Raw genomic sequence first — 72,089 nt, forward strand, 5'->3', positions numbered from 1 at the left:
GCAGATACTGAGGAACGTGTGCACGAAGTATTCGCTAGAAGCCCACCTAAACCCATTGGACAAGTTAGTGGGGATCTAGCCGTTCCCGGTTCGACGGAGCACGACATCGTGCACAAATGTTTTCGGTTGCATGCTAACACAAACTCCAACCTTTGCGTCACATTAAGTCTGAGGATCATTTGGACGATGTGATTTTGTTGTTGAAATGTTACATTGTAAATATGAAAATAACGACTATCTCAATGCAGTGCTATTTAGTGACGAATCTACCTTCCACGTCTATGGCAAAATTAAACGATTAACTGTCGAATATGGGGATTTGAGATTCTAGGAGAGGTGACTGAGTACCAGAAGTTAATATGCAGTTGGTATTACATATATATGGTGATTAGTCCACTTTTTTATGGAGTCCTCAGAGATAGGGCACACTTATCTCGACATGCTGGCGAACTATGCGTTTCCACATATGTATCCTGACGTCATTTCCAGCGGGATTGTGCCCCCACGACTATCATGGGGATGTTACCCATTTCTCTATAAGATGTTTCCTGAGCGTTGGATTGGAAGAAGCGGCCCCATTGCCTGGCAGCCTTGGTCTCTCGATTTCACTCCTGTGAATTATAGTGCGGGGGGTTTATCAAGGACATTACTAACAAAACCAAGGTTCGAGAACAACGCCGCAGTAGAAGCTATAATACCTGGCATGTTTATAAACATGTGGTGAGAAGTGGAATACCGTTTCGCTATCCGTAGAGCTACAAACGATGTCCGCATTGAACTGTACTAACACGAATAAAACCGTTTGAGTTCCTGTGTACAGTGTTGGACAAATTAAGTGGTAAACCTTAATAGCTACTGAAATATGAACAAATGTTTCTGTGTATCTCTAGCCCGGGCATCCTATACAAAAATGACACATTCCTTTATAACAGCTGACACGTGCGAAGACTCCTATCTTTTTGACGAAGGATGACATCAGGCAATTTGCGGAAACAGGTTTGAGCGGAAAAGTTGCTTGTGGAGAATTACCTCTTTATCTACAATCTGTAAGCCTTGTTGAAGGTCGGATCCTGCAGAAAAGCAGCTGAGAATTCCTCTATCCCTTCTAATTACTTGGCGTTTCCTTGTGCTAGCGCACACGCCGAAAGACAAAAGTAGCTTAAGGCACGCTATTCTCACAACTCTTGGAAGGCATAAGAGCAGCTCTTTCTTCCGCCAGACACTAACGTTTTCCCGTCTCTCTCGAAACATGAAAATTAATGTGTCGTACACAAGAACTGGTGGCCTTCTCATGCAAATATCACTTGTACTGTCCCGGTATGCACTCATCGCTCATCTGCTTCGGTTTCCGCAATAAATTCGTGCAACGCGAGCAGATGTGTCGTCTTAGACGGTGCCTAAACCAATTCTGCGTTCCGCCTTTGTGGGATCATTCACTCCTATCTGTAATTATGAAACTGATATTTTCAATGTATGCAGTGATTATTCTTTTCCAGTCCCTGTAGATATATAGCGTCCTACGGACGCTACGTTGCACATTGCACGATATTAACTTCTTATTTAATATTTGCATGAATACTCACTTACCTCATATTTCAGTTGAAGTAAGGAAGGCAGATCGGCGAGACCACTATCATTCCGCGAAATGTACTGAGTGCTTCATATCTCCTGTACACATATCCGCTATTGTACTCCCCATAAACAGGAATCGTCACCAACTATTTACAGTATATGATCAAGTTCGCTACTCTCCTGAAGGATGTACTCCCTTTCGTGATTCGTTATCACACTGCATTTTTCAAAGAGCTTGCTCAGTGACGCACAAGTGCGTAAATATGAAATTTATACATATGTAATGGACAATATTCTTAAAAGTAGCGTCTTTCTCGAAGATAGGAAGCATTCTAATAATTTACAAAAAAATATTTTGGAATTCAAACGAACAAATGTAAAATATGCCGGAATATATTTCACAAATGAATTCCATTAGTACAAATCGTTCAAATCGCGTGTAATCCGTGGTGTAATATTTGCTAGAATCGCAGAGATGGGTTAGTGCACATCTTTGGTTCACTCTTTCAACTTGCCTGTGCGAAACGAAACAATGTTAGAACACCAAGTGCGAATCAAACAATAAAAACATAAATCTTAATTGTATCAAATTTTATACGGATGAGGAAATTACTGAAATGTAAGTTATGCGAGGAAACGATAATATAACCTTCTAATTCAATAGAAGCTTCATCGTTTAGGTTCTGGCCTACGTGAATTTCAAAACGGTCCCGTCAGTTAACAAACGTCTCACAGAAGGAATGTACACGGTTTTGTCTGTTATTTATTCGTGTGTCCGAGGGCGTTCTGTAGAAGTTTTTTTCTGACTACAATTGACTAAACGTGCTAACAACGCTCTCCCGGTTGGATCATTCAATTTACGAGGTGTTGGACGTGTTTTAGGTAGCGCATGAAAAATAAGTAAAAGATAGATTGCTACTCACTGTAAAGATGTCACCTCGAGTTGCAGACAGGCACAAAGCAAAGACACTTACACATAGCTTTCAGCAAGAGCCTTCTTCAGTGAAGGACACACATAAACATTCATTCACACAAGAGGAACGGCTTTGACGCCTACAGATAGAGACAGTGAATGATTACAATTCGAAATCAAGCTGAACATAAACAATCAGGCGTGACGAGGTGTATGGTGTTCTGGTAGGTACCTGAAACTGATACCAGTACTCATAACGTTCATTAAAAATCTGTACGTTTCGATTTAACGGGCAAGGTGCAGCACATAAATCGAGAACCACACAATTAAATGGAAAGTGCCGATTGTAGACAAAAGTGCCCATGCTTCCTACAACACTGAAGAAATTTACTAGTAGCTGATCATTACTAATCTTGCCAATGTGGCACCATAAAATGTTCTGGGAACGTAGTCCCTTTGACAGCTTCTGTACACATCGCCAAGTAAAGAAGACTCCAATCATAACACCAGTGGCAAAATTTTTAAGTTTTTGAATTAACTTGTTTTAAAAAACGAATAATTTTTATTCGTAAAATTTATGTTGCTTTGAAATATTGCGTTATAATGTAAAATGGGAAAAGCGATAAGTGCTATTTTAAGAACAGTGCCGAGAACCGAGCAATAAACATATGGCGTATGAACTGGTTACAGCGCTGCCCAGACAATAATGTATCCCTTCACTATGGCTGGCTCTGAGCACTATGGGACTCAACTGCTGAGGTCATTAGTCCCCTAGAACTTAGAACTAGTTAAACCTAACTAACCTAAGGACATCACAAACATCCATGCCCGAGGCAGGATTCGAACCTGCGACCGTAGCAGTCCCGCGGTTCCGGACTGCAGCGCCAGAACCGCTAGACCACCGCGGCCGGCCCCTTCACTATAAGATGATACGCGTGTACATGCGGTGTCAAGACTTGACTCGTATGGTCTATATGATAGTTTTTAACTGCCGTCATCGAAGTCGTATTACAGTATGGCACCTTCCCCTAGTCTAGAAGTATTTTACGAAGTGCAGTATCAATGAAGTACAATGCACCATCTGCTTTAAAAGACTAAAAATGGGAGGACCCACAACAAAAATGAGACATAATATGAGGAGAAGGCTTAGCAATTCATTCACAGTTAACGATAAAAATGGAAAGCAGCTGATCTGCTTGCTGTGCCTATATTATATGCCTTTATCTGTTTGTAGAACTTGAAAACGGAAAAAGTAACACGAAAAATAGAGTTATTCAACCTCAGTTTTCACCATTTAGCACTGATTGTTCATAAGGCCCAGATAGTTGTATGATCCTCTGTTACCAAATAATTCTTGAGCAGAGTTTCAAAAAATTAGAATCAATAGGAGAATACTGCAGTTTTTTGTAGTGTTCAAACAATTTTTCGAGAAAAGCAAACTGGAATTTTTTCGACCGGAAATGTCGAAGAGCAAAGGCGGAAGTGCCGTCGGAACGAAACAAAATTTCGATGTAGGCCTCCACGCGCGGTATGTCACAGGTCAGCCGGCTCTTCTGAAATCAAAATTGAGTTGACGTTAGCGAAGTATATAAGATTCTTTTGGAGTTGTACCTCGCTTAAGTTATTTGGACCATAGGAAACAAAATGGCGGCCATTTGAAAAAATAGGGTTTTTTTTTCATCGATTTTTCGACTTCGTCGGCCAAGTAAAAATATTTGTAGTTGGTGGATCGGAATAAAAGTGGTACAACTCCTAGACAATTTAGTTAGCTTCGTCAGAAACAAAGAATCATGCCAATCGGTTCAGTAGATTTGAATTTACCATACCACGCAATAAGAAAATGCCATTCCGAGAAAAACGCGTTTGAAGTTTTGACTACATATAAATGCAATATTATGAAACTTACTTTCAATCTGCTATTCCGGGTCCATAAACTAGTCCTTTCTCTTCCTCACAGAGGGCGTTCTGCTCGATCTGGGCCATCCTGCGCTGCTCCAGAGCCGCTCGTACGGCCGGTGACAAGCGGTTTTCGGCCGCTTGGATCCGGTGGTCGTCCGAATGCTTGGCGAACTGCGTCGAATAGAGTCCCAGGATGACGTCCATCTTTGTCATGGTCTTCAGAATTTCTGTATACCCTTCGCTAAAGCTGCTCACTGCCAGGAAAGTCGCAATATACACAGTCTTCGCACCAGAATGCAAATGCTTGGGGGCTAACTTCCAAACACAGGCGTTCAAACTTTCATTTGAATTTTGCGTGTTTCCTCCCAAGCACCGGTACAATAACTCGTCCTCCGAAAGAAAAAAACTGGTGTATGACAATGGCAGATTTTAGGCAGGTGCATTTTTTGTTCAACCGCGAATAACAAACATTTCCGTTCCATATTCGGAAAAACTGTTTCAGGGGTGCATTCTAAACACTTTTATGTATCGAAAAACGCAATTTAAAAAAAAAATATCGATTTTCGTAACCAAAAGATAGAAACCTCACCTTAAACTGACGTTGTAAAAAAAAAAAAGATATAACCAAAAATCAGTTGTTTCAGCGATAACCGCCATCCCTAGATCACATCCCCGCAATTTAATAGCTCTAGAAAATCTGATCGTCAACGAGCGGCTACAACTGTGTGTGGCAAACCCGAAGAAACTTGTAGACTCTCTTTCGCTGCATTACAAACGCTAGAAATGGTATTACACAACATTAAAGTGATTTCTTCTGGGTTGTGAGTAATTTTTTGATCGGTGTCCTCATCAGCCACATTTTCTCTTACGTATCACAGGACCGCCGCGGTCGACCTGCCTTCCGCCATCCGCAAATGGGACGGAACCGAGTCTGTGCGCAAGAGGGCGTGCGCGCGGCCGCCTCCCGTCAACTGTGTCGCGCTTTCAATGCTACCATTGTGTTGCATGATTATTGTATGCAAATAGGCGTGACAGACGCTCCGGCCGATCTGATACAGGCGCACACACGTGCCCCCGGCGGGCCGCCGCTGATTCCTGCCGGCGTCCTTAACCAGATAATTATCAGCACCGCCTGTTGACAGGTACATGCGCTGCCGGTGTCATACTACTGCTCCCTCCTTTACAGCTGTAACGCGTGTACCGAATACAGCTCATTGTAGTATCACTGCGGCAAAGCGTCTGCGGATTTGCAGTCGGTGACTTACTTCCGGAAGAAAAGGTTCTGCTCTTCGATATAAGAAACATAATACGCAGTTTTAATTACGAAGGAAATTGTGAGACAGCGCTAAGGGAGGTAATAAGTGCAAAATACTATCAGAAATCCACAACAAATTCTAAATTTTCTCAAGAAACGATCACGAAACTTAGTAACGTTTTTAAACCTCAAAAAACCAAATTTTGAACTATCACAGTACATAATGTTTGCGTGCTGAAGCTCATTGGACAGCCTTGTTGACTGTGTTGTCAAGTTCCATAAAGATGCTAGCAAGAAATGAACTGTTAGATTTGAAGCCACTAGAATACCATTTGCCATATACCAGCAATAAAAAATAGGATAGTACTTTAGTTTTCTAACAATCATATACGAGGTGTCTCCCTTGAGACGCGTTTTCTCTTGCGTTTCCCCAGATATCTGCCATTTCGCTTTTGTAGGGTATAGCTGGAGGCAGCCCAAACGAATACTGCTTATCACTTCTTTCATACGACGCCGAGTGTCGACGGAAATCGTCGGGTTGTTTCCCATTACAGCCGGCCGCTGTGGCCGAACGTTCTAGGCGCTTCAGTCCGAAACCGCGCTGCTGCTACGGTCGCAGCTTCGAATCCTGCCTCGGGCATGGATGTGTATGATGTCCTTAGGTTTAACTAGTTCTAAATCTAGGGGATTGATCACCTCAGATGTTAAGTCCCATAATGCTCAGAGCCATTAGAACCACTTTTTTCCCATTACAAACAAAACTATGTTTAAAGCGGAATTTTACGTGCCCATTCGACAGAGCGGCTCCAAACAGGTCTAATGTGATGTTTGTTTTATCGATGTGTATTAACAGAGACGGTAAAACACGAAGAATAACCAATACTCATAACAGCGACTAAGCAGCAGTCCTGCATGTTGGTAATAGCGCGGGCTATGACGCACCAGTATGGGTATCTTAGCGACAGGTCACGGTCATTCAGGTGGATTCTTGCAGTCCCCGCTTGCGCGTTAGTGGAGGCATAATCAAAAAAATGGTTCAAATGGCTCCAAGCACTATGGGACTTAACATCTTTAGGTAATCAATCCCCTAGACTTAGAGCTACGTAACCCTAACTAACCTAAGGACATAGCACACATCCATGCCCGAGGCAGGATTCGAACCTGCGACCGTAGCACACGCGTGGTTCCGGACTGAAGCGCCCAGAACCGCTCGACCACAGTGGCCGACTGTGTAACGTTCATGTGTAAATTTTCTCTAACCTACGGTATTGCATAAGCTTTCGATGTGGTCATTGGTCCACCTCTTTTACTATGCTTGTAGCAATTAAAACTTAATGTCACCTCAAAACCACTCAGTCATCAGAGGCGAATTTCCAATATCTGGTTGCCAGGCTCAAATTCGCTTCTTTTGGCAAAACAAAGCAGAGTTTACACAATTTTACCTAGATAACATGTTAATGCAGTTGCAATCGCGATAGAATACTGAAACAGTGGTTTATTAAATGATTTCCGTCGACACTCGGCGTAAATAAATAGAGCGTACAGATAGGTAGTTGCAACATTCCTAGACAGTACTGCAACTATGGACGAAAGTGTTATAAAAACTAACAATGGTGCCAAACCAGGAACTTCCTCAAAAACAACCAAGCAAACTGTTCCTGATGTGAGTGAAAGTCGGACATAATATATCGCAATTAACTTCAACAACTTTTGTAACGAACTGTTTTTAGACGTAGAAAGCGGGCCAGATTTTAAATATGTTTCGTTTCAGATCATTGACGATAATTTACTTTGATAAAACGAAACTCGTTTGGTGAGAAAAATACATATTCTGTTGTAGTTTCAAAGACGGATTTAAACCATCTTCAATAACTTGTGAAATAATCTCAGAAAAGTGACACTATGGTGAGCGCAACAAAATATTTTTTGTACTATATTTATTATTGTAGGCTATTTCCTATTGCTGTGTTACGTCCATTATTTTACAGGTATTACGAACTTATACACTTTACAAAGGCCCAAAGAGCGATAGTTTAATGTGTACGTTACATGAATTACGTAAACATCTGATTACGAAAGTGTAAAGTTGTAATGTGTTTTCTAATGTGTTCTGTGAGCCAGACAACCAAATTTCCAGCGAAAATGTAAGTAATTGCACCAATGAAATGATCTAAACAAGCAAATCACTTAATGTACATACTAAAATAAATGTATATTTCTGTACAGTATTGTATTTTCATACATAAACTCACAGACACACCCGACAAATGAACCTAATCACTCTTCAGATTAATACAATGTCCATGTAACTGTAATACACCTGAAGATGGCAGGATGCTGCCGAAACGCGTCGTGCTAATCGAATATTAGTAAAAGGTGACTGAAGCAATCGAAATTATTTCACAGATTTACAATACAGTAGCAGTCCTCAGTGCATTCCTTACGAGTATTGTATTTGTTGCTAATGTACACAATGGAAGAAATTTTAGGCCAATCAGATCGGCTGGTTAACATTTCAAATACGTTAGTACTAACTAGAGCACTATTTGAAATTGTAGTCTGTGACACCTCGCAGTCACACACACGGGTCGCTTGTGCACTCATGTTTACTGACAAGTTTTTGCTTCTGTTGTATATTTTCGTCCGTGCCAGTTCAAAAATGGTTCAAATGGCTCTGAGCACTATGGGACTTAACATCTATGGTCATCAGTCCCCTAGAACTTAGAACTACTTAAACCTAACTAACCTAAGGACAGCACACAACACCCAGCCATCACGAGGCAGAGAAAATCCCTGACCCCGCCGGGAATCGAACCCGGGAACCCGGGCGTGGGAAGCGAGAACGCTACCGCACGACCACGAGATGCGGACGTCGTCTGTGCCAGTCTTCGCTATTAATTTTCATACACCCCTTGCTTACATGGTATCCAGTGTTACGTGTATACTCTTAATATTTCAAAAGCGTTCGCGTTATCGAAAAAAACTATATTTGACAGATGCAAAGGAGCGAATATTTTTTGTGATTATTTCTTATAAATGGTTTATCTATCGAGATATCGAAGCAACTATGTTTATGTAACACTTTGTACCTGTTCCATCATGTCTCCATAGAAGGAGATAATAGTACACTGATTATTGATAGAACATAGTCAGTATACATAGAGGCATAAATTTACCTCGGTAAAATCCTGCCTTGGCATAAGCGCCACAAAAAGTTTCCTAACATAGACATAACCTGAAAATTTGATTATGAGACAGGGTGTAATAAATTATTACGTCTTATTACTGTGTACTTTCAGCCAAGTGATAATAGAGGCGACATAAACCTCTGATTCACTGGCGTGAAAGCTTGACCAAACAAATTGATCGTTGCCGCTTTTACGGAGAATTGCGATGATAGACGCAAACGCGAGGAGAAACACGCTTTTCGGTTCTGTGGCTCTCCGGTCCGTGATTTCTGCGAGGCCGCCCACGGTCCAACGCTTGTACGCCGTTGCAAAAACCGGGAAAATGGCAGCGGTAGCGAAAACCGCGGAAAGCTTCGGTTGCTAAAACGTGCCTGAAAAATCTCTCTTAGTGTAAGGTACATGGCGTCATCTACACTGTCTAACTTCTTGCCGACTCTGGTTATTGGTGCTGACTACTGATGCGATAATCAGAGGTTCAATTCTTGATTACCAGCTTAAATTTTGTTGTTTTGGACGGGCCCCATATAGGACCACGTAAGCATGATGAGAATCTGCCCATTTTAAATAGGCATCGAAATCAGCGTGCAGTCCATCAGATTGAAGCGCTTACATCTAACCGACATTGATTCATTTCTTGTATAAACTAGGTACCATTATACGATGGTCGATGTCAACAAAAGATCAGAGAGAAAACAAGCAGCAGCAGGGAGACTACTGTGTTAAAGAAACAGAAAGACTACTAGCTAGAGGGAAGAAAAACAACTAATATTACACAGTGTGATCAAAAGTATTCGGACACCTGGCTGAAAATGGCTTACAAGTTCGTGGCGCCCTCCATCGGTAATGCTGGAGTAAAGTATGGTGTTGGCCCATACTTAGCTTTGATGGCAGCTTCCACTCTCGCAGGTGTACATTCCATCAGGTGCTTCAAGGTTTCTTATGGAATGGCAGCCCATTCTTCACGGAGTGCTGCACTGAGGAGAGGTATCGATGTTGATCGATGAGGCCGGGAACGAAGTCGGCGTTCCAAAACATCCCAAAGGTGTTCTATAGGATTCAGGTCAGGGCTGTGTGCAGGCCATCCATTACAGGGATGTTATTGTTGTGTAACCACTCCGCCACAGGTCGTGCATTATCAACAGGTGCTCGATCGTGTTGAAACATGTAGTCGCCATCCCCTAACTGCTCTTCAACAGTGGGAAGCAAAAAGATGCTTAAAACATCAATGTAGGCCTGTGCTGTGATAGTGCCATGCAAAACAACGAGGGGTGCAAGCCCACTCCTTGAAAATCCCGACCACACTATAACAACACCGCCTCTGAATTTTACTGTCTTCACTACACACGCTGTCTTTACGTTCACTGGACATTCGTCATACCCGCACGCTGCCATCGGATCGCCATATGGTGTACTGTGTTTCGTCACTCCATACAACGTTCTTCCACTGTTCATTCGTCCAATGTTTACGCTTCTTACACCAAGCGAGGCGTCGTTTGGCATTTCCCTATGTGGTGTGTGGCTTATGAGCAGCCGCTCGACCATGAAATCCAAGTTTTCTCATCTCCCGCCTAACTGTCATAGTACTTGCAGTGGAACCTAATGCAGTTTGGATTTCCTGTGTGATGGTCTGGATACATGCCTACCTATTACACATTACGACCCTCTTCAACTGTCGGCGGTCTCTGTCAGTCAACAGATGAGGTCGGCATGTACGATTTTGTGCTGCAAGTGTCCCTTCAAGTTTCCACTTCACTATCACATCAGAAACAGTGGACCTAGGGATGTTTAGGAGTGTGGAAATCTCGCGTAGAGACGTATGACACAAGTGACACCCAATCACCCGACCACGTTCGAAGCCAGTGTGTTCCGCGGAGCGTCCCATTCCGCTCTCTCACGATGTCTAATGACTACTGAGGTCGCTGATATGGAGTACATGTTAGATGGCAGCAAAATGCATCTAATATGAAAAACGTTTGTTTTGGGGGTGTCCAGATGCTTTTGATCACGTGGTGGATGTATAAATGAAGAAAGGGATGGTCAAATGATGGAGTATAAAGAAATTCTAACCGGGGAGAGTGAACGGTGACTTTTTCCCCATTAAGGAGACTAAACGTTCAGTGACAGTACCAAAGAAGTGCTTCTCCAGTGCCTAGTGATATCATTTATGCAAATTGCCTGGTAATTCCTTACGGACTGAGACAGTAATATACCAGTTTTCATATAGATGTTTTATGTGCGAGTTTAACACATATAATCTTCAGTTAATCGTGACGAAATCATATGGTAATGACGTCTGAAATAAGGGCCTCCGAGGCATTGTAGATGAGAAACTGCTAAAGGTACAGCGTGTTGCACATCCACCACACACACTGCTTGATCAGAAGTATCCGCAAACATATTAGCGGACAGCAAAATGCGATCTGTCCGCTCTTCCCCTTTATGACTGCTCCACGTCTGCTGACACTGTCAGTGAGGTGTCTGAATGTCTGTGAAGGAATGACAGCCCATTCGTCCGCAAGAGAGTGGGTAGTGTGATGCTGGACTCTGGAGTCTGGTGCAAAATCCACATTCTAACTCATCCCAAGCGTGTTCGATTACGTACAGATTGGACTCTGGATAGGGCAGTCCATTTAAAGAATTTTATGGTAGAAACCATAGCCTCGCGCTGCTTTATGGTACGTTTCGTTATTATGCCAATAAAAACAGTTATCCCGTCAGAACTGATCTCCCACTGTACACAGTACACAACGGTGTAAAATGTGTTCATATGCTTACGCATTTAGCATTTTCTTAAGCGCAATAACGAGACCACACCCCAAACCACGAGAAACACCTCTACGCCCTACCAACACCACCTCTCCATACTTCACTGATGGCAAGTAACGCTCTTCAGCAGTTCGCCACATCCAAACCCTTCCATCGGACTTCCATAGGGTGTATCATGAATCATCACACCAAATCACTTGTTTCCAGTCATCCACTATCAAATGACGTCGCTCATCACACCTTCTCAAGCATCGCGATGGACTGACTATAGAAATGTGTGGCTTATTTAGGAGCTGCTCAACCAATGTATTCCATTATTTTTAGCTCCATACCCACAGTCATTTTGCTAGCTGGACTGCTAGTAGGACTTTGGAACTCACCAGTGATTCCACGGGCAGGTTCCATGGGATTTGTAACAACCACACTCTCTACATGAAGTTTGGTGTTCAACGCAGAATTGCATATGGGTGTCCTGATACTTTTGATCAGATAGTGCTAGTGAGTGCTTCTAAACATAATTAGTCTAAAGGAAATGAGAGATATAATATTTAAAACGGTCCATATTCTCCAGGATAACTATTCTCCTATAAAGCGCAAGATTAGGTTTTAACATCCCAGCGACGGCGACGTCGTTTCTACGGAAACGTGCTCCTGATTATATAGTAAATGGCCCGTGTACTTTTCAAGGGAACCATCCCTGTTTGCTTTAACAGATTTAGGGAAGCTACGGAAAACATAAGTCTGAGATTCGAACCGCCTTACTCCTAGATTTGGGTCCAGTGTCTAATCACTGAGAGTTCACACTGCGCCTTCATTCGGAGCCAGGACTATTCTCACAAACATATGGTTTAATAATTGATGGCTTGTTCCAGGAAACAGTGATCTCAGTTGGTATAATAAATGAAAAAAACACTGTATCGACTATAATTTTTTTAAAATTAATGATGATCGGCTTCTGACTAGATCACTTTCAGATCCAGTGCTGCAATGTGCAGTTTGTTACCAGTGGGAAGAATGTAACACTCTTCATGTTACATTCTTACCAGTGCTGCCAAACTGCATGTTGCAGCACTAGAACTCAAGATGGGCTGCAAGTCAGCGTGAAGCCGGTACAATTAATTTTTAAAAAGTTGTTCGTACGGTGTTTTTTTCATTCTGTACGGTTTAAACAGCTTGACGAACTGGAAGGACATTTGCACAAGTTAGGCACCAACAGAATCGACGCTAGGTTTTATCGACTAATGCATTTGTGGTAAGTTTCTCGCTTTCTAGTGTCATACTTGACCACTAACTGATGACAGCAGGAGGACGTTGTCTGACGAAGTATCTTCTGCAGAGGAGGGAGGGAATGCCTTTAATATTCGTAAATTCAAAAGTTCTCTTTTTGTTCTGTGAATGTTATTTTACATGCTGGAAATCTCTTGTTTGTATGACTGTTTTAGTAGACGCTAATTTTTGTGTTATTGTTGCGTAGCAGTCTTGTAAAACGTCGTTCAGTATAAGGGCAGTGAAATGAAAACGAAGCAGATGGGAAAAAGTAAGTAAATTGTTTATTATTTAAGAACTAATCATTGTAACTGTTAATACATTTATGCCGCCGTGAGACAAGGTGGTCAGTACCTTCATGGAAAAATGTTTGCGATTGCCTGCGAAACCATGATAACACCCAGGCGTGCGCCTCCTCTTCTGAAGAAAATCGACAGTCACGAATGTCTTTCTTCGGGGTTCCAAAAATATGAAAATCGCTTGGGGAGAGATCCGGACAGCGTGGATGATTTTCAAGGACTTCCCAGGAAACTTGTGTGACGTAGTTGAAGCAAGTACATAAGCAATACGTAAGCGAGCATATGTGTTGAAGACACATTATCTTACAAATTTTTGGTGCCCCGAAAAGACATTCCTAGCCGTCGATTTGCTTTGGACGAAGAGGTGTACGCCAGGATACAATCATGGTTTTGTAGACAACCGCAAACATTTTTCCATGAAGACATTCACTGTCTTATATTACAGTGGGATAAATGCATTAACATTTATGGCGATTACTTTTGTAATAACAAACAGTTTACTTACTTTTTTTCATGTGTCTAGTTTTCGTTTGACGATCCTTGTATATTTTGCCGCATAGTGATATCATCTCATCCAACGTAACTTCTAAGAGCCTGAGACAGTCCGCTAGCTTGTAAAAATGACGATTAATATCATGATCGAGAAATATATAAAGACAATCCAAGTATAACGTTGCTGAATACGTGTTTAAAAATTGTAGGTTTTTTAAAATTTATTAATGACTTTGGGACATCACCCACACAGCTAGCCTCAGAACGATTTTTAGAATTTAAATGTATAATAGCTAGAACAGTTAAAAATAATAATCATCCGTTACATTAATTTACCCTGAAATCAAGTCATTGATCTTAGAAAATTAAAATACTTTCATTAATATGAAAGGAGGGTTGATAGCATAAATGATGCCTATTCATGTGCTATATTGTAATGTAAGAAAGTGGTACGTGCAAACTGTAGAAAATAAATGTTGTCAGCATTTTTTATTGTTACGAGATAAATGACTAGATGAAAAAGTTGTCACAGTCAACAGTCAAGTACACCGACAACGTGCATAGACCATTAACGATTAAAGGAACTCACAAGAGGGTCAACTGTGGTAGTATCTCGTCCATCAACTCAAAACTGTATGTTTCTCACCGTGCTTTTTCTGACCTATCAGACGCGCGCCACCGCTTGACGTTAGATTTGTTGAAGATGAGTAGCTTGGCGGACGCGCAGCGAAATCTGTCAGTTAATTTATCCTTACGAGTGTGGTCTTATGCAAGCCTTATTAAAGCTACTGACGATATCTGCTGTAATTGTACGACTGCTGCCGGCGTAGTTGCGAAATGGCGCCTGTGGAAGAAAGGCCACATTCCAAACGGGCTGACGATTCAGCCACAGGTATTGTGTAGAAACCTGTCTTCACCACGGCAATGTCATCTGTCGACCGTAGTGTTACAAAAGCAATGGACGCTTGTCTCTGGCATTCTCTAGTGAGCAAATTTTATAGGCACAAGTGCCGCACAGCATTTCCATGAAAAAGACTTCGAGTTCCAGACACTGGGCTCATGACTGAGAAGTGTGGGGTCGAATATCTGTCCGAACACTCCTATTTAAGTTTTCTGTGGTTTCTCTTAATCCCTTAGGGTGAGTGCCAAAAAGAGTGGGGACTGTGGATGATTTCATTTCCCTTTCCTGTCCGACGCCAGCTTGTATTCTCTATTTAATAGCCTCGATGTTAACGGAACGTTAAACTCTAAGGTTACCTCCTCTCTTTCAATAGCTAAACGCATAGTGATGACATTATCAAAAGTTATGATGTCGTAATGAGACGCATAATGCAATCTAGGAAATGCGAATGCGAGACTTCGATGTACAGTAGTGAGTAAAAGTGCCACAGTTCGCCACAATTCCGTCATATTATCTGTTCATTTTCCCGTTCGTAGTTCTGGGAGTAATTGTATTTCTTACGTAGTTTTTCATATTTGTCATGAAACAGGAAACGCAGACAGAAATTTGTGTTCTGTCCTGTTTGAGATAAAAAACTATTACTCTTTATCAGAAAAACGTTAAAGTGCATAACCAAACCTTTCATTTGAAGGAAGGATGATTTAAACAACATCCCGTCGATGACGTGGTCTTTAGAGAAGGAGAACAACCCTGGACTGGTGAAGGATGGTGGAAGAATTCGGTGATGACCTTTCAAAGGGAGTTGAACCGCTATCGTCCTAAATACGAGTTTTCGTTCGAAGAAACCGTGACAGCCTGCAATGTATTTGCTCATTATTATACGGTTAAACGGGCACTGCGGTCTCACACTATCACAGATAAAATGAATGTATTTGTGTCCTCGGAATCTTTCGCGACAGCATGCCTGATCTGGATTTCAAAGAATATTTTTATAATACTTTTCGATACTCTTTAGCGGAGCATATAGAGACGCTATTTTCGAACATAGATTTATTCAGAGAAGAATAAAGGAACATGGATTAGGGTTTAACGTCCGTTTAGCTACATGGCCCGACAGGCCAACGATAGGGAAAGCAGTTATCCTGACATTTGGCTCAATACGGACAGGGAAACAACGAATAACATAAATCCGTGTGACATGATAGTGTATACGGAGAAATGTGGGTACTTAGCCTACCTCAACAAGACTTTTCACCAATTTATTCGTGTGTTCTGTTCTTAGACATCACTTCATTGTCCTGGAGAAAACAAGCCATGTAATTAAAGGTGTCTTGCTATAATTCTGACTGAGAGGCATAGACAGAAAGACACCGTGTTTCCGCAGGCATGAATTTCTTACACTGGCATCCCCTCCCCCTCCTCCAATACAATAATCTTACATACAATTTAGCGTTTCCAGACGCCAAAGTTAGAAATGCCACTTACGTGCCTTTCAAAATGGTGACAAATGAAATTATTCGCACGGGACTTGCGCAGCTTTCAACCGGAGACCTTATAGTCACGCTGGCGAACAAAAAGCGAGCCCAAAAATGTGGGATATGAAAATGGGCATCTCGTAGGAATCATTTGGGAACATACAGTACACTAATAAGGGCCGGCCATGGCGGCCGAGCGGCTATAGGCGCTACAGTCTGGAAGTGCGCGACCGCTACGGTCGCAGGTTCGAATCCTGCCTCGGGCACGGATGTGTGTGATGTCCTTAGGTTAGTTACGTTTAAGTAGTTGTAAGTTCTAGGGGACTGATGACCTCAGAAGTTAAGTCCCATAGTGCTCAGAGCCATTTGAACCATCCCATAGTGCTCAGAGCCATTTTTTTAACTAATAAGAGAGATATCTGCCGAGAACAATGTTTCGTTCGAAAATCAATTCCGAATGAGTTAAATCAGTTGTGAAATCTTTTTGGGACGTATTTCTGGCTCTGTACAAAAGTGTAATACACGTATGCGACTCGCTTTAAATTACGACTAACGCTGAAATTTCTGACAACGGGAGTCACTACAGTATGCGTATTGCAGTCCAAAAAGCCCTGTATCTAATTTTTTATATTATCTACAGTACGCTGTAGGTATACCGGGCGACAACCCGTCTCGTTTTAGTTATTCACAACGATACCAGCGCCCCAAACGGCCAGCAAACGACACTTCTGAAAAAAAGTGTGTGAATTCCTAAGGGACCAAACTGCTGAGGTCATAGATCCCTAGACTTACACACTACTTAAACTAACTTAGGCTAATATCAACATTCACACACACACACACATTCCCGAGGGAGGACTCGAACCTCCGGCGGAAGGGGCAGCGCAATCCGTGACATGGCGCCTTAAACGCGCGGCCACTCCGCGCGGCGTCGCTTCTGAATTCGATTCGACTGGGAATACTACGGGTTACATTGATTTATGACTTAGTTTTAACAATATGGAGTGTATGTAGGGACATAAAAATCGGCAATAACTAAAAACTGACTCATTATTTGTCGTAAGTTAGTTTTCTTCTAAGGATCCTGGGAGGTCCGAAACGCGGTATATCACAGGACTTTTATATACGACTTTCTTGTAACGTGCACATAATTACTGAATAACGTCGTTTTCTAACAACAAAAATTGCTATTAAACACCAGAAGACCTGACCTTTTGCGGAAAGACGTTCGTATACTACCCAACAACGAGGAATTATGTTCGCTACACTTCCTGCCAAATCAGTGAATGTGGAACCTGTGTGGAATATAATACCACATTATTTTACGTACCACTTAAGCCATCACACCTGTAGCTTAATTGACGACCACACAGACGTGATAGAAAATAGTCAAAAGCAACAAAATTGTTTTCCAACACAGCAGAACCTAATCCCACAATTGTTAATAAATCTGAGCCATAAACGACAAGGATTCTCAACACATTCACTTTTGAAACAAAGGTAATTACATTTACAGAAATATTCGTGTCTTAGAAAGACAAGTGAAGTGAAAAAAGGTTTGAAACATTAGACCCCGCCGGCCCCTGTGGCCGAGCGGTTCTAGGCGCTTCAGTCCTGAACCGCGCTGCCGCTGAGGTCGCAGGTTCGAATCCTGCCTCGGGCATGGATGTGTGTGATGGCCTTAGGTTAGTTTAAGTTTAAGTAGTTCTAAGTCTTGGGGACTGATGACCTCAGATGTTAAATCCTATAGTGCTTGGAGCCATTTCTACCGTTAGACACCATGAAACTTTTTTTTAAGTGCCAGGGAAAGTGCCTATGATAATACTCGTAACAACAGAAATATATGTTTCTCAGCCATGAAACAAGTGTTTACATTCTCTTGCTTTCAACGAAGAAAGCAGCAAATATAAACACATTCGAAAGCATTTCTGCTTTTGTCATTGACTCGGTGTGATTCACCTGTTTTTACATGTATTTCACGATAATTCATCATTGAATCGGTGTGAATCACCTGTCTTTACATGTGTGTCACGATAATTCATGTTCCTCGGTAATTTACTAACACATGGAACGCAAAAATATAACAACTATTTCGTTAATTCAGTAGAAAATAACTAACAACGAACATTATCCTTACGACGCGTGTGATATCTGCTTTCTCACCGCTTGGAATGGTTCAAATGGCTCTGAGCACTATGGGACTTAACATCTATGGTCATCAGTTACCTAGAACTTAGAACTACTTAAACCTAACTAACCTAAGGACAGCACACAACACCCAGTCATCACGAGGCAGAGAAAATCCCTAATCCCGCCGGGAATCGAACCCGGGAACCCGGGCGTGGGAAGCGAGACTCACTGCTTGGAGCGCTAGAGTCGCACTAGCTGTCAAATGGTAACAACTTTCCCACGGTAGAGCGTCGTGACTATGTGTTAGAGCGTGGGATGACAGTGTTTTCAGTATTCGATGTAAACCTCAAAATGAGTTTATTGCTTGCTTCGGGAGTTTAGTAAAAAAAGAGCGAGTCAACAGTCCATATTCTGTTTCGTCCTTTAGTTGGCTGTCCTTTTGTAATCACCGAGTCCACTCTCTGAGGCACAGAACCTTCCATATGTTTTGGGGTGGCCCTCGACGGGCACCAGTAAAAAGACGACGGCGTCCGTAAAGCTGACTGGCTGAACCCGAACCAATGAATTAACCTGAGCGCAGCCTCCGGCTACGGCGCCCACTTAGCAGGCAGCTTATCGCCGACGGATCACGGCCGAAATGAATCGGCCGCGCTTTTAATAAAGCGGCCGGCTAAACCGATAAACTCGGAATAGAAAAAACTGGTTTGGGCCTCGGTGGCGGCGGCGACCTCGGGCGGCGCTCAGTGCTGCCAAGACAGAAAGTCCGTTTGCGTGGCCACCGGCGGGGGCAACGCGCCCGTTTCCCCACACAGTTACCCAACTAACTCAGCCCGCCACGTCGCTAGGGGACCCGCCAGCTGTTCGTTACACACCGCGACGCCCCGCTCCTCTCACCGCTGGCTGCTGTTTATCTCGCTTTACGAACGGATCTGTGAATCAGGTCATTAGCTGACAACTGACCTTAAGTGGCCCATGAAAATTTGGAAGTGGGGGTATTCTTTCCTATCATTAGCGTAGTGTTACTCCTTTTTCTTCAAGTAACCGAGTGTAATGACTGTTTCAGCAATACGCTGTTATGTCTGCGTTCTTATTTGTTCTTAATGTTGTAGTTGGGTTGGGTTGTTTTGGGGGAAGAGACCAAACAGCAAGGTCATCGGTGTCATCGGATTAGGAAGGGACGAGGAAGGAAGTCGGCCGTGCCCTTTCAAAGGAACCATCCCGGCATATGCCTAGAGTGATTTAGGGAAATCACGGAAAACCTAAATCAGGATGGCCGGACGCGGGATTGAACAGTCGTCTTCCCGAATGCGAGTCCAGTGTGCTAACCACTGCGCCACCTCGCTCGGTTTGATGTAGTCTTCAGTCCGAAGACTAGTTGGACACAGTTCTCCATGACAATTTATCCTGGGCAAGCCTTTTCATTGCTACACAGTAGTTTACACCCAGGTGACCAGAACTCATGGGATAGCGATGTGCACATCTACAGTTAGCAGTAGTATCACGTACAGAATATATAAAAGGGCAACCCGTGGACGGAGCTGTTATTTGTACTCAGGTGGAATTGTTTCAAATGGCTCTGAGCTCTATGGGACTTAACATCTGTGGTCATCAGTCCCCTAGAACTCAGAACTACTTAAACCTAACTAACCTAAGGACATCACACACATCCATGCTCGAGGCAGGCTTCGAACCTGCGACCGTAGCAGTACTCAGGTGATTCATGTGAAAACGTTTCCGACCTGATTGTGCCGCACGACGGGAATTAGCAAAGTTTGAACGCGGGATGGTTAGTTGGAGCTAGACGCTTGGGACATACCATTTCGGAAATCGTTAGGGAATTCAATATTCCGAGATCCACAATGTCAAGAGTTTACCGAGAATACCAGATTTCAGGCATTACCTCTCATCACGAAGAACGCACTCGCCAAAGGCCTTCATTTAACGACTGATAGCAGCGGCGTTTGAGTGGAGTTGTCAGTGCTAACAGACAAGCAAAACTGCGTGAAATAACCGCAGAAATCAATGTGGAACGTACAACGAACGTATCCGTTGGAACAGTGCGACGAAATTCGGCGATAATGGGCTACGGCAGCAGACGACCGACGCGAGTGCCTTTGCTAACAGCACGACATAGCCTGCACCGCGACTCCTGCACTCGTGACCAATAGGTTGGACCCTAGACGACTCGACGATCGTGGCCTGATCACACGAGTCCCGATTTCAGTTGGTGAGAGCTGATGGTAGGATTCAAGTGTGGCGCAGACCCCACAAAGCTGTGGACCGAAGTTGTCAACAAGGCAATCTGTAAGCTGGTGATGGTCCGATAATGGTGTGAGCTGTGCTAACATGGAATGGACTGCTACTTGTAGATCGTTTGCAGCCATTCTTGGACTTCACGTCCCCAAAGAAGGATGGAATTTTTATGGATGACAATGCGCCAGATCACCGAGTCACAGTCGTTACCGATTGATGTGAAAAACATTTAGGACAGTTCGGGCGAATGATTTGGCCACCCAGATCAACCGACATGAATCCCATCGAACATGTAAGGGACATAAAGCAGAGGTCAGTTCATGCACTAAATCCTGCACTTTTACCGTTATGAGGGATTTTCTCTGCCTCGTGATGACTGGGTGTTGTGTGATGTCCTTAGGTTAGTTAGGTTTAAGTAGTTCTAAGTTCTAGGGGACTCATGACCATAGATGTTAAGTCTCATAGTGCTCAGAGCCATTTGAACCATTTTTTGCCATTATGGACGGCTATAGAGGCAGCATGGCTCAATATTTCTGCAGTGTACTTCCAACGACTTGTTAAGTCCACGCCACGTTGAGTTGATGCATTACATCTACATGGTTACTCTGCAATTTACACTTAAGTGCCTGGCAGAGGGTTCATCGAACCATTTTCATACGCCGGGCAAAAAGAGGTCCGACACAATATTAGGAGGTATCCCAAGACTGTTTTCGCCTCAGTTTATTTGAACCTGCTTGCAGTCGTAAAGTCTTTGCTCTGCCGATACCTTTTTTGCTCTCCTCACCGCCCCCTACCCACACACACACACACACACACACACACACACACACACACACACACATCCGCATTCCTCCATTGCGACGTTCGTAATTCCTTGATGCCTCAGGATGTGCCTGTCCTTTTAGTCAACTCGCGCCATAATTTTTTTTCCCCTCCATCGAAATCACTATTCCTACATTACAAAACTGTTGACGCTTTCTGGACACTTGTTCAGGTCCCGAGTTCGAATCTCTGCCCGGCACACAGTTTTAATCTGCCAGGAAGTTTCACTTGTTGAGGTGTTTAAAGTCCAAGTAGTCGCCAGCCGCGGTGGCCGAGCTGTTCTAGGCGCTTCAGTCCGGGACCGCGCGACTGCTACGGTCGCAGGTTTGAATCCTGCCTCGGGAATGGATGTGTGTGATGTCCTTAGGTTGGACAGGTTTAAGTAGTTCTAAGTTCTAGGGGACTAACGGCCTCCGATGTTAAGTCCCACAGTGCTCAGAGCCATTTCAACCAGTTTTTTCGAAGTAGTCCCATACTCAGGAAATTAGCGAAGGGAAACAGATGCATAAATGGATGGACGAATTTAAAATAGTAGATCGCTAAACAGCTTTGTCATCAGCGCACTTCTGCTAGATCGCGGTGCTGGTGAATGAGAGGTACTCTTGTGTAAACGGAAAGCAAACGACCATATAAAGATAAATGCTGTATCGCCGCTCTAGGGGAGGTCCTAGTGTCCTGCAACTCGTTATGAAGTCTCAGCTGTGTTTCTGTGATGATTGCTGTAACTGTAGTGTCCGGTTTGTGTTGTTACGGATAGACACACGTTTATAAAGTTCATTTGTGGAAGTGGAAATACACTTTTAATAAAAAGTGCCCGTAATTATTTAGCAGGACTGCATGAAAATGACTTTTTTTATTTCCACGTGGGTAGGGACTACAGCTTACAGTTACTTTGGAAATACTTTGCAAAAACAGTGGCGCTAAATGGAGAGTATCAAGACAAAACCCGTAATCAGCAGAAGCGAGCTCTGAGGTTGGTACTGAATTAGTGTTCTGTGTTTCGTCTAAACCTCATCGAGCTGTTTCCCGTCCTCCAAAGTATTGCCCTTTACTAATTCTCCTCACAGAAGTTTTCAGTCAGTTTTCGCATGCACTCCATTAATGTTTTCATTGACACATACAGTGTCCGTGTGTTTCACTACAGGCGAAATGCCAAGTAGTCGCGTAACCATTTGCCAGATTGCCACTGTTCTCATAGGTAAGAGTCTTCCAAGAACGAAAGCCACTTTATGGATAAATAAAGTTCAAATACCAGTCGGGGAACGAAAGTAGATACCAGTTTTAGAGATAGCACTGTTCAGTTACCGTTAGGTGGAGGAGGGACATAGTTGTGACATTGTTAAAGGGATCATTCCACCGTTTCTTTTTTAACCATGCTAAGCTTTGATCGAAGTGGTTCTACAATTACTTGAATTCCGTTTCTTCTGCAAACTTATCCATTATCTTTGGCAGTACGACATTTCACTCGATTAGGATTTGCTACCTCGAGATGACTGGGTGTTTGCGTTGTCCTCATAATTTTATCATCATTAATGAAATTGGCAGACTGGACTGAGCAGAGGTTGGGAATTTGTACGGGCGCTGATAACCGCGCAATTGAACGCCCCACAACCAAAACGTCATCATCATCTATTAGGATTTGTGATCTGACGCATGTCCAGCGAGTTACCAAGCGACACTATAAGGTAAACGTGTGATGTATAAAATATAGCCATTCAGGCATCAGGATTGTTTGTGGCCTACAGTCTAGATTTTTCAAACGGACTAATCTATAGGGCGCATCTCTGCTAAAGAATTAGCACTTCAGATTCGCTAGTGGCTACAGTGATGTTAGTGGCTACACTAATGTTATTGGCTTTATTCTTAACAGAAAACTCAGTGGTGTACCGCCTTACATCATAATCGTTGCTTTGTGATAACCAAGTACATACGAGATACCAGATTTCTAGGGGACTTCACTGCCGCATGACATCGATTGGAAAAGCTGAATGTAGGTTCTATCCCATGAATTTGTCAAATAGTTTCAGCTTTGGAGACGTAACCAAGGAACAAATATTACGTGCAATTGCGATTGTCATGATCCAGAAGCAGCGTCGTCTTGTACTCAGATGTCACTTCAGCAGTTTACCTATTCTTGTCCGAGCTCGACAGCAGGTTTTAACTCTAACAAGTTATCAACTGCACGGTCCCACTATTAGTATCACTCCCAGTACGAGGAAAACCAGTTTTCAGGGACCTCTGTTACCACAACTTACTTTTGCGTGTCGCAAACCCTAACGAGCGAGTCCACCAAGATATGGTTACTAAAGATGATACTTAAATGGAGAGACCTCCGTGGTTATCGGGTGTGCGATTGCAAGAGAGTGCCCGTACGTGAAAGCCCCCTCTTCAGCTCGAAGGGAAAGTGACTGTACGTGCGGCAATAGCCTGAATATCGCTACGGGGCGTTGTGTAACATGATACTCCTCGCAGCCAAAGCTAAGGAAAACGAATAACCTTGAGGTGGATATAGCTTAATGTTTCCACATAGGTGACCGGCCTCTCAAAATAACGTATTTTCAGCATAATTACTGAACTGTGCACACCAGATCTTCTGGAACTACTCTGATGAACCACAACATTATTCCCACCACCCGCTGTGACACTAAGTGCCATCTGGTGACGTTGCAGGCGTTTGATGCGGTAAGGGAAGTTTATAGGTGGAGCAGAGAAGAAATGGGAATCATTTTAGTTGCGATACGAGCCAAAAATGGAGAAATGTACTGAGATAACCAACTCTGAAAACGGCAGATTATTATGTATATGGCCCGGCGACTGGGACGAGAATCTCGGAAGCAGCCACACTTGTGGACTGGCAGATGTTATGACAGAGTACAGTGCTGGTACAGGCACGAGTGTTTCGGAGAAAAACATACAGCGCATAATGTTGAATATGGGGCACCACAGTAGACGACTTGTATGTGCTCCCACGTTGAGCCAACGACTTCGTCAGTTACGATTGCAGTGGGCGCGGGATCACCAACATTAGACCATGGTTCAGAGGAAAAGTGTGTTGTCGGATGGATCACGTTTTCTTGTTCTAATCATGCATCACGCCACAACACAAAGCGGATGGGAACAATATTCTGGTTTGGAGGACATTCATCTGGACTTCCATGTGACATGTAGTAGTAATCGAAAGAACCATGACGCCTGTGGACTACTTGAATAATATCACATGAACCCCTTGGTGTTTGAGGTCTTCCACAAAGGTGACGTCATCTTCGATCAGTATAACTGTTCGTGTCATAATGCCAGAATCGCCCTACAGTGTTTTAAGGAAGACGATAGTGAAACGTTGATGTCTTGCCCACCAAATTCCTCTGATGTGAACCCGAAGAAACACACCTGAGACGTATCGGGCGCCAGCTCCGAGCCTACAAGCCACCAGTTGGTAATTTACGGAAATTGCGTGACCTGTGCCTAGACACCTGGTGCCATATGCGTTAGAAAACCTACCGAGGACTGTCGAATACATGCCATGCAGAATAGCTGTTCTAGTGCGTTGCACAGGCGGACCAACGCTTTGCTTCGTCAGTGTATGTGAGCTCTGAAAGGATAACACAAACAGTCCAGAGAATGTGCCAAACTATCTGTGAACTGTTTGTGTTGTTTCCAGAATGAGGTTTTCACTCTGCAGCGGAGTGTGCGCTGATATGAAACTTCCTGGCAGATTAAAACTGTGTGCCCGACCGAGACTCGAACTCGGGACCTTTGCCTTTCGCGGGCAAGTGCTCTACCACCTGAGCTACCGAAGCACGACTCACGCCCGGTCCTCATAGCTTTACTTCTGCTAGTATCTCGTCTCCTACCTTCCAAACTTTACAGAAGCTCTCCTGTTCACCTTGCAGAACTAGCACTCCTGAAAGAAAGGATATTGCGGGGACATGGCTTAGCCACAGCCTGTTTTTGTTTGTGTTGTTGTTATTTGTATCAAATCCTCTGGGATCGTTTGATTGTTGTTTCGTGTTTGTGCGCAAATTATAAGGAAAACCTGTATCTGTTACGACACTCAGGATTCTTAACGCTGGAAAATGTTCGAAATGAACATCGTCAGAACAAACAAGAGCATCGACCCAGAAAACAAAAATGTAATTTACTCTACTGGTCTAAATGAAGGTAGGGTGCAAGCGCCCGAAACGGCTCATGGGAGAAAATAAAAATGGCTGACGGAGATAATTGTTTTACGAACAGACTCAGGTTCTGATCTATAGTCCGACATGGACTAATGGACTGGTGGAAGTGACGTCATGACGTTGTTGTGGTCTTCAGTTCGAAGACTGGTTTGATTCAGATCCCTTCGCTATTCTGTCCCGTGCAAGCCTCTTCATCTTCGAATAACTACACAGCCTTCATGCTTCTGAACCCACTTGCTGTATTCATCTCTTCGTCTCAATTTTTACTTCCCATATTTTCCTTCAGTACTAAATTGGTGATCACTGGATGTTTCAGAACGTGTCCGATCAACCGATCGCTTCCTTCAGTTCAGTTGTACCACAAATTTCCTTGCTGCCCAATAGTGTTCAGTACCACATCAAAGTTAACATGATCTACCCATCTAATCTTCACAATTATTCTGTAGCAACACATTTCAAAACTTTTTGCAGCCTCCGGTAAGGGTCGCGAAATTGAAATCACAGTGAAAACGAAAAATGTGTCCAGCTACTTCTGTAATTGTCGCTCCGCCTCTGACGTTTCACGCAGCGCTGTAGCAACTTTCCAATACCATATTCACGGAAGGCAATCGCCTATGCTTTCCACCAATTCCCTTACCTGGTCTGCTGCTTTGTGTTTGTGCCAAAATCAGTCATAGCCAGTGTTTCTGTTAGCAAACAGATGAAAATCGGATAGAATCAAGTCGGGCTGTATGGTTGGTGGTCAGACACCTGCCGTCTAAAACGCTTTAGGAGTGTCTTTGTTGCACATACAGTTCGTGGCTGAGGATTGTCATGACGACGGACAGGTTATGTGGGCTGCGTGAAATCAGACTGAACCCTACAGGATGTATTTCACACTTGGCGTTAGACACTTTGATCTAGGCTTCTTTTTGTGCTCACAGGGTACTGATAACTGACAAGTGCGAAGTGACGCGTTTGACGGACATACTACACTGCGGAATAGAATTAAGGGATAACTTTTTCGACACCGCATAACTGCCTCCCTTTGAGAGGAATAAGTTTTAAACTTCGCTGAAAGAAGTAATAGTGCAAAAGCGTGACGCCGTGCGACGTCACCCTCGGGTTGGCGACGCTTCAAACAAAAAGGTGTCGTCACACGCGAAAAAAAGTTCACACCTCAGAGGTTGACGTGAGCTGTAAGGTGATTAATGACGTCATATTGGCAGTAAATTTCACCACAGTTCTGCCAACGCCACCGTGAACGTGTCACATGATGGGAATGTCGTCACAGGCCCTCTTACCCACATCTCACTCCTTCTTTTGGCGTCTCTGTGGTGGAGGTCAGAATCGCGACACTCAGTGTTGAAATCACGCGGTTTTCTGATGGATGGCCGAGGAAAACGTTTCAGATTCACCGCCGTTCAGAACCGACACGAAAAGGCTTCAGGGGGTGACATAAAGAGCGTCAGTGATCGATGAAACCACGCCTTTCCCACACATTTCGCGGCCGAAACGTTAGTTCGGAGCACGATGACCAACAGGACACCTTTTGCCACTGGTTACGTGTCAGCCCTTCTCTAACGAGATTGTGGGGCTGCATCCCCATTGAACATGATCGCATCTCTGTGGAGTGCAGCTTGACCGCAAGTTTTGCTGTCGTGACAGGATGAAATCACTAGGGGCCTTTCAAAACTATTCGACGAAATTTGAAGGTGATCAGAAGAAGAAAAGGGTACTTACCCGCTTTTTCAACCCTCTTGTTTTCCGCCTTCTGTGCCGTTATGAGGCGGAAATGGAACACTAACATGTGCGTAAATAAAATGGCAAAGAGTCCTTTCGTTGGTCACGTTAGAAATGTACATGTCCGAACTTTCGTCACGGAACCAGCTTGGCGTCTGCTCTAGTGCCTTACGATTAGGCAACCCATTCGACACCGTTGGGTGCGGTTTGACTACTACGAGGGTTACTCCAAAAGAAATGCACACTATTTTTTTTTTTAAATCCATCTTTTATTCTACATGTTTGAAAGTTTTACAGTGTGTAGATACATCCTTTAGGAACAATATTTTCATTTCTCCACATAATTTCCATCCCTCTCAACTGCCCTACGCCATCTTGGAACCAGCGCCTGTGTACCCGCACGGTAAAATTCTGGACCAACCTGTTGGAGCCACTGTTTGGCAGCGTGCACAAGGGAGTCATCATCTTCAAACCTTGTTCCACGAAGAGAGTCTTTCCGTTTCCCAGAGAGATGATAGTCACATGGAGCCAGGTCAGGACTGTAAGGTGGGTGTTTCAGTGTTGTCCATCGGAGTTTTGTGATCGCTTCCATGGTGTTTTGGCTGACATGTGGCCGAGCATTGTCGTGCAACAGCAAAACATCCTGCTTTTGCCGATGTAATCGAACACGACTCAGTCGACCTTGTGATTTTTTCAGTGTCGTCACATATGCATAAGAATTTATGGTGGTTCCACTTGGCATGATGTCCACAAGCAAGAGTCCTTCGGAATCGAAAAACATCGTAGCCATAACTTTTCCAGCAGAAGGTGTGATTTTGAATTTTTTTTTCTAGGGCGAATTTGCATGATGCCTTTCCATTGATTGCCTCTTCGTCTCTGGTGAGAAATGATGGAGCCATGTTTCATTACCTATCACAATTCTTCCAATAAATACATCTCCAACATTCTCGTAGTGTTCCAAAAGTTCGCTGCTTACCGTTTTTCTTGTTTCTTTGTGAGCAACTGTCAACGTGCTGGGAATCCACCTGGCACAAACCTTTTTTAACGCCAACACTTTCAGTATTCTGCAAACACTTCCGTCCCCTGAATTCTGGAAGCATCCCCCAGGCTGTGGCTAAGCCATGTCTCCGCAATATCCTTTCTTTCAGGAGTGCTAGTTCTGCAGGGTTCGCAGGAGAGCTTCTGTAAAGTTTGGATGGTAGGAGACGAGATACTGGCAGAAGTAAAGCTGTGAGGACGGGGCGTGAGTCGTGCTTGGGTAGCTCAGTTGGTAGAGCACCTGCCCGCGAAAGGCAAAGGTCCCGAGTTCGAGTCTCGGTCCGGCACACAGTTTTAATCTGCCAGGAAGTTTCACTTCCGTCCCCTGTCCCAACGTAGCGTGACAATTCGTTCACTGTGATGCTTCTGTCAGCAGTCACCAACTCGTTAACTCTCTGCACATTGTCTGAAGCGTGTGCAGTACGAGGCCTGCCACTGCGAGGACAATCCTCAATGTTGCCGTGCCCGCTTTCATCACGTAACCTGCTTGCCCACCGACTAACTGTACTGCGATCGACAGCAGCATCTCCATATACCTTTTTCAACCTCTTGTGGATGTTTCCCACTGTCTCGTTTTCACAGCACAGGAATTCTATGACAGCACGTTGCTTCTGACGAACGTCAAGTGTAGCAGCCATCTCGAAGACATGCTGTGACGACGCCACTCACGGGAACAGGTTGAACTAAGTTTGAAAAGAAGCGGGAAGGATGCATCTACTCACTGTAAAACTTTCGCACATGCAGAATGGTTCAAATGGCTTTGAGCACTATGGGACTCAACTGCTGAGGTCATTAGTCCCCTAGAACTTAGAACTAGTTAAACCTAACTAACCTAAGGACATCACACACATCCATGCCCGAGGCAGGATTCGAACCTGCGACCGTAGCGGTCTCGCGGTTCCAGACTGCAGCGCCAGAACCGCGCGGCCACTTCGGCCGGCCATGCAGAATGAAAACTGTATTTTTACAAAAATAGTGTACATTTCTTTTGGAGTGGCCCTCGCATATCTGCGTAAAGTTTCTTCGATTTTCACTGTAGTTTTAATTTAGTGACCGATTGGCGGTTGGAACAATGTAGCCCCTGTATATTAGCTTTTGGCTTCGGTTAACGTAGTGACGTGACGTGGCGTGTGGTGTTGCAGGCGAGAGGAGGAGTCGCGCGCCGGCGGCGATGCTGGACAGCAGCGGCCTGCTGACGCTGCACTACGGGCGGCACGGCGCGGGCGTGCTGGACGAGGTGCGCTCGTGGTGGGACGCGGGCCACGGCGCCGACCTGTCGCTGGTGTGCGACGGCGGGCACGCGCTGCCCGCGCACCGCCTCGTGCTGGCCGCCGCCTCGCCGCTGCTGCGCCGCGCGCTGCGAGACGCGCCGGCGCACTGCCCGGCCGCCGTCTCGCTGCCCGGCGTGCACGCGCGCACCGCCGCCCACCTGCTCACCTTCCTCTACACCGGGGAGGCCTGCGTGCAGGTCCGTACCAGCCTCACCGCTGCCACGCTGTCTGGCCTGTGGGAGAGCAAGGCACAGTTGCGGGAGTTCAATGCGTTTCCGTCCTAGGCCCAACAATTTGCTCCATATATCAGTGACCTTCCGATTTGCAAGTGACAAAGCCGTTAATTAGTTACTTATTAGCATATCCCGTGACTCATAGTAGCTCTCTCTCGCAATGATGCAGAACTATTCGGTTCACAATTCTAATACATTTTCTCTGTGAAAATGATAGCAACACACTACAGACTAACTTGCAAACTAATTGACGGAGTTGTCTCATTTTTGGTGAAAGCATAGCTTAAAGTCCAACTTAAAAATATCACTGTAGGTGTTCGAAATGGTCACCATTAACATCCACACACAAACGAAGCCGCCGAGCTGCAGCACGAACTACTGACTGCAACGTGTTCAGTTGGATATATGCACATGTTCATCCAATGTGCGTCGCTTTTGTCGATAAACGACGTCCTTTAGTGTTCCCCACAGGTAAAAGTCCACAGGAGTTCTGGGGAACGTGGTGGATACTCCACAGCACCTCTACGGCCTATCCATCTTCCTGCTAGATTTCCGTCGAGATACGCCCTAACACGATTTTTGTAGTGGTCTGGGGCACCATCTTGTTGAAAGTAAACTCTTCCGTCTCCATACAAGTCTCGGATGGTAGGTAAAATGGATGTCTGAAGCTTCTGAAGGTACACCTCACCAGTAACTGTGCTGTCAAAAAAGAATGGCCCAATCAAGACCCGGTAAGACAACCCACACCACACAGTTACTCCTGGCAAATTCACGGCTTTGCCTACATGGACGTTCGGATTTTCGGCGGCCCAGTAAATGCAGTTGTGGCGATTTACTGTACCACTGAGTTTGAACTGTGCCTTATCAGACGACACAATCATCTCTGCAAACTCTTCATCGTTGCGCACCATGTTAGTAAACCACCCGCAGTACTCCACTCTACGATCTGGGTCGTCCTCGTTCATTGCTTGTAGCAATCGTGGGATGTATCACTTCCACTTTGCTGTCTTCAAAATTCGCCGAACACGTGAGCGACTCACTCCAGTTTCACGGGCACACTGCCTCACAGACTTCTGTGGTGAGCGAGTGAATTGTTGTAACACACGACGGGAGTTAGCTGGACTTGTTACTGTTACAGGTCGTCCAGATCGTTGTTTGTGTACATCTTTAACACAGCCTTCGGCTTCAAATTTGTCTCGAATGCGACGAATCGTTAAACGTGTCGGTGGCTCTGTTTGATACTCATTTCGCCATAGCCGTTGAACGTCATTAATGTTGTCGTACTTAAAATACCATTTCAGAACTGACTTCCTTTCATAGAATGTAAGCCTTGCGCCAGCCATGTTTACTCGAGTAACTAGGTGCAACTAAGAACAAACCACTGAGTATCTGGCGACTGTCATCTGACAAAACAAAACAACGCAATACAACCCTTAAGTGGCGATTGCCGGAACTACAAACTACTACACTACCAAAGATGAGAGAATTCCGTCAATTAGTTTGCCAGTTATGGACTTTTAAACAGTGTCTACATTTTTTTGGACCCCTCTTTGTATACCTAAATGTCTTTTACAACAATGATTGTGTCCTTTTAGTTATTTTTGTACAGCAATTTCCGTACCAGACTTACTACTATTACTACTACTGCTGCTGCTGCTGCTGCTAATACTCCAGTATCGTTACGTCACTTCACCCGCTTCCTAATAAAGGGAGGGCTGTTCGGCTGAAGGAATTCCACAAGTTTTTGTCCTACGCCGAATACTTTTTCCCGTACATCAGTGACTTTCCAATTTCCAAGTAATATGACCATTACTTAGTTATTGACATACTCAGTAGATCAATAGAGTCCATGAATCCATGGAATGTCCCAGGCGTTAGAATACTGCACTTCTTTCTGCACAAAAGTGAAGGAGGTGCGATCCAAATGCAAATGGGATTTCCGCTTACTATTAACTGAGTGAGAGCTACTAATTCTTCGGAATTAGATTATGTTGTTAACAATAAATGGCATTAAAGGAAATAAATCTTGAGATGCCAGTCTCAGAATTCCCAGACTGCTCAGCAGGGGTCGACTAGAGGTCCGCGAACTTACACCACATATTACTCGAACTGCCCGTTTCAGAACCAAAAATACCATTTGTGGAGAGGAAGAGTTACCTCAGAATAAATTTCGTATGTCATAACCAATGAAAATGAACGAACTTGACTAATTTTTTGTTGGATCCTCACCTTCAGCAGGTAGTGCTCTAATGATAAATAAAGCAGAATTCAGTTTTTGTACAAAATCCTGTACATAGTCTTTCCGTGGCAGTTTGCTATCTACGTGAACACCTAGAAATTTGAATTACTCAGACTCACAAATTATATGCCCATTTTGTGTAATCATAATGTCAGTTTTAGTCAGATTGTGTTTGGAAACTTTGAAATCGAAGTCTCACTGTAAATTCACATAAATTAATTTCCGGAAGCCATGAAGTTATGTCTTGAAAAGCAGTTGTTGGTACTTCGCCTATGTTGCACTCAACTTCCTTCATTATTAAGCTAGTGTTATCAGCAAACAGAAATATTTTAGAGTCATCAGTCATATTCGATGGTATATCATACTGCGATCTACATACACCTGAACTACTTTATTGAGTCATACAATCTGAACTAGTAATGACTCACATTTCCAATTTTTGGAGATAATAACAAACAATTGGCAGATTACTTATGTACGACTGTACTCGTTTCACCGTATTCCGCGACGTTCCATGAACTGTATTCTCGCCAATGTTGCCTATTTCGTGTGTTCTGGCCCCACGGAGTTCTGCAGTGTTGTCCGTGGTCTTTTCTTGTATATTCGGCTTTTAAGGTACCTCCACGAGGTAAAAATCCGGCGGGGGTGGGGGGAGGGGGGGGCGAGCGGGGGTGTAGGTCAGGTGTTTAGGGGGAAGCCACAAATCTTTTGAGATTGGCCGGCCGGAGTGGCCGTGCGGTTCTAGGCGCTACAGTCTGGAGCCGAGCGACCGCTACGGTCGCAGGTTCGAATCCTGCCTCGGGCATGGATGTGTGTGATGTCCTTAGGTTAGTTAGGTTTAATTAGTTCTAAGTTCTAGGCGACTGATGACCTCAGAAGTTAAGTCGCATAGTGCTCAGAGCCATTTGAACCTTTTTTTTTTTTTCGGTCATGAAAGAAACTGGCTACAGTTGCATGGAGGCGTTAGGCGTGTGACATGTGGAAATAACTTTTTGTGAGCTGGTCGGTCGTCATCCAGCTGCTCCTCAAATGTATTGAAGATGCCAGCTTGAAATGAAATATCTGCGGCTGTGTCGAAGAAAATGGGGCCAACAATCCTGGAAGCTGACATCGCGCACTACAGTCCAACCTTTTCCTCATGAAATGGTATTTCGTGGATGATATGGGGGTTTACGCCCGCTCAGTATCTGCTGTTTTCTGTGTTGGTGTAACGTGACAGATGGAACCATGCCTCATCTGTAAACCAGGTTATGGAGAGGATGTCTGAAAATTGAATAAGAAACCCCTGAAACCATCGACAGTAACGCATTCTTTTCTCGTGATCTATTTCTTGCAATGCTTGCATCGTGTACACACAGTATGGTCGCAGTACCGATTTCTTCGCAGCTCCCTGACATGTGCCATATGAAATGCCTGTCTCCTGGTGCAACTGACGCAAGGGTTTCTTTGGAGAGTTCTCCAAGCTCCTTCGAACACTATCAGTAACCTCTGCGCTCATTGACGGTCTATGTTTACTACTGTCACTGTTTAGTACACAAGTAGTCTCCATCTTTCTTACGATCGATAAAATTGTCGCCTTTGTTGCAACATCGCGCTCACTGAATTCTCTCCGGAATGCCCTTTGTGTTGTAAACAATTAGCCTCTCTTCCAATATGTTTTCACAATAAAAGTCCGCTCTTCAAGTGTGTAATTGCCCGCATCTCGTGGTCGTGCGGTAGCGTTCTCGCTTCCCACGCCCGGGTTCCCGGGTTCGATTCCCGGCGGGGTCAGGGATTTTCTCTGCCTCGTGATGGCTGGGTGTTGTGTGATGTCCTTAGGTTAGTTAGGTTTAAGTAGTTCTAAGTTCTAGGGGACTGATGACCATAGCTGTTAAGTCCCATAGTGCTCAGAGCCATTTGAACCATTTAAACCAAGTGTGTAATCCATTTCCTGTCAGTTAACAACTAATTAGCTCGTTGTTGTGACACGGCCTGTACTACACTCTTACAGACTTCACAAACGGCGACCGACGAGACTACGAGTGAACAAACAGTAGCCGAACAGGCTCGCCGTTATACCGGCGAAGAACTTCATGCACTGAAACAATAATAAGCTTGCAAACAACGGGCGGTACTTCTGATTCTTTCAGAGCTGCTGAGACCATGAAAATAATTTTCCCGTTTCTAAGAGCTTTCGGTGGGAAATTATGATCATTGAAGTAGCTCAGGTATATATGGATCACCCTGCATAAGAATCAGTTGTTGAGGAACGCAAGCATTTGACGACGGGGTGTCACGTCGCCTCCGCAGGGCCATTTGGACGATCCGACGGTCTATCGTGCGTTAGATCTCTGCCAATTTGAGTGTGGGGCGTCTGGAACGCATATCTACTGGGACTGCGAGGAGGCAAACACACCGCATAGGCTTGAGCAGTTATCCACCATCACATCCAGCGACTTTCTACGAGTTTTTGGCCACTTATTGTAAATAGAAATTCCACACGAAATTAACGATCGGTGTTTCTGAACTGTAACAAAACAATCACTGGGCAGTGCTCTCGTTCCCGTACATTTAAATTGTTTTATACCAGCTGTACAGATTACCACTTGTCACAAGTTTTATATTTTTCCTCATAATGCTGATGAACGGATACTTGACGGCGGGTGCTCGTGTACGTCAGCTACCACTCGAAAGTGGCATTAAACCTGAAATTGGCCAATAGTGGAAAATGTACAATAACATACGAGGGCGGAAAAGTTGTCATTTCATAAATTTTGTATGACTATTATTAGGGGGCGGACACTATAAAGTGGCAATCGGCTATCAGCGTGAACGAGAACTCAGATCGGTGGTAGGGGGAGGAGAGGTGCAGGGGAACAACATCCGATCCCAGGCAGGGCTGGCAGCGAGCACCCGACATGGATCGCTGGTCCTTTCTGTTGTTGGGAGAGTCGAATTCAAACCCTATGATGGAACAGGGTCAGGGTAGTACCGAGGAGATCCTGTGTCCCTGGCGGACTTGCTAAAGCTGCGCCTCATCTCCTCCACAGCTTCAACCCCGAACTCTGTAAAATTACGTTTCTGCAATTTTTTCTGCCGAAATTTAGCAACTTTTGTCATCTTCTACCTATGTTTAATATACCTTAAACATTATTAAAAATATTGCTTAATAGACTGTGTTCATATGAAAAGTCACATACAACAAATTAAATGTGTCATTGTAGTAAATAAATTATTTGTTCCATAAAGTTTAAAAGAAACGAAATAGACAGTAAGGCAAAATCTACAGAGTGTTCCAGGGTGAATGGTCATTATTCAGTAATATGACAAGAACGATCATTTGAAGCAAAAAGCTTGATTTGATATGGGATGTGCCCCATTGGGAATGGTTTCCGAGATAGAACGCATTTAATTTACATTGTTATTTGTTTTATGTATTGTTCAATACAATGTCTGATATACATACATGTGCAACACTTCGCAAATATTAGAACATGTGTTTTACAAAATATGAATTGATAAATATGTACCTTTAATTCATTCACCTCTGAACGTGCCCTACACGTCACATTACAGCTGTTGTGCAGTTCACAATGCATGTTCGAAAATCCCACCATCAACTTCAATGCATTTGTACACTCTCGGGAATGCTGAGGGCCGCAGCGTCCATGATGAGACCAAGCAGTTCATGTCGTATATTCACCTTTCGTTTGCACTCCTCTGACTTCATGTACAAAAATTTAAAGGCGTAAGCTGTAGTGATTTTGGTGGCCAGTTAATTGTACTACCTTGACCAGTCCCAGCGATTAGGATAATACGTGTGTGTGTGTGTGTGTGTGCCACTATCCAACAACGTAAGTACGTTACATGCATTCTGTCTCTGAAACCACTCGCAACGCGGGATATGTTTTTGCTTCAAATGAATGTTCCTGTCATACCCCTGAGTATTGACGATTCCTGCTGGGACGCTATGTAGATCTCATTGTTTCTGACAGCTAGCCTACCATTGGTTTGAGAATGATATCTAATAAAGAACAGTTTTTATTAGTTCTTCATAAACTATTAGTTATGCATTAATAACTGATAAGAAATAAAAGAAAAAGAATTATAATTAAGAACGAAGAGTATATTCTTTTCCAGGAATAGAGTTTCTATCACAAAGCTACTTTTCATTTTCTTGCTTTGACCAAAGCGAACTCAATGACTATGTGATTGATCTCAAGTGTGGTATATTTTACATCTACATCTACATTTACATTCCGCAAGCCACCCAACGGTGTGTGGCGGAGGGCACTTCACGTGCCACTGTCATTACCTCCCTTTCCTGTTCCAATCGCGTATGGTTTGCGGGAATAACTACTGCCGGAAAGTCCCCGTGCGCGCTCGAATTTCTCTAATTTTACATTCGTGATCTCCTCGGGAGGTATAAGTAGGGGGAAGCAATATATTCGATACCTCATCCAGAAACGCACCCTCTCGAAACCTGGACAGCAAGCTACACCGCAATGCAGAGCGCCTCTCTTGCAGAGTCTGCCACTTGAGTTTGCTAAACATCTCCGTAACGCTATCACGCTTACCAAATAACCCTGTGACGAAACGCGTCGCTCTTCTTTGGATCTTCTCTATCTCCTCCGTCAACCCGACCTGGTACGGATCCCATACTGATGACCAATACTCAAGTATAGGTCGAACGAGTGTTTTGTAAGCCACCTCCTTTGTTGATGGACTACATTTTCTGAGGACTCTCCCAATGAATCTTAACCTGGCACCCGCCTCACCAACAACTGATTTTATATGATCATTCCACTTCAAATCGTTCCGTACGCATACTCCCACAGATTTTACAGAAGTAACTGCTACCAGTCTTTGTTCCGCTATCATATAATCATACAACAGAGGATCCTTCTTTCAATGTATTCGCAATACATTACATTTGTCTACGTTAAGGGTCAGTTGCCACACCCTGCACCAAGTGCCTATCCGCTGCAGATCTTCCTGCATTTCGCTGCAAATTTCTAATGCTGCAACTTCTCTGAATACTACAGCATCATCCGCGAAAAGCCGTATGGAACTTCCGACACTATCTAAAAGGGTCATTTATATATATTGTGAAAAGCAATGGTCCCATAACACTCCCATGTGGCACGCCAGAGGTTACTTTAACGTCTGTAGACGTCTCTCCATTGAGAACAACATGCTGTGTTCTGTTTGCTAAAAACTCTTCAATCCAGCCACACAGCTGGTCTGATATTCCGTAGGCACTTACTTTGTTTATCAGGAGACAGGGCGGAACTGTATCGAACGCCTTCCGGAAGTCAAGGAAAATGGCATCTACCTGGGAGCCTGTATCTAATATTTTCTGGGTCTCGTGAACAAATAAAGCGAGTTGGGTCTCACACGATCGCTGTTTCCGGAATCCATGTTGATTCCTACAGAGTAGATTCTGGGTTTCCAGAAATGACATGGTCTGCTTGTGTAAGGGCCAGGGGTGGACCTACGCTTACTGACTTTCTCAATTTGTGTAGTTCTTCCTCTTGAATAAATCATTCCTGTTTTTTGAAATTATAGTCATTTGTTTCTCTGTACTTTTACCTGACACCTATCTGCTTCCGTCCCATCTAGATAATTCCTTCATAGTGCGTCGAATTTTTTTTTTTTTTTAAGTGTGTTTACGCCCGGACCCGACTCATTCTATACCTCGATATTGTTTCTGTTTCAGGCGGGTGACATTGCCAGCCTTCAGGAACTAATTACCCTACTCGAAATAAAATCGGACTTTGTTCACGAAGAAAAAAAGGCGGAAGAAGATGGCGCCAGAATCGAGGAAGCCGGCTGCTCCTCCGCTACTCGGAGGCGGACGTCGGGCTCGAGTCCGGCCCCTGCGGCCGCACCTGCGGTCGCTGACTCCCCCCAGGGAAGTCCCGACAGCGACGCAGGGGTGGCGACGGCGGCCGTCTCGGCGGAGGCGGCAGCGGCGCCGCCGCCGCCTCCACTCCTCCCTGCTACCGAGAGCGGGCCGCAGCTCCCCGGCGCTGCGCAGGTAGCCATAAAGCAGGAGCTGAACTCGGACACGGACGCGGAGGAGGATGCCAACGCGGAAGACGCCGATGGCGAGGGAGATGGCGAGGACTCGGCGGCGCAGGCGGGCAGCGGCGGGCGCACCGACAGCGAGGACGAGAGTCGCGAGGGGTACGGCGTAGGCGGGGGCGGCGCGACGCCGACACCCCCGGCGGGCGGCATCCCGCAGCGGCGCCGCAGCTCGCTCAACCCCGTCAACCTGTCGCTGGCCGACGCCGAGCGCGCACATTCGCGCAGCCCAATGCGCAACTCCAGGTCCTCAGAGTCGGCTCCAGACGCGGACAGAGACCCCGGCGAGGGCGAAGGCGAGGGCGACAGCCGTGGGGCTGACGAAGCGGACAGCAGGGACGGCGTGCCAGAGGTTAGCTGCGGCGCCGACCGGAGTATCGCATTATTTTGCTAGTTCTCTTTATTCCCATCTTTTTCCACAGTTCATCTACTATCACAGTTGGTGCAACGTGTCTTTGTATACGTCCCTGCCCTATGTTACTCGAAAATCTCTAGTGTTACTGAATGTTCAAACAACGTTACGGAACACGGCCAAATAACACCATTGGCAGTCTCCAGTATTTCCACAAATAAAAAGCTCATCATTTTACAGGATTACTGTGCGTGGCAACTGAAAATCTCAGTGAGCTGAGCTACAGAAACCAGGAAACCAAAAGAGAAGATACAGAAAAACACCACACACAAACACACACACACACACACACTGAAAGAGTGCAGAAAATTGAAATAAACAATTCACATAATAAGCAAAAAACTGGTGATTTCTCAAACTGGGGAAGAATCAAGAATGGGGTGCCGCAAGGTTCGGTCTTGGGTCCTCTGCTGTTCTTAATATATATAGACTTGTCAGTCTATATTCACGAAGATGCAAAGCTGGTACTTTTTGCCGATGATACAAGTATAGCTATCACACCCGACAGGCAAGAATTAACTGGCGAAATTGTAAACGATGTTTTTAAGAAAATCATTAAGTGGTTCTCTGCAAATGGGCTCTCATTAAACTTTGACAAAACACAGTATATACAGTTCCACACAGTAAATGGAATGACCCCATTAATAAGTATAGACTTAGATCAGAAATTGGTAGCTAAGGTAGAATATTCAAAATTTCTAGGTGTGGATGAGGAGTTGAACTGGAAAAAAAAAACACACTGAGGATCTGCTGAAACGTTTGAGTTCAGCTACATATGCTATTAGGGTCATTGCAAATTTTGGCGATATACATCCGAGTAAATTAACTTACCACACCTATTTTCATTCTCTGCGTTCGTATGGCATCATATACTCATCATTGAGTTAAAGAGTGTTCATTGCACAAAAGCGTGTAATCAGAATAATTGCTGGAGCTCATCCAAGATCATCCTGTAGACATTTATTTAAAGAGCTAGAAATCTTCACTGTAGCCTCACAATATATATATTCACTTATGAAATTTGTTATTAACAATCCAAACGAATTCAAAAGTAATAGCAGTGTACATGGCTACAACACTAGGAGAAAGTATGATCTTCACTACTCAAGGTTAAATCTAACTTTGGCTCAGAAGGGGGTAAATTATGCTGCCACAAAAGTCTTTGGTCACTTACCTAACAGCATCAAAAGTCTGACATATACATATACCATTTAAAAGGAAATTAAAAGAATTTCTTAATGGCAACTCCTTCTACTCATTAGATGAATTTTTGTATATAGTAAGTGGGTAATTTCCCAACCCCACAAAAAAAAAAAAAAATAAATAAATAAATAAATAAATAAATAAAATAAAAATAAAAAAAATTCAAAATATTGAGTGTCATGTAATATTTTGTCTAATATAATATCTTGTATAGACATCTTTTATTAACCTGACACGTTCCACATCATTACAAAGTGTCGTATTCATGATCTATGGAACAAGTACTAATCTAATCTAATTTAATCTACATGTAAAGAAGTACCATACAAATAATATTAACCAACAACAGGTGAGCCAGTAGCGTCTGTCTCTCAATTGTTAAGTATCACTGAAGTAGTACTGCACAGAGGCAGTTTCTAAATGCTGCATTTGTTTCCAAATCAAGAGAACTCTCCAAAAAACACTGCTCGAAATGTGGATACCGAGTCATTTTGAAATATTTATAATGATGACATTGGTATCTATCAATTTCTTGGGATTTATTTTCTACACATTCAAAATACACTGTCCAGTCACATTAATGTGACTACCTGTGAAAAGCCTGAATAACCACCATTTGCAGCAAGGACCACTGCGAGACATGCAGGGAGACAGTCAGTGAGTTCTGGAAGGCACTGACAGGGATATCAGTGCTCCAAACCCCCGCCACATTTCATTCTTGGAATATAAACTCAGAAGTTGGAAACAGTGTGAAACAGGCTTCATCTAACCAAATGACATTCTTCGCATACTGCATAGTCCAGGTTTTATGGCCCCGGCACCAAATTTTCCTGTTACTAAGAGTTCCATTACTGATGAAGGCTTTTGTAACTTCAACTCACCCCATAGCTCAATCAGCTCCAATATAATGCACTTGCAACTACACAGAACAATGTTCTGACCATGACTGACACTTGCAATATATTGAGGACATTGTACAGATTCCATTCGTTGTCAAATATAACAGTGCAATCTGCAGGCTTGGCAAGCATATGTATTTATATCCAAGCACGCATTTCACACGGTCTTTCCAGATCTTTGTGCAATCCCTGTATTTTGGTATCAGAATGATCCACAAACATCCATGAAACTTTAACTTTCGTGTTTGAGCTAATGACTACAGATTTGCAGACCTTCACTATTGTGTATTTTAGACTTTGATTTCAAAAAGTTTTCTGATTTCATATTGTGTTGCTGTTTGTGGTACCTTCACATGCAATTTTGCCAATAGTTGTTTGATCAGGCTAAGGACTGGTGATAGTGGAGTCTTTGGGGCAGTTCAGATACATTATGTTTTGAGTCGTTACCTTGCTGGAAGATCAGAAGGCCTTTGGGATCTGATTCCTGAACATTCTTCCTCAAACAGCCCTACAATATACCCATATGGAATTGTGCATTCATTTCATTTCATATCACAACCAAGGATCAGATGTTGGAGCAGTGTATGTAATGCTGAAACACTGTGGCTTCTATTGGCATCATACATCATACGTCATAGAGGTCTCTTTCTGTCTATCTCTTTAGCTCTTCTTCAATTTCATTAATTCTGGAGGACAGGATATTTTAATGTGAGTCCAGCCAGTAACGAAACGTATAACTGTGCAATTGTAATTAATATTGTGTTGGTTTTTCTACATGATAAACGATCCACATGCTCACTGTTATACTTTACTTCAGTTATAGATGACTGACTCACCTACAAAAATGTGGGACTACCATCAACACACACAATAGTTGATTTTAGGTCACAGTGATCTGCTATAACTGTGACAAGCCCCTATAAAATAACGAAGCAATAAAAGGCAAACAGGTGGTCTACTGGCACTAAATACTGTATATTACTTGTGTATAAATTCAGTCACAGCATTCATGTGTCCATATTCTAAGGACACTGCGCATTTCCAAGTAGTTCCACGTAGCCTTTGTAAGACCTTATTTATTTATCATGAATATAGGCCCCAAACTTTGAAACTAAAATATAAGTGTACCTTAAGTTTTACTGTAGCTATTGCTCTACAATAGTACATTAACTACTTATGTGACCTTTTATGTTTTTCCATAATCACCCTCATAAGGAGTTGTACTAAGGCCTCAGTCCTTTCTTAAATGTTACAGTTGTTTATATCCTGAGATATTCATGAAGAAATGCATTAACAATAATTATTTTTATTATTTTATTAATTCACCAGATGTTTTTCATCAATTCACTGTTTTTAGCATGGAACTCACTGACTTTGGCACCTGTCGTTCAGTACTAATGTCGGGGAGTCCCAAATTTTACTAAAGCTGTTCTGAAGATGTTTGAGCATGTTCTGGTTCTATATCCATTTCCTCTGGATCTTTTTGGATGTTCATGGACCACAGTAGTATTACTTTACATCATGTTAATACTTGTTCCATAGATCATGAATAAAACATTTTGTAATGATGTAACGTGGAACATGTCAGTTTAAATATAAACTTTCTTCACTTCTTAGTATCTAAAAGTTGGTCTATTGAGTAGAAGGAGCTGTGATTCAGAAATTCTTTTACTTTGTTTTCAAATGTCGGTTAGCTATCTGCCAGACTTTTAATGCTAGTTGGGAAATGACCAAAGATGTTTGTGGCAGCATAATTCACCCTGTTCTGTGCCAAAGTCAGATTTAACCCAGAATAGTGAAGATCATGATTTCTTCTACTATTGTAGCTATGCATTTTGCTATTATTTTTGAACTGGGATGTGCTATTAATAACAAATTTCATAAGTGAATATATATATTGCAAAGATACTGTGAATATCACTAGTTCCTTAAATAAATGTCTGCAAGGTGATCTTGGGTGGGCCGCAGCTATTATTCTGATTATACATGTTATACCTTTTTTGTTAATAATGAATTACCCCAAAATATGATGCCATGTGAAAGCAGTGAATGAAAATAGGTATAGTAGGCTAATTTACTGATAAGTATATCACCAAAATTTGCAGTAACTCTAATAGCATATGTAGCTGAACCTAACCATTTCAGCAGATTATCAATGTTCCTTCCAACATCAATGCTCACACGCAGAAATTTGGAACATTCCACCTTAGCAACAGGCTTCTGTTCACATTCTATATTTATCAATGTTGTTATGACATTTACTGCACAGAATTAAATGTACTGTGTTTTCTCAAAATTTAGTGACATTCTATTTGCAGAGAAGCACTTAACAATTTTCTGAAATACATTATTTACAATTTCCTCAGCTGATTTTTGTTTCTTGGGTCTCAGTACTGCACTTGTATCATCAGCAAAAGAACCAGCTTTGCATGTTCATGATTATAGAGTGGCAAGTCATTAACCTTTTAACTGCTCTGGACGTGTTAATGCTCGCGCCTTTCTACCTGCCCCTGTGTGCTCTGTGTGCGAGTTAACACGTCTAGAGCAGTTAAAGGGTTAATATTCTTGTTACCTCCCCAGTTAGAGGAGTGTGATGATTATAGAAAGCCATCTGTACTGTTAATTTCAACCTTCTAGATTCTTCCAGTTAAATGTGAATTACTTCATTTGTGTGCTGCCCCCCGCCCCCAATACCACATTACTTAAACTTATCTAGAAGAATTTCATGATTCACACAGCCTTTGAGAGATCATAAAATATCCCAATGTGATGTTCAATTATTCAGAGCATTTAATACAAGGTATGTTTTTTAAGTAAGCTCCGCTTTGTTGTTGACACTAGTAGTTTGTGGGCATGCCACAACTAGCATGTGCGTCATGTACCGGCATGCCTCGGGAACAATTGTGCTCAGTTTCAGCGCTGTAGCTGATCTGTACAGTTCTGTTTTGTACTTTCAAAATGTTTAAGACTATCAACTCACCTGCTGTGTGTGAGGTACGCTCAATGATACTGTTTTTGTCAGCAAGAAATTCATCAACAGACTTGCAAAGTGTACGGTGATACTGTTATGAGTGAAAGCAAAGTGTGTAAGTGGGTATGAGAATTCAAAGATGGCCGTGACAATGTCCTTGATGAGGACTGCTCCGATCACCCTTCTTTGATTACAGACAATTTGGTGGCTTCAGTTGAAGTGAGGATTCATGAGAACAGGCACTTCACAATAACAGGCCTCTCAAACAAATTTTGTGACATGTTGAGATCAGTGCTTTACAATATTGTTTCTGAACAACTAAAGTTTAGGAAATTGTGCTCCCATTGGGTCCCAAGACTCCTAACAGAGGTCCACAAAAACCAAATATTTGAGTGTGCAATGAAGTTCTTGACTCATTATCACTAAGAAGGTAACAGCTTCTTGAATCAGATTGTAACTGGAGACAAGACATGGGTTTTGCATATCACGCCTGACTCAAAGCAACAGAGCATGGAATGGAGACACACACACTTGCCTGTAAAGGTGAAGGCCAAACAGACCCTGTCCCAGTGCAAAATCATGGCAACGGTGTTTTGGGATAGGCATGGTGTTTTGTTGGTCGACTTCATGCAACGAGGAACCACTATCAGGTCAGAAGCATACTGTGAAACCCTGAGAAAGCTACACAGAGTGATTCAAAACAAAAGACGCAGCATGCTGTCAAAGGGAATTGTCCTTCTCCATGACAATGCAAGACCTCACACTGCAGGTCAGACCCACGATTTATTGAACAGTTTTAGCTGGGAAGTTTTAGACACCCCACGTACAGTCCTGATTTTGAACCGAACGATTACCACCTGTTCCTCCACCTCAAACAACACCTCAGTGGCAACTGTTACAATGATGACAACGACGTGGAAATAGCAGTGAACTCTTGGTTATTGGAGCAGGCGTCAAGTTTTTATGATGAGAGTATTTTAAAATTGGTTGAGATGTATGATACATGTTTGAACAAACTTGGCAATTATGTCGAAAAATAGAGTGAAGTATGTACTTCCTGAAAATAAATTTACTTTTTTGAAATAACCTTTTGTTGTTTACTTATGTTCAAATGGACCTTACTTAAAAAACACGCCTTGTATTTGACCAGTGAAAGCATATATGGCATTTTCTGTTAAAAAGTCTTTCTGAAAACCAAACTGATATTTTGTTAGTACTTGGTTTTTACAAATATGTGATGCTACACTTGAATACATTCCTTTTTTAAGAATTTTGGACAAAGCTGTCAGATGTGGTATTGGTCAGTTGCTGTTGATTTTGAGTCAAATACACTCCTGGAAATGGAAAAAAGAACACATTGACACCGGTGTGTCAGACCCACCATACTTGCTCCGGACACTGCGAGAGGGCTGTACAAGCAATGATCACACGCACGGCACAGCGGACACACCAGGAACCGCGGTGTTGGCCGTCGAATGGCGCTAGCTGCGCAGCATTTGTGCACCGCCGCCGTCAGTGTCAGCCAGTTTGCCGTGGCATACGGAGCTCCATCGCAGTCTTTAACACTGGTAGCATGCCGCGACAGCGTGGACGTGAACCGTATGTGCAGTTGACGGACTTTGAGCGAGGGCGTATAGTGGGCATGCGGGAGGCCGGGTGGACGTATCGCCGAATTGCTCAACACATGGGGCGTGAGGTCTCCACAGCACATTGATGTTGTCGCCAGTGGTCGGCGGAAGGTGCACGTGCCCGTCGACCTGGGACCGGACCGCAGCGACGCACGGATGCACGCCAAGACCGTAGGATCCTACGCAGTGCCGTAGGGGACCGCACCGCCACTTCCCAGCAAATTAGGGACACTGTTGCTCCTGGGGTATCGGCGAGGACCATTCACAACCGTCTCCATGAAGCTGGGCTACGGTCCCGCACACCGTTAGGCCATCTTCCGCTCACGCCCCAACATCGTGCAGCCCGCCTCCAGTGGTGTCGCGACAGGCGTGAATGGAGGGACGAATGGAGATGTGTCGTCTTCAGCGATGAGAGTCGCTTCTGCCTTGGTGCCAATGATGGTCGTATGCGTGTTTGGCGCCGTGCAGGTGAGCGCCACAATCAGGACTGCATACGACCGAGGCACACAGGGCCAACACCCGGCATCATGGTGTGGGGAGCGATCTCCTACACTGGCCGTACACCACTGGTGATCGTCGAGGGGACACTGAATAGTGCACGGTACATCCAAACCGTCATCGAACCCATCGTTCTACCATTCCTAGACCGGCAAGGGAACTTGCTGTTCCAACAGGACAATGCACGTCCGCATGTATCCCGTGCCACCAAACGTGCTCCAGAAGGTGTAAGTCAACTACCCTGGCCAGCAAGATCTCCGGATCTGTCCCCCATTGAGCATGTTTGGGACTGGATGAAGCGTCGTCTCACGCGGTCTGCACATCCAGCACGAACGCTGGTCCAACTGAGGCGCCAGGTGGAAATGGCATGGCAAGCCGTTCCACAGGACTACATCCAGCATCTCTACGATCGTCTCCATGGGAGAATAGCAGCCTGCATTGCTGCGAAAGGTGGATATACACTGTACTAGTGCCGACATTGTGCATGCTCTGTTGCCTCTGTCTATGTGCCTGTGGTTCTGTCAGTGTGATCATGTGATGTATCTGACCCCAGGAATGTGTCAATAAAGTTTCCCCTTCCTGGGACAATGAATTCACGGTGTTCTTATTTCAATTTCCAGGAGTGTATGCTGACAATACATTTCGGCCATTGGCAACCATTCATTCTGCTTATGTGCTCACAAAACTGAAGTTACTGTTTGTGCGTCATGTCTGTTCATTTTTCTGTTTAAGAATACTTTTGTTGTTTTAACATTTTATGTCAGTCCCATTTTCGACTATTTGAACCAATTACATTGCGAAAGATCTTTCCATCTTTTCTTCCTCATTCTCCTGAAACATCTTTACAACATTTTAAAACACTCAAATGCATATAGACACAATGCTTTTATTACAGAATTGTAATGATTAATTTGAGTTTTTATGGAAGATACCTTTTGTAACCTGTTTTGTCTGTCTTGCAGAACTATTTCCATTTCTCTGGCACTTATTTTCAAGGTTTCTTTATCTGGCCCATAGTCTGTAATCCATTCACTCAAATATTTAAGGCTATCCAACACTTTAATGTCATGAGTCTGGTGTTTAACGTTTTTGTAGTGTCCTTGATATTTGACTATATCCATGTTTTTTTAAAAATATTTTCAAGCCAGTTTCCTGTGCTACTTCTTTCAGCATATTAATTTCTTATGTTACTGTTTCAAAATCTTCTTTCATTGTGACTATGTTATCTACAAAAACTAGATTGTTTATTTTCACCACACTCTTTTTGGTCTTAACCTCTAAAGGTTCAAAAAAAGTCCAAGATTTTGGTTCCATGTAACTTTTTGTATCATTTGCCTCAAGACACAGTTGAAAAAGAGTGATGGCAGCCCATTTCCCTGTGAAATTGCTGTTGTAATTTCAAAGGATTTAGAGAGACACTTAACATTTCATTTGGAAGATTGTGTGTGTCACAGCTGTTCAAAAATCCTTATTAGATTTTCATCAACTTCTATTTCTGCCAGTATGTTAAGTAATGTAACAGCGTCAATGATGTTTTATGTCTTTTTAAAAGCTATGAACATTGATATGTATTGTCCTCCTCTGGGCAAAACAAAACTGGCCAGAAAATTACCTACAGTAAAATTGGCATGGATTGAACCTTGTTAATGTACATCACGAAAATGTTGGAAATGGCGACCATTGACATTGGTTCAGTGCTGCACTCAATTTTCAGACTGAGATACATGCATAGCAGCTTTGCCTGAGGGGTAGCAGCAATCGCATTTTCAGTGTTCTGATGTAGCTCTCCCAGTCTGTGAGGGTTACTTGAGCACACATGACCCTTCAACTTGCCTCATTAGTAAATTACACAGGGAGACAGTTCAGATGATTAAGGTGGTCAGGAAATTGCACTGCCTCTGCTGATTGTCTTCTCCTCACCCAACATCACATGCACTCATTACAGGGTTATCAAGGCAATGCATGCTGTTGCTCCACTTTGCTGAAAATTTCCATACAGTCATTTGTCTCTCGTGATGTGACTCTCATTTGTAATGAACAGTTTCTGGACATACCAGGTAGCATTAACAGTTTGGTAATGCATTGTGTTACAATGCAGACATCAGACATTATGTAGTAAACAACAATGGCCCTTCCAAGTACTGATGGGGATTTTTCTTTTCCAAATAAGTCAATATTTACAATAAGAACTCCAAAAGTGCACACATTTCTACTGCAGTAAAGGCACCAGAACATTCCAGCATCTCACATGTAGCAAACATCATTCCAAAAATGTTGGGCTACACGAAACAAATTTGATAACGGAAATTATTTCCAGAAATACATCATGCAGTAAATAAAAAAGTAAAATTGTTATTGATAGCAGAGTTTTTTGTTACGAACAAAACTGTCACATCTGTTCTATCAGTGACAAACCTTTTTCGAATCCTATTTGATATCTTCCCAGTTTACACTTGACTTGTTGTTATACTTGTTTTTAGATGAGTCATGATAGGATCTTGTAGGTTAATATGCTGTTACTACTACTATTCTTTTTCTTATTATTATTACAATTATATTATGCACAGCTTATCTTTTTCTCCCAAGTTCTATGCTGAAATTACCCTAACAGCTAAATAAAGGAGTTCCTTTCCTCTGCAGATACCGTGCAAGAGACGCCCGAGCAGTGCCCCAGCCCAGCCACAGGAGAACTCCCGAGACAGATTGAATGAAAGTGAGATACGTCAGCAGACAGTCCAGCACACGATCCTGCACCACCACCACCAACATCACCACCACCAACAGCCACAGCACCATCAGGACTACAAGAGGCAGCTGCTGGTGGCGGCGCAGCGTGTCAAACGGAAGCAGATGTTTGGGGACGTGTATAGTGACCCGGATGTGGATGTCAGGGTGGCAGCCGATGATGATGCGCCACTCATCCGCACATCGCCTGAGAACTATGTGGTGACCCCTCACCGCAAGCGCCGGCCAGGTTTTCACAACTCGCCAGCGCAGAACCCGCCCTTCGTGCCGCTGTGCCCGTCCTACCTGGATGATGTGCCACACCACAGGCACCTGCACAGCAGCCCCAGCCCACGCCTGCTGCCGGCACACCCACCCCCACCGCCACCCTATCTACCTGCTCCACCCCCGACGGCTGTCGCTGCTCCCGATCGCTCATCTCCGGGGCCTGATGACAAGTATCACCACCACCAGCAGCAACATCACCACCACCACCACCAGCAGCAGCGGCACCATCACCACCATCACCACACCCACCAGCAGGCAGCACCACCACCACAGCCGCCTCCACCCCCTGGTGGAGGGCAGCAGCCACTGGATCTGGTGCCACGTGGGGAGGTCCCGCACTGGAGTTCGTGGTCTCTGGTAGCCGCAGGTGCGGGCACCGCGGCAACAGCAGCAGTAGACGATGGGAGTGGCACACCTGGAGGTGGCACCGCAGGTTTTGTGTCTGCGCTGGCGGCAGCAGCAGCTCGCTCTGCCGGAGGTGGCTGTGGTACTGGTGCTGGCACTGGGGCTACAGCAGACAGTGAGTCAGGCACCACGGCATCTGCTGCAGCAGCCGATGTCAAGCCTGTGGTTGCTTCCAACAACAAAGTGGTCGCTGTGCGTGAGTACCGCTGCCAGTACTGTGGCAAGCAGTTTGGTATGAGCTGGAACCTAAAGACGCATTTGCGAGTGCACACGGGAGAGAAGCCGTTCGCTTGTCGTCTGTGTGTTGCTATGTTCAAGCAGAAGGCTCACCTCCTCAAGCATTTGTGTTCTGTGCATAGGAATGTCATCAACGAAGGTGGTGAAGGCCGCTTCAGTTGCTGTTTCTGCCAGATGTCATTTGAAACACTACAAGAGCTCATACGACACTTGTCAGGACCGCACAATAACTTGCTTCTGAGCAAAAACCTCCACGGATAGGATGTGTCGCATCCTGTGCTACACTAGTCACCGTTTGCGGTGGGCTACTGCTTCTTATGTTCAGAGTGATATGATACAGGGTAAATTAATAAGCAGTGCGGAACAAATTCAGACTGTTTTCATACTTACCTGTAAATGTACCACATTGCCCTGAAGATTACTGCTTTCACAGTTGAAGCTGCAGTTTTGTAAACATGTTTTTGTCACTTAGATTACTTTCTGGTGAGTTTATGAGAGGGAACCTGAGAATTAAGGGAAAACAAACAGAAAAACATTAGTAAACAGGGACAATGGTTCTCATAATCATTTATTTAAAAATATTGATGCCTGTCTTGAAGACAACTGCTAATTGTGTGTGATTTATTTTTCTTCTTAAAAATGATAAATGAGCACCAACTTGCTAACCATAATTATGCAGTAGAAATTCAAAGCCTCCAGTTTCCCAAAATCAAATTCATTTAGGAGAGTGGCAAGAGGACTTTGGAGCCCCTTAATTTCTAAAATTGCTTGTCTCTTGAAATACTCACTGTATCAGATTTACAAATATTGATTTGTAATATTTATTTGCATTTTTCTTCTATGAGACCAAAACTATTTTAGCTTTGGGCTGAACAAAATGAAGCATTAGGGTACAGGATCCCAATGCAGTCTATTCAGGCACACATTCACACGAGATAGCAGGACTGTATTCATAAAAGCCTATGATTTTCTCAGTGTTCCATTAGTGATATGCCAAAGATGGCATGACTCCAAACAAATGCATTTGATAAATTAGCCTAGCTTTTGCACTGATTGTGCATCATAAATTACATGGCTCTCACACGAAAAGTATTGGTTGGAAATGTAAAGCAACAAGCTTTGTTTATTTGTTCATGTCGCCAATTGCTAAAGCCAGAAAATTGTAAGTTGTTGAGAACCTACACAACCACATATAAAACAAGATAGTTCCTTATATTGTATAGTCAACTTTATAATGCATGAAGAATCAACAATAAAGTCACATTTTGCCTCTCTGTTTGTCACTATGGACTACAATAACACATAGGCTATAAGCAAAAGTTGCATAGCGTATGAAATTCAAGGATTTGAATAACAGCTGTTTCTCTCAAGACTGGGGCCTCAGATCTTACAATGAGATGCATGTTACATGAAACTCAAAATCTGATCAGCAGCTACTGCTTGAAATGATAACATATTCTTTATGGTTTTGTACCTGTTCAGTAAATGAGAAGTGCCTTATGATTCTTCAGTTTCTCCCAGCATACTTCATGATGAAAGAGTTCACCCTGAACTCTTTCATCGAGAAGTGCCTTAATTCTAAATGTAATGTTCCATACTATTAGATGTATGTATATGTGCAGTGTATTACTATGATGGCTGTGTTGAATACCTCAGTAGTTTCCGAAACCAATATTTTATTCTGTATCATATAGGACTGAATTCAGAAAACACAGGATGCGATTATTAATATAAATTGGTGCCCTGGTGCCCCTAAAGAACAATTGAAGATGTTGTGTGAATTGTGCATAGTGTCACACTCAAAGGAAATATTTTGTAGTGTTCAGTACCCCATACTGATAATTTATACCTCATTTTCAGTCTACAAGAACTTATATTTCACCCAATGAATAATTTATATCATGTGAATAGACAGTACAACATGATTTGAACTCAGCGAAAGAGTGAATTATCTTGTTAAATTGTTAAGAAAATGTTGTTATGTTAGATGTTTTAACGTTTTCTTGTGGGATTATTTTAGAAAAATTGCTTTCTTAGGAGAATAGTGACATAAGGTAAAGACTGCATGCAGCTTAGCCTCTAGAGGTAACTGATTTAGCTTTGTAGCACCAATGGACTAATAATATTTAAAGTGTGCTGATCAAGGATACATCGCAAATGATGGCTCCCACACTTTTACATGGCCAGATTTTAAAGTTTCATCTAAAAAATTAATTTTAAACTGAGTTTCCATTTCTTTTTCTTTCTTTAGTTTTGTCCTTTTGCCAGTACTGTGAATAATAGCATATACATTTTAGCTGTGTATGTAATAGTAACATGAGAGCACTCTTGTGTACATCATTTTCTCTTGACAACCTATTGTGTTCAGCTGAATCTGCACTTAAACTATCACTGCCATTTCTACCAGAAGATAAACTTGAAAGGTTTTCTCACTCTTAAATAGTCTTAGCAAACAATAATTTATGAAATTTTAGATGAAAAAAATGATTTCATACTTCAGAATAGTGTACTGTTTCTCTTACTGTTCTAATTTTTCTAGGTGAAGGTTAGTGAATAAGGTACAAGTGATGAACTATTTATAATGTATTCTTGAAATAATGAGTGCAAAATAAGTGGCCTTTACCATAAAAAAATATTTTTAAGAACATTTTTAGACTCGCTGTTAAAATAATTACCTAAATCAGAAACGGTAAAGTGCCTTCAAGTAGTGAATGAAAAAAAAACTGTCATAAATTATTACAGATGAAATTTATGATTTAAAATTTTTTGTTGAAAGAAGCTGATAATGTGAATGAGTATTATTGATCGACAAAGTTTTTTTTTTTTTTGTTTTTTAAAGCAAGTGAATTTTTCTTCTGATACAAAACAAAGAAATAAATGCTGCCATGAAGCAACAAACTTTAAAAAATCAGGTTTTTAAATTTAAATTTTTATTTTTAGTGGATCAAAAAATTCGTCATCTCTCTATTTTATTTGCTACTGTTGAGTGATAATTCACCATCACATTACATGGAAGGCAGCTTAATGTAATGTCAAACTGGCTTCAGTTTCAAGTTCACCCACAGCCTCTCTACAATATAAATTTTTCAAAACACCTGACTTTTTATGCATAGGTATTCTTTTGGTTCAACATCAATAATTATATTACAAGCTTTCTGCTTCTTTGTGTTTTTGTGGCAGCATTCTGTTTCTATCTCTGTTTTTTTAGTTTTTCCTGAATGTTAATGCTGTAAATAAAACTTACATGATGTCACTTAGGAGTAATGTAGTAGCGAGTCATTGTCAACAGGTAGTTTGCAACTTCATTTCAGCCTTGCCATGAAAGCTGTTTTGCTTTTCAAAGAAATTAATTTCCTTCTTTGAGCCTGAAAACTGAGGAAACATTCTGTTTAACTTAAAGTGAGACCAGTTTCTAGAGAAATAGTTTTCGTAATTAAGAACTTGTTGATTTTCCTTTCACTTTGTTCTTATTTTAGGTAGTGTGGAATCAAAGAACAGAAAACTCCCACCGATTGGATTCCATTACTACTGCATATGCATCACAGTGCAGCAAGGCTAATCTGATCTCTCCTGTTATTTGCAGTTGATGTACTGAGGAAATAATGAATTGGCAATGTTCCAAAATTATTATTACTGTTATTTATTAAATCTGGATAGCTGTAGGGGGTCAGGCTCTCTCATAATTAAAGATTTAAGTTGATTCAGCAACATTTTTACCTGTTGACATCAATATTGACAAACATGTTTGGACCAACCCTGATCATGTGGCTGGTGCAAAACATATCATGTTACAAATGTATATTTCATTTGCACCAAAGATTTTAGTTTTAATAAAATTATTGTAAAATGTACATATTTTTACAGTGGACTATCTGCACAAATTGAAATTAATAATGTAACATTCTGAACTTAATGCAGAGAATAAGGTGACATTTTACCGAAGCTGTTTCTTATGCAGCAGTGAATTAGAACAGATACCCTGAAAATTTTTAGGTGGTACACTGACAGATTCTCTAATACTGAAACAACCAGATGCTTACAGTAATTCACAGGATACACTTCCTCTCTCAGAAGAAATAAACAATATCTTTTTTCCTTCATTGCTCACTATTTCAACAGCATGAATTGCAAAATCTTTAAGGATCAACTCATCTTACAAACTGAGAATTTATGGTGTTTTCTTTTCTTTTACATTCTTTAATGTAACTTATATTAGGTGCTGAGTAGTATGCAACATGTTTTGAAAGTTAAGGAGCCATACAGTTTTTGTACCTGCAGAGGTAATGTAAGAACTACTTTCAGTGGTTTCATTATGCTGTACTTTGATGACTCCATAATGAATGTTATGAAGAATTCTTGAAACTTGTGACATTAAATTGAGTTATTCAGGATTCTATCTCTTAAAAAAACTCTGTTGCATTATGACAGACCACATAGTTTACCTAGTGGGTAAACGTGTTCTAAGGTGACAGAATCATAAATCTGTTCTTTTCAACTATTGCAGATTAGAGTCCATTTGTTACATTAAGAGGAAGTATTTTAAGCAGAACGTAAGTCCGGGTCTTTTATGTAGTTTCTCCTACTGGTGTACAAATGCAATAAAATTCTACAAAGCTGTTGCTGGTTGCCTTTATTTTCCAAGTAAGTCACAGAACAGGAAGCAGAAATGTTCTGAAATAGGGAGGAGCTGTACTAATGGTGCCAATTATTGGTTGATGAAGATGGAAAGTAATATTGCCTCTGTTCGTTTGTTCAGTCATTCATTTATATGCCTTGTTCTGCAAATCCCATCTTGAAGGAAAGCCTTCAGGGACATGGAATGAGTGAAATCTTACATTAATAAGCAGAAGCAACCTCAGAATCACAGAATGCTAGTTCTGTAGGTATCATTTATGTGAATTTGTGACCCTGAGAGAGAGAGAGAGAGAGAGAGAGAGAGAGAGAGACAGAGAGAGAGATCTTATCATTAATACAAATTTCAAGGCAATTTTCTTTGTGAAATTTTTGGAGTCTTACATGATCTCAGTGGTAGTTTGAGAAAATATTGGGGACTCATTATGAAACAATTTAGTGATTCCCAATAATTATATAATTTTTTCATTACTACTTCTGTGGTATTATTACCTGGTCTCTTCATGTCCCACTCTATTTCTGAGAGTATGTTGCTTTATTAGTGCAGTTGCCCATGTGCCTAATAAACAAAATCAAATTTTCCATCATTCAGCAACCTTTTATTTTGGAACATTAACAGCTTACCATACTGTCTGTCATGAATCATGTATGGAAGATATGGTCAATAGTTATCACAATGCAAAAGATGCAGGTATTTCAAATTGCTGTTTATTGTTTGCTTCAAAGTGTACGGAAGTTTAAATAAATGGAGGAAGTGGATATATTTCTTGTTGCACACCGCTCACTGTATTTTTTTGCTTTATTCTGGTACCCACCTGCCTTCATAATATAGTGGTGGAATTTTTTAAAATTTTCTCGTTCTTGACCACTTAGCATTATGCAGAACATCCAGTGAACGTCTGGAAAATAATAAACTTGGAAAAAAATAATTCAGCCATCAAGGAGGATGCTTTTTTCTGCTTTAAGAGAAACAATGAGTAGGCCTGCTTGGAACTAAAAGAATGAATGCAATGAAAATTTTGTTGTTTGATATTTTGCTTTGTCATTGGCTTACTTTATATATAACACCATCAGGGGTTAAGTGTTGTGAGGTGAGCTGGCACTTAAATACGCTTCTGAATGTTCATGAAATAAGCTAGTGATGATGATCTGATTGCATTAGTACTGTATACATATTTGAAATGATAGTTGTAATGTCAGAAATTATCTTTTAATGAACTGTTTCCATCATCCTGAAATAATGACAGAAACAAAGAAGGCAAAATTTATTTTTATTACAACCATTAAAGCAGTCTTTTATAAGCCATTTTTATAATATGTTACAAATGAGAAATGTTCCATATCAGCAATCAGTTTCATGACTGAGATAAAAAATTAAATGGATCTATTTTTTGTAAGTATAAAAAAAAAACAGTAAAATTTGAACTTTATTCTGAATAAGACAACTTAAGCAGTAAAGTTTTTTGTGTCTCACAGTACAACTTAAAGCAGTGATTAATATTTATTTAATGTATATCTAATGCTTAGTGTTATACTTTTGGTTGTAAATAAATTCCATGAACATGTTCTCTTTGTAAATATTGTATGTACAGGATGATGAATGTAAAATAAAACAGAAGCTGTTGCACTTTGAGCTGCTTTTAATTACAGTAACTTTTGTTTCCTTTGTGAGACCTCATGACATCTAATTATCATGGTTCAAGTTATTAAATAGCTCCTTATGGCTGCAGTGAAATTTTTATTGCCTACAGTTGCTATCTTAGTCCATGATCAAACCAACACATTTAAAACATTATTTTACTACATTTAAATGCTACTCTCTTTATTCTCTCCTCTGTGGTCTGTAACTGAAGATATCATCACTTTTATCAAAGCACAGTTACATTTTGATTTACTGTCATACACCTTGGACCCTAAACCATTGCTTTCTAGCTAAGTGATTTGTTCTAAATGTCATTATAGGCATCATAGTATCAAATATGAGGCTGCCCAACACTGCAAGCAGTGTACACCAACACTGCTGATGGGTCTATCACCCCATTTTTGAGATGAAAACTGACCACATTCTACTCTAGCCATTGAAGGAAGGTTACACATGTTGAGTAATATGATTGTTATTTAGTTTGACATCCCATATTTGGGGTCTCTGGCCAGGACTTTTGGAACAATGTTTGATACTAGAAGCAACATAGAAAGAGAAGCATGTACAAGGTTTCATACATCAGTTTGATGCATCCTTTTTGCAGCTTCACTGCAACCACTTAGTTCTTTCATATATCTGGAAATAATGCTCACATCTGGAAGGAAAACAAAATGACTCACCCCAAAGACAATATTTAACATAGATGTTTGTGTATAGAGAATTAATCTATATTATGAAGCATTTAAAAGAGGTTATAAATGAAAAATTTATATAAAAATGTTTATATATGTGAAGCAGAATGGAGAACGAATGGAATTTATAACTGAATTTGTTTCAAATATACATTATAAAGGTGTGAGTTTTTTAACTTGTGATCCCTGCAATGGATGAGAACTATAATAACTTTCAAAAGTACTTCACTGACTTACTTCAAAGTTCTTGACCAATTTATTTCAAATTTCTACATTCAGATGAAACTACAAAGAAAATGGATGAAAAATTAAATGCCTAACAAAGAAAATGTATCTTGGTAAAGTGACTGTGCTTCTTACTGTGAGAATAAAATACAGTGGCAATATATTTCTTAGAGATAGTACCATCAGACATCACTAGAGTGTGGGATGAGCAAAACATCAAGAATTTGTTAGAAAAATGGTAACTCTTATTTATTCATCAGTTACCATTGTTACATATGACATATATCCTAGAAGACATTAGTCCATGTTTCACAGTTACTTTTATTACTAAAATCCACAGTGACATACAGGGCAGATACTAAACACCTCAGGCAATGCTGGGCACTGAGGCTAAAACAAAATAAGCTGTCACAACCCAGAGATTAGTTTGAACACAAGACTCTGGTTTTCCTAGTAAGCAGGTTTGAACACCAAGGTGCTTTACTGACAATGTGGCTATTGCAGGTGCCTTGCCAAACTTGACCTGTAAAATGGAAGAACAGTTATAGGGGTATCTACAGACAAAATACATATCGTGAATAAAAAGATGGCATACTGATTTGGTTTATTTCAGGTAAGAAGTATCTAATCATGTGTGCAACACAAGTATCACATGTTATTGTTAATTCCATGTTCTGGTCATTGTGCTTTTATGTGAGTGAGTTGTTACAGTGGATGATACTACTGCCACATACGAAATGACATACTCTTTTACAAATAAGGCAACAGTACACCTGCATGATAGTGTAAGAAGCTAATCGTGACATTAACACTTGGGTATTGTATTTATATGCCAGAATATCTCAATTTTACCCAAGATACTTGAACACATATCCCAAAGAACTAAGAAATATCCAGCCAATATTTTTTTGTGTGTTGATTACTTTGATATATAAAAGATACACATTATTAACATAAAGGTGTACAAAATACATCCTTTTCTTGTACATTAATATGATTGTTGGTGGCAATTTTTTTATTCTAATAGTTTGAAGTTACGTCCTCTTATAAGTAAATCCTACAATAATCCACAAAATGTTCCAAAAGTTGGAAAATAAAGTTAGAAAATATTTACAATGGAAATTTTTATTCATACACCAGTATTGTCACCTGGGATAAGTGTCTTTGACTGGCAGTTACAGAAATGTCTTGGGTTCAACCCCAGCCACTGATCAGATTTTGAATAAAAAATGATCACAGGTAATAGGTACATACTACTCCCCCATTCAGATCTCTGTGAGGCATTTTCAGCAAATACCCACAATACTTTAAAGATTTTACTTCAATTCTATCTACCAGCGTTTCATTGGCCTTCATTCTAGCTTCTACTCTATCATTAATTACTTTCTTAATTCTTGATATTCTGGCACTCCTTTGTAACTAATCCATTTGCACAACTATTAGTTGTCATTTGAGTAAGCATTTAAAATCCATGATTCTGATCCATAGTGTTGGACATATTCAACCATTGTCTACAGACTCTTTTCTTACAGTTGTTACAAATGATCTTGACCCATCAAACAGAATACATACAGCCTATTACTTTCCTGCTTTGCCGTATTCTGTGTCTTACTTCAGTATACTGTATCCACTTTTGTCAATATATGGCCCAAGACATGTAGATTTTTCTACCTGTTTCATACCTTCTGAATCACTGATGTGTGCTTCAAATCTAGTGTAACTATTCACTGCCAGATTTTTTGTCTGCGCAAACAAAGTCGACGCTTGGAGCAGTGGCTGATGGGAGTGACTGTAAATGGGAAATGCCTTTATGGTTGCTCCAAGAGTCAACTTTGTTTGCATGTGTAGTACTTGGTTTTTGTTACACTCATCTGTAGTTCCCATTTGTCATGTTCCTGATAGAAATGTAACATCCATGAGATCAAGATTGTATTCCATATTGTGCTAGAATGACTTGACAACCAGCAAAACGTAATGAAAACACCTGTACTTCGTTAAAAATAATTTCGATTCCTCTGCAGCGTTTTCTCCATTTTTGGGAGAGCCACTTCTATGTATAAATTGGACAAGATGGATGATTTACTGCAACCTTGTCTCAGCCCTTTTGTGTTATAAATACGTTGTGATAATTTTTGACCCTCTTTTACTATGGAGTATTGCAGAGTGTAATCCACCTCTCCCTCACATCATTTGTTGAATGCCACTGTCTTTATGGTTAACTATTTTAATAAGTTTGAGAGGAATAAGATTTACAATCAACTTTTCACTTATCTTCTTTTCTCATATTTGGTTCCATTTCTTCACGTCTAGGAGCTGATTCTTGAAGCTGAAAGTTTTGGCATTATAGGTTCTCACAGTTCCAATACATGTAATAAATGTGAAGTGAGCCTGTGCTGTAATTTACTCAAAATTTTATTCTCTCACATTTTTCTATATCTTATTCTCTCACATTTTTCTATATCACACTGTCTTTACAATTTTCACATCAACAAAGCTGAAAATTACATTGTTCTTCACAAAAATAAAAACACATCTGATCACATCAGAGGCATGCCCACTACCATCTCACTCTGCAGTAACAACAACATTCCGAAGAACTTACAAATTCTCTTGATGAATGCCATTCTATTTATTTACAAGTGAATCCAGAAATAAATTTAATTAACAGTGTCAAATTGCATAATCAATAATAGAAATTTTAAGTGTGCAAAATATTTTGTATTTCAAATGTTTCTGAAAAAAAAATTTACTGTGCATTCAGAGTTCGTATATATTAATTGTAAAATGAAAATAAAGTAATTTCTTTTTATGGATTTTAGCCTGAAATATAATTCATCATGTACAAAATCATATGAAATTCTTTTAGAAAAACAGCTGAGATATTGTTAACCTATTAAAAATTCAAAAAAATATTTTTGGTATCAACTACTTCTGTACAGGAAAAGTAATGCTAGAGGAGGGTGTCCCTTTACAACATCCCCCACACAAAGTATGGAAACAATGTGTTTACAATATTTTGTGACTTACTATCAGGTTTGCCAAACAGGGTACAAAATGATGCCAAAAGATGGAATACAGATGTATAGAAGTATCTGACATATAATATACTACAGAAAACATAAGAAAAATATCCATGATGCAAGTCATAATTTATGCACATTCAGATTTTCAGAACTGTGGAATATTCTGACACAAGACAATTGATAAAAAGTCAAAACTACTACATTACAGCACTAAACTATAGAAATAAATGCAGAGACAAGGTAACTTACTAGAATTACAAATTGCAAGTTTACATCCATAAAGTCACATCTTCAAAATCTTCAAAAGAGAAGAGAGAAAAAATTCAGATCCTAAGTGTACGATGAGTGAGCCGACTCAAAAAACTCACAATGACAGGTACAGACCAAAAGAATATACTCAATCATTAGGAGAAATATAGCACAAAATTAATCAGCTACATAAAACAAAGTATTTAAGGATATGCTGACTCATGGAAGGACAAAATAATGAAAAAATATTAGGGTCTAAGCTTACAATGTGGGGACTGACCCATGAATCCAAACCTCACCGGGTATAAACCAGCAAAAAATGTTTAGACACAACAAAATGAATAAAGTTCATCAATACGTCAGTCATATGTAAAGAGTAATTATAAGAAGCATCTGGCCTCAGTCAATAGTTGCACACTCTCTTTGAGTACACACACACACATAGTTGTGATGACCAGGGGTATCCAAAAAAAGTGAAGCATGAATTTTCCCACAACTCAAGTTCCTATGAGATACAATATTATAGTACTCAGGATAAATACAGCTAAACAGTCATAATTAGTTTTGAATAATGACATAATTGAGTAACTTGAGGACCAAAATCAGCATATGAAATCAGACATGTATACATTTTGTTACACTGTGTATACCAGTAAATGTCTTCCACAATATTTGCTAATTGTTCTTACCAACAAACCTACATACATAGAGCCCTAGAAGATTAATTTACAATTCATAAAAAAATACATACTGATTTAATGTTACATAATGTATTGGGAAGTCAATCCCCCTAGTTGAAAAAAACATACATTTATGTGGAATAACACTGTCTTTGGCATTATTGGCTAACAATTTACAAATATCAGTCACAACACTGATGTAGTTGACAGATGCTTGAGTACATTACCCAGCACCTGCGATCTCTTGTAAGTCATCTGGTCCAGAAGGGTACACTCAAACAGCAGTGTGGGAGTGGATCCACCCACAACTTTTAGTTTCTTCCCTAGATTCCTCATCACACAGTCCAACTGATAGGTACTTCCTGTCTAGCATGCACATCAAATCCTGAAACATTGTCCTGTGTATTACATATGCTGTTTAATACCTTCCTCACATGACACGGCATATGCTCTCCCTGTTTATATTGCAAAAGCAAGTACATATTATTTACATCAGATAGGATTAAAAAGGTTTCATACATGAAACATTCATAAACAGAGTTAAATGCAATGATAAAATGAAGTAATAAGGTGATACACACAGATATATTAAGGTACTATTCCTAATTTTTTCAGTACAGAATATGAGGACTCAGTCCCAATTTCAAAACTGTAAAAGGATCTAATCATTTAGTCTCAGGGCATATATGTAACAAATTCTAAAGCACAAATCTATTACAAGACATAATTATATAGTCGTATGAACTTATAAATATAGTGTATCATATTTCTGAGCTCAGTCAGTTAGAAATCACATCATCTTGCATACTACTTTCCTGCTGAACAAAACACAATTATACAGTCACATGAATCTGCAAACATAGTGTATATTTTCTTCTAGACTAAGGATCATTAAGCACCCATGTTCAAAGGTCATATCTTCTATGCTAAACGTTAACAGTACTTGACATTTTACTTACTTACTTTTCTTACCAGTAGCTCCTCTTATTTTTACATGTAGGATGGACATTTCCACAAAATTCAGACTATACTGAATCTTGTCTCTAAATTGTTCAGATACACCACAAATTGGGCTACCTGTATCAATCAAACCATTACCTTCCCACTGATTGATCTTAATCTTAATGTATGGAAACCCAAAATCTGAATCATCATCTCTGTTATTAGACACTTCATCCAAAAGATCACATTCAGTTTAATCAAATGTCCACACTTTCTTTACAGGGTTTCAGACTCTCATGATAGCATTACTTTGTTTACTCATGTTGTCACGTAAAGATTGAACACAATGAATGGATTCCATGGCACAATAACATCACTTATTATAGATGGAACACAAAATGTATTCCTGTCAAAATTACACTTGCTACTTCAATCTTCTTTCACTTCATTCCACCAATTTGGATACAAATTCTGACTAACCACAGCTAACTTATTCCAGAATGCCCATTAATCTATGTTATCATCAATCTGGTTAAAAATAAAAAAAATTCAAAAAGTTTTCACCTTTAGTCTCCAAGCCTACAGATAACTCACCTTTACTATTTGGATCATTACTCAGCATGACATTAATGAAAAACTGTTTTGACTGGACTGGTATTCCATGACTCTCACTTACATCATGACATACATTACTTACCTTACCTGTAGTATCAACATCATTCACAAATAACTCTGAAACTTGATTATTCTTAAACTTCACAAATACCTGATACTCATGATCATCATCATATTCTTCCAAAATAAATTCATCAACAACATCATTAACAACACAAGTCTTGTCTCTATCAAAGTCACTTATCTCACCTACATCAGTTTTCAATATTCCACCAGTCTGACTTACCAACCTCAGTTATTTCACAGATCTCATTCACATCTACATCAAAAATATCCTACTTCAGATCCAATACGGTCATCACCCGATTTACATACATCAATAACACTGTTTTCCAACCAAGAGAAGAAATCATTATTGCACACACTACATCAAAGTTTTCACCACTCTCACATTCTGGTTTATGATTAGGCACTCACATCACTATAATGAAGCATAGTATCTGTGGTGTCACCGCCAGACACCACACTTGCTAGGTGGTAGCTTTAAATTGGCCGCGGTCCATTAGTAGATGTCGGACCCGCGTGTCGCCACTGGCAGTGATCGCAGACCGAGCGCCACCACACGGCAGGTCTCGAGAAACGTACGAGCACTCGCCCCAGTTGTATGACGACGTTGCTAGCGACTACACCGACGAAGCCTTTCTCTCATTTGCCGAGAGACAGTTAGAATAGCCTTCAGCTAAGTCCATGGCTACGACCTAGCAAGGCGCCATTAGCCTTAGATAGCTTGTATCTAAAGAGTCTCACTTGTATCGCCACAATCTCCAGATGTCTCATCAAGAACGATGTATACAAGGATGTATTAAAAGTTAAGTATTCAAGGAGCTACGTACTTTTCTTTATAACATTCATTACGTATCCTGTTTCAGACCTCACTCCATCCTTCGTGAGTTAGCGCGTGCATCTTGGCCGCCTCTTTCAATTAGTGTGCGTAGTGTTGGCAAGTCTGCCAACACTACAGTATCCTTAATGGATCTAAGGTGCTGCAGTCATGGATTGTGCGGCTGGTCGTGGCGGAGGTTCGAGTCCTCCCTCGGGCATGGGTGTGTGTGTTTGTCCTTAGGATACTTTAGGTTAAGTAGTGTGTAAGCTTAGGGACTGATGACCTTAGCAGTTAAGTCCCATAAGATTTCACACACTTTTATCCTAAAACTTTTGATAAAAACATAAATGAAACATCTGATATTGCTTCTGTTCAATTCCAGATACATTAACACTGTTATTATTGTCTAACTACAAGTGTAACTTGTGGGTCCTGTGCTTGTTGTGTCTCCTCACCCCAACACTGCGGCCCTTCATTGAGGTGAACAGCCATTTCCCAAGTAGTTACTTCTATGATTATTTCTTCTATTAACATTTTGATCCAGATAGAGGTTACCATTATCTCTATTTCTGTAGTTATTCCCGTTGTGATTTCTGTCATTCTGATTATTATGGTACATACTTTTTTCTACTGCCCAATCCAGTCTGTCATTTACAATTTGTACAGAAACCAGATGGCAGTTATAAGAGTCGAGGGATATGAAAGGGAAGCAGTGGTTGGGAAGGTAGTTAGACAGGATTGTAGTCTCTCCCCGATGTTATTCAATCTGTATATTGAGCAAGCAGTGAAGGAAACAAAAGAAAAATTCAGAGTAGGAATTAAAATCCATGGAGAAGAAATAAAAACTTTGAGGTTCGCCGATGACATTGTAATTCTATCAGAGACAGCGAAGGACTTGGAAGAGCAGTTGAATGGAATGGATAGTGTCTTGAAAGGAGGATATAAGATGAACATCAGCAAAAGCAAAACGAGGATAATGGAATGTAGTCGAATTAAGTCGAGTGATGTTGATGGAATTAGATTAGGAAATGAGACACTTAAAGTAGTAAAGGAGTTTTGCTATTTGGGGAGCAAAATAACTGATGATAGTCGAAGTAGAGAGGATATAAAATGTAGACTGGCAATGGCAAGGAAAGCGTTTCTGAAGAAGAGAAATCTGTTAACATCGAGTATAGATTTAAGTGTCAGGAAGTCATTTCTGAAAGTATTTGTATGGAGTGTAGCCATGTATGGAAGTGAAACATGGACGATAAATAGTTTGGACAAGAAGAGAATAGAAGCTTTTGAAATGTGGTGCTACAGAAGAATGCTGAAGATTAGATGGGTAGATCACATAACTAATGAGGAAGTATTGAATAGGATTGGGGAGAAGAGAAGTTTGTGGCACAACTTGACTAGAAGAAGGGATCGGTTGGTAGGACATGTTCTGAGGCATCAAGGGATCACCAATTTAGTATTGGAGGGCAGCGTGGAGGGTAAAAATCGTAGAGGGAGACCAAGAGATGTATACACTAAGCAGATTCAGAAGGATGTAGGCTGCAGTAGGTACTGGGAGATGAAGGAGCTAGCACAGGATAGAATAACATGGAGAGCTGCATCAAACCAGTCTCAGGACTGAAGACCACAACAACAACAACATCCAGTCTGTCAACATATCATAAAAATTATTCAAGAAAATCATCAGATCCATGTACTAAATCCCACTGTAACCTTTCTTGTAATCTTCTTTTAAGTGCATCGGTCAATGTCATTTCGTCAAATGGTTTGTCAAGGTGTATTAATTTTTTAAGTTGATTCTTACAAAACTCTTTCAAAGTACCATCCCTATTCCTATAATTAGGGTCATTCAAAATTTGCCTTTAATTCTCCCCTGTTCAGCTTCTGACCAAAATTTATTTAAAACACGTTTCTCAAAACTTTGATACGTTTCTCACTGATTTAAATTTAAATTTACCCATGATACAGCTTTGCCTTCAAGACATCTTTTAACAAATTTAATTTTTTGACTGTTATTCATGCCTGAGACAAAACTCTCTGTACAGTGGCGCAGAAAATCCACTGTATGTAAATTGTCTGGTGGAAAACTTTTGATAGGAGTGTTGGACCATACAATACCATTGTTTGAATAAAGATTTTTGTGAATATAATTTTCCTGAACTGCTGAAATTTTTTGGTCATAACATTTACATTAGTTTATGTATTATTTTCAACATTTAAAATTTTTTTATCTAAACTGGCAATGTTTTGTTCCATTTTTTTCTGCTATGGGCTTCTGTTCAACTCTGATGTCATTAATGTTCTTCTATTGTCTTGCTGATTCACTTACTATCTCATTTTCCGAAACAACATTTTTTTAAAACATCAACTTTTTCATTCACACTTTTTAAACACTCTGACAACCCATTTTTTAACTCTGAAACTTGATTACTAGGCTGGTCCATTTGCTCTTTGACCCTGTCAATTTTACTATTGTTTTCATTTTTTATTTCAGGTAACTGGCCAATAACTGCACTAAATTTTCTATTGTTACCTGTGTTCATTTACTCTAGTTTTGTCAAAATTAACTGCAAAATATCAGATTTTACTGTTTCTTTGCTGACTATGATTTTACTCAGCAGGGACATGTGCTGGATGGATACTACAGCTTTCACTTCTACCTTTCTCCTACCCTCATCTCTATTCATTTTGTTAACAAACAAATTAATTTCTCAAATAATTTGTACTTATCTTTCCTTTTCAATGCTTCTGATTGAAGTTGTAAAGTCCTCTTTCATTTGATCTGGTCTGTCATTGTTGGTAGTACATTATCACTGTTGATACGACATTGTTGGGCAGCCCTTGCTCTTCTTTATTCACCTGACTGGAAATCCATTCATACACAAACTGCAAATGACACAAATCACTCTTCCTTCTTCTGGAACAGAGAAAACTTCATTCTGGATGACACCACCCCTTGTAATCTACCCCTCCCTCACATCATTTGTTGAATGTCACTGTCTTTATGGTTAACTCTTTTAATAAACTTTGAGAGGAGTAAGATTTACAAGAAACTTATTACTCATCTTCTTTTTTCTCTCCAGTTCTTCACATCTAGGGGCTGATACTTGAAGCTGAAATTTTTGATATCTTAGGTTCTCTTGGTTCTAATTGATGTAATAAATTTGAAGTGAGCCTGTGCTGCATTTTTTGTTTTACTCAAAATTTTATCATCTCAAATTTTTCTACATCACTCTGTCTTTACAATTTCCATGTCAACAATGCCAAAAATTACATTGTTCTTCCCAAAAACAAAAACATGTCTGATCATATCAGAGGCATGCCCACTACCACTTCACTGTGCTGTAACAACAACATTCCAAAGAGCTTACAAATTTTCTTGACAAATGAATTTCTATTAATTTACAAATGAATCCAGAAATAAACTTAATAAATAGCATCAAATTGCATAGTTAATAACAGAAATTTTAAGTGTGCCAAATATTTCTTTAACTGTACACTCAGAGCTAGTACATATCAGTTGTAAAAACGAAAATAATGTAATTTCTTTTTATGGTATTTAGTGCGAAATTTAAAACATCATGCACAAAATCATATGAAATTCTTTTAGAAAAGCAGCTGAGATATTATTAACCTTTACAAAACTAAAAAAAAAAATATTTTTGGTATCAACTACTTCTGTTGAGGAAAAGAAATGCTAGAGGAGGGTGTCCCTTTACAACAGAGTGCAAGGAGTGTGCCCTGATAGAGAGTGTTGACAGCAGATGACAGGAAAACAGCAAACTGTTGTTATTAATTGATCTTTTTATTAGTTAATACTGTGATAGTACACACGTCAAAAAATGTTTTGAATCACCACAGTTCCTAGAACTCCTGAAGATAGACGTTGACTGTGGATATTGTATCACAGACACAGTCCCTTTGACTGTTCAAAGATGTCATTAAACCCACCCAAAGATGTAAACAACCATGCATGAGCAGTGCCTAGTACACAGATGGGGTTCCACAGCCAATCAGTTCCAGTCATTCTTTCAGGAATGAGGTACATGGCTCATATTGTCTGTAGTTCAACCATGCCTAGATGGTCAATACCACGGTTCTATCGCAACTGCTTTGTTTCTTTGTGCCATGAAGGGCTCTTAACATGGGAAGTGTCCAGGCGTCTCGGAGTGAACTAAAGTGATGTTGTTCGGACATGGAGGAGATACAGAGAGACAGGAACTGTCAATGACATGCCTCGCTCAGGCAGCCCAAGGGCTCTACTGCAGTAGATGACTGCTACCTATGGATTATGGCTTGGAGGAACCCTAACAGCAACGCCACCATTTAGAATAATGCTCAGGATCAGCATCATGTTCTCTTCACCAATGAGTGTCACATATGCCTTCAACCAGACAATCATCAGAAATGTATTTGGAGGCAACCTGGTCAGGCTGAACACCTTAGACATACTGTCCAGCAAGTGCGGCAATGTGGTGGTTCCCTGCTGTTTTGGGGTGGCATTATGTTGGGCTGACATTCACTGCTGGTGGTCATGGAAAGTGCAGAAACGGCTGTACAATACGTGAATGCCATCCTCCGATAAACATGGACGATAATTAGCGTCCCCATCAAACATGCCTGGGATTGATTGAAAAGGGCTGTTTATGGACAACGTCACCCACCAAACACTCTTAGGGATCTATGCCAAATCACCGTTGAGGAGTGGGACAATCTGGACCAACAGTGCCTTGATTAACTTGAGGTTAGTATGTCACGACAAATACAGGCATGCTGCAATGCAAGAGGACGTTCTGCTGGGTATTAGAGGTACCAATGTGTACAGAAATCTGGACCACCACCTCTGAAGGTCTCACTGCATGGTGGTACAACATGCAGTGTGCAGTTTTCATGAGCAATGAAAAGGGCAGAAATGATGTTTATGTTGATCTCTATTCCAATTTTCTGTACAGGTTCCTGAAATCTCAGAAATGAGGCGATTCAAAACTTTTTTTATGTATGTTATAGTACTAGTAGTAGTAATAGTAATAATAATAGCTGCTGTTGTTTAAGTCATTATCATTATCATCTGGACTGATGATTATACCGACTTGAATGTACATAGATTTTCAGTCAATAAATATATTGTTTTCATCTGCTATGGGTCCACATTTCTGGTTTTCAATGTAATTGACAGACATTCTGCTTCCATTGCACCAGCAGCTGCCGTAAGTGTGGGTCATTCCTGTTTCATGTTTACTACTGGATGTCACTCCCAGAATTACTGAAAAATTCCATGAAACAAAATGAAGTCTGTTGTAGGGCACTGCATTAATTGAAATCTTTGCTTCACAGTCTGACTCCTGTTTGCATATCACATACTACTAAAAGTGTTCAGTATAAAATTAATGAATTTATAAAAATTCTCTTTAAATATGTTTACACATGCACACTGCAATATTTATTACACTGATAACTGAGCTTGTCAATTAATTTGATTTTATGATAAATTAAAATATATTTGATACATCAACTATGTGGTTAACATTTAACATTATGCAATATTTAATAACAACAAATAACATTACTTGAAAATGTTGAGGAAATGTTCCACAGGAAATTAATGAAATTCATTTCAGTAATTATGACAGAAAGCAGTACCTTAAGGAAAATGTCATGAAAATGACAAACAATGTTCTATTAATATGTAGTCGTTATTTTCCTTTACATTATTGGTCTAAGGAATCTAAATTCAGTTCAGGGGCAAGACTACCATTAGAGATACAGTGTTTTAAACAGGTTAATGTGATTTATCTTACAAACCTTATGGCACAACGCACTTTTTATCACAGAGAAAAGACAGATACTCCGTAATCACTTGATTGTTCACAATTGCAGTCCATGCTAGATCATTGTAAATTATAGAACACACTTGGAGAATGATCCTATAGTCCAGGGCACAGTAAATCCATCAAAATCTGTTGAACAACAATCCAAAATGTTGACGTTATTGGCCAGGCTCATATGACAGCCCTCTGGTGCCTCTTATTGGCTGCCAGGGGACTCATTGATAACAAACATGGCAGGATATTGATGTCACTGTGATACAAGATAGCACTCCCCTCCCCCTTAATCGCCATGTAGGGCCAGAAGTGGCACAACGCACTTTTTATCACAGAGAAAAGACAGATACTCCGTAATCACTTGATTGTTCACAACTGCAGTCCATGCTAGATCATTGTAAATTATAGAACACACTTGGAGAATGATCCTATAGTCCAGGGCACAGTAAATCCATCAAAATCTGTTGAACAACAATCCAAAATGTTGACGTTATTGGCCAGGCTCATATGACAGCCCTCTGGTGCCTCTTATTGGCTGCCAGGGGACTCATTGATAACAAACATGGCAGGATATTGATGTCCAGGGCACAGTAAATCCATCAAAATCTGTTGAACAACAATCCAAAATGTTGACGTTATTGGCCAGGCTCATATGACAGCCCTTTGGTGCCTCTTATTGGCTGCCAGGGGACTTATTGGTAACAAACATGGCAGGATATTGATGTCACTGTGATACAAGATAGCACTCCCCTCCCCCTTAATCTCCATGTAGGGCCAGAAGTGGCACAACGCACTTTTTATCACAGAGAAAAGACAGATACTCCGTAATCACTTGATTGTTCACAATTGCAGTCCATGCTAGATCATTGTAAATTATAGAACACAATTGGAGAATGATCCTATAGTCCAGGGCACAGTAAATCCATCAAAATCTGTTGAACAACAATCCAAAATGTTGACGTTATTGACCAGGCTCATATGACAGCCCTCTGGTGCCTCTTATTGGCTGCCAGGGGACTCATTGATAACAAACATGGCAGGATATTGATGTCACTGTGATACAAGATAGCACTCCCCTCCCCCTTAATCGCCATGTAGGGCCAGAAGTGTTCCTGTGGGTATCATGATTGCTGTATCAATCAGAATAAGGTATGGGTGGACAAGCCAGTTAAGGATGTGAAACTTCTTGAGAGATTAAAACTATGTGCTGGACCGAGACTTAAACTTGAGACCCTTGTCTTTCTTGGGCAAGTGCTGTACCACCTGAGCTACCCAAGTACAACTCAAAACCAATCCTCACAGCTTTACTTCTGCCAGTACCTTATCTTCTATCTACTAAACTTCACAGAAGCTCTTATGCAAAACTTGCAAGACTGGCACTCCTAGACGAAAGTATATTGTGGAGACATGGCTTAGCCACAGCCTAGGGGATGTGTCCAGAATGAAATTTTCACTCTGCAGTGGAGTGTGCATGCTGTGAAACTTCGTACACACTCCACTGGAAGGTGAAAATTTCATTCTGGAAACATCGCTGAGGCTGTGGCTAAGCCATGTCCTTGGAATATCCTTTCTTTCAGGAGTGTTTGTCCTGCAAGTTTTGCAAGTGAGTTTCTGTGAAGTCTGGCAGGTAGAAGGTGAGGTACTGGTGGACGTAAAGCTGTTAGGGTGGGTCAGGAGTCACACTGGGGTATCTCAGATGGTAGAGCACTTGAACCTGAAAGGCAATGGTCCCAAGTTTGAGTCTTGGTCTGGAACACAGTGTTTATCTGCCAAGAAGTTTCATATCATTGCACACTCTGCTGTAGAGTGAAAATTTCATTCCAGCTAGATATCTGCTATCTAACTTGATGTCTGGTGTCACTGCGTCCGTGGTGGGGACATGGGTCTGTGGTGGTGATTTGGGTCTGACCCTGGCAGTTCTGATGATGCCTGTCATATGTCTTGTGCCACATGAGTAGTGAGAGCAATATTTGGGATAACATGGGCATGTTGTAGGTCTAAGGAAGTCCCAGGGGGTCAGGTGTTGGTGGTCATGCAGCAGTTCTGCTGGAGTACGCCCCTGTATCAGTGTGGTCCTGTAGGTCAGGAATTATGTCAGTACCTCAACCTTGGGTGCAGCTGATAGAATCTTCCATGTGTGCATCTTAAGGTGCAGGTGAATCACTTTTCTTGCACATAACTAAATAACAATATATTCTGCTTCCCAGTATAGCAGCTTTCTTCTTCAGTCTCCCAAGGTGTTCTGGCATGTCCAGTTCCCTTACACATCCAGGCAGTGTGTGGAATAGGACTCCTAAGTTTAAATGATTATAGTGTAACATGTTGTAGTCTTTGAAATGGTTTGGTCATTCTCTGTGTCTTTCAGGTGTAAATTGTTGTTGTTATTGTTGTTGTTGTTGGGAACCACACTGTCAGTAAGCCATGTTCTGCAATTGATTTAACTGGTGTTGTGCTATCATTTTGTATTTGCAAGCATAAAAATCAAAACACTGTGTCGAATGGTACCACCGTCAGGAGCATTATGCCATTCTGAGAGCATTAATCCTGAAATACAATGGATGAAAATTGAGGGCCATTGGCTAATACAGTTTTTGGGGGCTCCTTCAATCATAAAAATTTTCTGCAAGGGACTTATGGTCTTCACTGGTGTGCTCTTGACATTTGAACTACATAAGAAAACTTGGAAAGAGACTCTGTGATGATGAACCACGTCTCTCTGAGGAAGGGCCCAGGGAAGACCACATGGATGTATTCCCTTGGACATTGTGGTCTTGGTCAAATGTCCTATCTAAATTCTGTTCCTTCTCTGCCAATCTACGACACATCAAAATCATCTTGGTCTGTGATGTGTCTCAACATGGCATTGGGGTCATCCTTTCTCACAGAAGTGATGATAAGCATGAACTATCCACCACGTACACACCTAAAATGCTCACTTCAGTCAGATCAATTACTTGCATACTGAAAAAGAAGCACTGGCTATCACATTTGACATCCAAAAAATTCCATACAATTTTACCTCATAATGGACAATAAACCATCAATTTCCTTGTTCAGTCCTAAGAACCACCTTCCACAAAAAACAGAACAATATCTACAAAGCTCAGTCTTCTTCCTTACCAATTACAATTGTTCAGCTCTCTACCAGATGGCAGCACAACATGCTAATGTCGATACCTTGCCCATACTAACTTTTGCACCGCAGCCCAGATCCGACTCTTGGGAAACATTGAGCTTCCAAAGAGACGACACCTTACAAAACTGCCTACAGGAATTTCCTGTGATTATATCTGTAAATGTGAATGATATAGTTGAGGACCTTATCTTCAAACAAGTTATTAAATATACCCACCAAGGTTGACTGGAACATGTCCCAGTTCACTTTGTACATATTTTTCTCTAAAAAACGGGATCCATATGTATAGAGAGTATTAATCCTAAAATCAG

The 72,089-nt window shown here is 41.4% G+C and overlaps 1 protein-coding gene across 1 annotated transcript; it reads left to right on the top strand.

Moving 5' to 3' along the window:
* The first annotated feature begins 20,656 nt into the window (after window positions 1-20,656).
* Window positions 20,657-51,738, top strand: LOC126216140 (transcription factor Ken 1-like). Its single transcript, XM_049942104.1, has 5 exons — window positions 20,657-20,721; window positions 29,309-29,634; window positions 37,608-37,928; window positions 38,004-38,327; window positions 48,227-51,738. Exons 2-5 carry the CDS (start codon window positions 29,338-29,340, stop codon window positions 49,499-49,501), a joined length of 2,217 nt encoding a protein of 738 aa, XP_049798061.1. The 5' UTR covers window positions 20,657-20,721; window positions 29,309-29,337; the 3' UTR covers window positions 49,502-51,738.
* Window positions 51,739-72,089: the final 20,351 nt, after the last annotated feature.

Source organism: Schistocerca nitens, chromosome 1 (assembly GCF_023898315.1).
Source record: "Schistocerca nitens isolate TAMUIC-IGC-003100 chromosome 1, iqSchNite1.1, whole genome shotgun sequence".
In the NCBI taxonomy this organism is placed as follows: Eukaryota; Metazoa; Arthropoda; class Insecta; order Orthoptera; family Acrididae; genus Schistocerca; species Schistocerca nitens.

Coding starts and splice junctions, on each gene's coding strand:
- LOC126216140 (XM_049942104.1), top strand. CDS start 29,338: ATGCTGGACAGCAGCGGCCTGCTGACGCTGCACTACGGGCGGCACGGC. Junction 29,635..37,607: donor CCGGGGAGGCCTGCGTGCAG/GTCCGTACCAGC, acceptor TTTCTGTTTCAG/GCGGGTGACATTGCCAGCCT. Junction 37,929..38,003: donor AGCTCCCCGGCGCTGCGCAG/GTAGCCATAAAG, acceptor GCCGATGGCGAG/GGAGATGGCGAGGACTCGGC.